Source organism: Notamacropus eugenii, chromosome 1, assembly GCF_028372415.1.
Source record: "Notamacropus eugenii isolate mMacEug1 chromosome 1, mMacEug1.pri_v2, whole genome shotgun sequence".
In the NCBI taxonomy this organism is placed as follows: domain Eukaryota; kingdom Metazoa; phylum Chordata; class Mammalia; order Diprotodontia; family Macropodidae; genus Notamacropus; species Notamacropus eugenii.
The window spans coordinates 498,184,719-498,256,807 of NC_092872.1; the positions used below are offsets into that span (position 1 = coordinate 498,184,719).

A 72,089-nucleotide genomic window follows, 5' to 3' on the forward strand; every position below is an offset into this window, starting at 1 on the left:
TGCTATTAGAAATATTGTTTGAAAAATAACTCCTTTCAAAAATCTGAATTTCTCTACTTTCAGGGCTTGTAAGAACTTAGAACTCTTCATTATACAGATGAGGATATCTTAAAAAGATTTCTGCTTTGTTGAATTTACAGTAAGAAAGTTACCATTATCCATTGCATTTTTAAATGAAGTTTTCTTTTTTCCTATTACATCATCCTGTGAACAACTTCATATATAACCCAAAAGCATTCAAATTTTTAAAAGGACTTGCCAAGTTGAGCAAAGTCATTAATCCTTATCATCTTTGTGAAAGAATTGCGAATTTACAACAGTATAGCCTTCATCATTATATACATATATATACCTTGAAATGTTGTAAGGGAATTTAAATACCTGTTTATAATATAGAACTAACTCATGCGATGATTTGTAATTATGAACATCATGGAGTTGTATCTGAAATAATATATACTGGTTACATTTTAATCCAACCTAGTCTTTTTTTTTTTTTAAAGTCAATCAGTGTTAAGTGATTTGCCAAGGATCACACATCCAGTGAATGGCTGAGGGCAGATTTGAACTCAGGTCCTCCTGACTTCAGGGTTAGTGCTCTATTCATTGAACAACGGAGATGACCTGATCCAACTTTCTTAACAGGCTCTGATCTTTGGGATTTAATTTTGTTCAAGGAATTAGTATATAACACTTTAAGGAAAGGACAAACATTAGTCTGGACATTATTGTCAGTTTTTCTGAGGGATTCTTTTTGAGTAAACTGCCATATGTTCCTTATCTTTATGACATTACAGAATATAATAACTTGTTTTGATTGATTTTATACTAGGATAAGTCTAAATTGGAGAAGTATAATGAACAATAGAGAATGATATTGAATGCTTTTTTTTAGAAAAAGCTCTGATAAATTTTTATTGCTAAACTGATTTATTACAACAACATGAAAGCAATTTGTTAATAACCATATCTAGCCTTATGCATGTTTGGTGGAACTTGGTATTTGAGGTAAAACCTTGTGAAACTGTAATCTCATATTATTCTAAATTTTGCTTTTAGGTATGATTGTCTAACTGATTTTTAAGTCAGTAATCCACCATCCAAGGGAAATTCCACAAGCTGTTCAGAGGGAATATGATCCTGAATTTGCTGTAGGTAAACGTCTCTCTCTGGGAAAGGTTGAGATGATGACCCTGGCATGGCCTAAAATAGGATCCTCTTGATTTGGTTTCCCCATTGTGTTACTTCATTTTTGAACAAGAAATTTCCCACCTGGCTAATCCTGAGTCTGGCTATGGCAAATGAGGTGAAAATTTTGCTGCGTGACTATTAACTGTGACTCTTACCTAAAATCAAATAGATCTAAGAATGCTTCATCCTGTTATTCATCATCTGTTGAATTATTCTGTGCCCTTGGATTTGGATCTGGAAGACCAATATTGATACTGCTGTAGTCATGTCCCAGCTTCTTCCTTTCATAGCAAATCTCTCTAATCAGGACAAGTTAAGGTGTAATTTTTTCAACATATTGAATCTTGTTATTATACTTCTTTAGCACCTATATGCTGCTATCGGAAGTAAGTTTATAAGATCTTACTGTTTTCAATCTGAGATTATATTCATTTCCATATCTTAAACCAGAGGTTACCAGAGTGGGCTATACTGCTGGGGCTGCTGAAACAATGCAGGGGTAGTAGCCTCAGGAACAATTGGGGGGCATTGAATAAAAATAAGGAGACAGTAGAAGCACAAGGAAAGAAGAGAAGAAAATTTTGAAAAACCATTTGTACATGTTTCATCTGTTGTGAAACAGAGTTAAAGTCACAGTGATTATATTATTTTCCAACTAAACACACAAAATGCAAGTAATAACTGATTAGTGGTCAAGTCCACTGACTGGTCTTAATAAGCAAGTGTTGGCAAGGGAGTGTCGAGTATTGTAAGGAAGTCCAGCATGCATTGGCAGGAATATGTGTATATAATGACTTTTTTACAATAAGATACTATATGGTTATATGATGTAATATTGCATCATCAAAATTTCAATGCAAGAAAAATTTACAATTTACAATAAATTACAATTTATAATATTACAATTTACAAATTATAATTGACAATAAATTAAAATAATTTAAAATTTATAATAAATTATTAAATTTAAGATGCATCATTTAAACAAATATTTTCAACTTTTTCGAAATGATGCAAATTTCAAAAATCTGTTAAAGGGTTAAAGAAAGTAGATTTCCCAGGGGGGAAGCAGTGAGTAATTCTTTTTTTTTTTTTTGAAAAGGGGGTGGTAAGTCAAATAAGTTTGCGAACCTCTGTCCTAAGCAATTGAGTAGATGAGTATGTGGGCTTGTCATGTGCTTGTTCATGTATATTACAAAGTCCTTGAAATATCTCAGAGTGATGTGGAAGTAGGTACTGATGCAGAAGTTTGTAGGGTTGAGACATAAATCTATTGAATAGTAACATTAAAATCAGAAACATTTTCTGCTTTGTGTTAAAGAAAAGAATTTCAGTGTCATCAGTTTTTTTTAGAGGACAGTAACTTATGGAGTAACTTATCTTGTGTTACCTCAAAGGGAAACCCAATTTTATTTAGGTTTTTAAAAAAATTAATTTGGGATTAGGACCTGTGTGTAGAGCTTATTCCAATTGCAGACATATTTTACTATAAGACAACTCATTTAATATGCATTATTCATTGTATACAATTTGGAATTAATTGCTTCAAATATTTACACATCCCATCCCAGGACTTATTTTTTGTTGCTACAATTAGAGTACTATTAGCAACTTCTAAGTAAATTCATTTGTATACTAGAAGATCATCTACTTGAAATGAGTGCTGTTAACCTATGTTTTAATACAAAGATTAGATCCTTATCAGTCTTTACTCCTCTGAAGGGGGGGTATTGGAATTAATTGATAAATATGGTTTTAAATAATTTGGAAATAATTAAAGTGAAAAACTAATTGAAGTGGAATGGTTACAGCATTGGAATAAACAGAGATACCAGTTCATGATACTATCAAGAAGGCTGTGCCACATCATAATGCCCTCCTAGCCCTGGACCTCATAATTGCCTTTTGGCTTTGATAAAATGATTCCTAAGAACTCATGGTGGTTCACAATGATTCAAATTTCTTATTCACAGCATATTTGCTTCTGTAATCATTACTTCAGTTTTGCTAAACATTATGGAGTGATAGACATACATGATTTTTACTCTACATTGATTTGTAACTTTAATCATGCTAAGTGATTCATGGGCAGAATGGTGCCCAAGAGTCGAAGGAGGGAATTGTGAAAATGAATATTGATTTTTAATTCAATTTTGTTAAGACTTACTCAAACTAGATTTAATATTTCCCTTCTCTATTCCTTGCAAGTTTACTCAGGTAACCTCAGGTCATTTGGGTCATGATTCTACTCTTGTGACTTGTTTCTCCACTCTTATGACTTATACCTGCACTTTTGTAACTTCACCCCTCACCCACATTCCAGAGAAACTTGCTTAATCTAAAGTTTAAGCTGATTCAATCTAAGTTGTTGCGGCAATTCCCAAATTTCCCAAACCACAGGTCTTATTTATGACTAAGGGAGATTCAGAAGGGAAGGTCTAGATGTTGTACTATCAAGCTTATGTGAGAGGTTTTTACTTTCTAGCTAATCAGAAGAAGACATACCTATGTTGCTCAAGATTTTGTAGTCATCTTGTTAATCACTATACAAAATTGTGTCAAGTCTCACTTAGGGTCTTTGGTCATTGAAAGGCCATTGATCCCATTTATTGGCAATTACCAGCTTTGCTAATAAGTGGATCATGCCCAGAACTTTGTCTCAGAATTTCTCTTGAGAAAACAATAATAAGCAAGTTCGAAAGGGGGTAATATTGAAGAAAAAAGATAATGACTTCAGTTTTGGGTATGTTGAGTTTAAAATGTCTATGAGACTTTCAGTTAGAGATGTCTCGCAGGCAGCTAGAGATTAGGAGAAACTTAGGGTTGAATAAGTAGATCTGAGAATCATCAGTATAGAGAGACAGAAGAAATGCTTAACACAAAGGTTTACAAATGTGTAGTAACAAAAGATTTAAAAAACTATCTTTTAGCTAATACAGCTTTGTTATACCATCCCAAAAAGCTGATCCTTAAAAATCTAAATAAGATATAGTTTGCAGAACTATTGAAGAGGCATTCGATATTTCACCTAGATTGTGCACTGACTGAACAGCCTCTTCCTATATATATCTTCTGGCAAGCCAGGCCAGAAGTTAAGCTCCTCCCTCTGTCAATAGTCACCTTTTATGATATGAAAACTCTCTTTGCCACCAGTTAGTTTGACCAAGGGTCCTAGGATGCTGACAAGATTGTCTGCAAGGCTAGACACTTCAATTTTGGGGTCACTGTTCAAACATCTATAATTAGGCAGGAAAAAAAACCAATCCACACACAAAGTGCAGGAGACAGCTAAGATTCTGAGATCTAATCTCAAGTTTGCCTATTGGCTCCCATGTGTAATCAGTTCACCATTTTTTTGGGTAAAGGAGGAAAAGTTGAGTCACCTCTGTTTCTTAGTTCTCATAGGAAGCCCAGTGAAGAGAGAGAACTATTTTTTCATACCCTAGACATAAAAAGAGGAGAAGTTAGAAACTATGTCTACTTTTTAAACTGATCCAACCTTTCTTGACCACATCATGGGACCAAGAGACCAATAAAGGGATAACTTTGTAATCACAACACATCCAAGACCTTAAGTGCTGAGTCAGCACATGAGGAGCTCTGTTCATCCTCCTTCAGATGGTCTCTAAAGAAGCATTACCACATATGATCCCCAAGAAGCACTCACTAAAGATGTGATAAAACACAATGCTTATCTCAAGGAAATTACAATCTGATAATAGAGCATAAGTTATATACACAAATAATTATGTTACAAAGTATGATAAGGTAAATGGTAAATAGGGGAGAAAAGGGATGCATTAAGAAATTGCTGAGATATTTGCAGATGAATAGATCACTTTCAGCTGGTGGTGGTGACAGAGCTCAGAGAAGCCTTCATGGAAAAAGTGACCCCCAAATAGGGCCTTGAAGAGAATTCAACAGATGTGTTCTGGAAAGAGTACATTCCAGGCATGGAGGATAATTTTCATGAATACACAGAGAAGGTTGAATGCAAACACAAGCAAATAAACAAAACTAGGGAACATAGAATGTGTGGAGGGTAATAACCTGAAATAGAATTGGAAAGATTGCTGAGGCATGGAGCCTACACTTTGGGTTTTACCCTCTAGGAAACAGAAGTTTTGAAAGTTAGGGAGCAGGGGAGTGACACAGTCATACCTGTATACTTGGAAGATTATTTTAGCATTGATGTGAAGAATGGAGTGAGGAGGCTATAGAGACAAGGAGATCAGTTAGAAGACTATTTCTTAAGATGAGACAAAGGGGATAAGGAACTAACCTACTCTTACACTGGTCAAGAAGTGGAGAGGAGGGAGTGAATGTAGTGATACCATGTAGAGGAAATTAAAAAGATTCAGTAGCTCTCTAGATTGGGGAAATGAAAGAGAGAGAGAGTAATTTCAAAGCTGGATGCTTGGGAGTGTAGTGACACAGTCAACAGATCATTTATGAGAAGCTGTTATGAGAAAATGAAGTTGCGTTGGACACATTGAACTTAAGGTGTCAAGGGGACATCTAGATGGAGATGTCCAGCTGTAACTGTGGGTCTGGCTCTCAGGAGAGTAATGTGGCTGGAGGTGGATTTGGGAGTTGTCTTGAATACAGTGATATTGAAGCCACAAGAATGAATGAGTTTGTCAAGGCAGGGTATATACAGAGGAAAGAGAAGAGGAGCAAGGACAGAACCCTGGGGGACTCTCATACTTAGGGTTGGGAAAGAGGTAGAAGAAAGAGGAGAACAGGGTCACAATCAAGAGAAAATATCACACCTAACTGTGCCCTCCCTGTGCATTGTGATTGTCTGTAGGTGGGGATATTTAAAAAAGTTTATAGGGCAACACACATCAGAATTCTTTAAACTCTATGTATAGCCCCAGGTTCATGCTTATAGAGTAATCATTTCCTTGCTTTTACCACTTTAGACCATGATCCTTTCCTTTATGGATACTAAATCATTGTTCTGTCCCTTGAGCTATCTACCAAACTCTAAGTCCCCATGGTGGTGGGAGTTACAATAATTATATAAGGATAGATTACTGGGAAGGAAAACTTTGTTAGGAAAGAGAGGCAAATTTGAAGCTAACCTTTCCATGACTATATTGCTTATGAGAGAGCATAAAAGTAATGATACATAATCCAAACTGGCTGGAAGTTTCCTTTTCATTGACACAGTGGGTTTCTTTTCCAATACCAGATTTCCAACTTTCAAAGTTCAATGAGATATAGGTTAGGTTAGAAACTATGAAGCTTGGAGCATGGGAACAGGTGGGGTTGACCAAAATGGAGAAAAGGGAATTTTTGAAAATATAAAGTTCTACTGTTTTGAGTCCCCATTTACCAGGTGTTCAATGAAACTCTGAATTACTATACAGCATAGTTAATATATGAAGTCTGAAACTCAGTGTATAAGGAGGTTGAGACTGCTTATATTCTATTCAAATCAAATCAACAAACATTTATTACGCATCTGCTATACATAAGGTGCTGTGGTATGGGCCCTGAGGACATCCTCCCAAAAATGTATACACATATGTAGGCATGCTAAACCTCTAGAGAGAACATAAGCTCTTCCAGGACAGAGACTATTTCATTTTCCATGGCCGTTTCCATTACGAAGCACAACACCTTACACATAGAAGGTACTTCTGTAAATTGTTTTTTAATCAGAAAAAATCCATTTCCTCTTTCTCTTATTCACTCACTAAGAATGAAAGAAAAAGAAAACCCATTACAAAGATGCATAGTTGGTTATTACTCTGATCAGATTTCCTAAGCCTTTCAAAGTTGTTTGTCTTAATAATATTATCATCATTATATATTTTTTCTCCTGTTTCTGTTCACTTCACTCTGAATCAGTTCATATAAGTCTTCCCAGGTTTTCTGAAAACATCAATTCTTGTATTACAATAGCATTTCATCAGATATACACACCACAAGTTGTTCAAATACTCCCCAAATGATGGGTCCCCCTTCCGATCTCATTCTTTGACATATCAAAAAGACATATAAATAATTTTGTACATTCTTAAGAATTTATTTTGCTATATCTGTCTTATTCCCCTTATGCCCTTCTTCCTTTTTCCTTCTATTTCCCTGACAAATTCAGATGAAAGTGAGGTTTTCCTTTTGGGCAAGTGGGTAAAACTGGATGCCTTGTTTTGAGGGGTGATCAAAAGATGTTCTGAAACCATTAACCAGAAATACTAAAACCCATATTTTCAATCAACAAGCATTTATTAAGTCAGCTACATGACAGGCAAAGAGCTTGGCTCTGGGGAGACAAAGACAAATAAAACTTCCGGCCTCTAGAAGTTTATATGCTATTGGTAGAAGGTGGAAAGAAAAACACACTTACAGAAAAAGAAATGAAAGATTTTCAAAAAATAAACATGAAGTAATCTTGAGAAGAGAGGTTGGGATGAGCTTTGTAGAGAAAATGGTGCTTGAGATAAGCCTTGAAGAGATGTGGAAATTTCAAGAAGTGGGGAAGAAGAACATTCCTGACCTGTCAGCTTGTACAAAGACATGGCTGCAGTAGAGGGAATGATGTGAGTGTGAAACAGCAAGGAGACCAGTGAGGCTGGTGCGATGACACCATTCTTCCATGGTAAGAGCTGATCAAGGATAATATTAATATTAACATTGTTAATATTGTTTCTGTACTATAAAATTAGCCTAGAAAGACTGGACTGGATTCAGATGGTGAAGGTCGTTAAGTAGTGAATAGGGGTATATATTTTACCCTGAAGTCAACAGAGAGCCAATATGACTTCTTGAGTAGGAGCATGACATAGTCAGGTCTGTGTTTTTGGTAGCTATGTGGAGAATAGATTGCAGAGGGGAGTGACTAGAAGCAGAGGGGCCAATGCAATAATCTAGGTGAGGGGTGATAAGGGCCTGAATCAGGCTAGTAGTTGTTGTGGTTTGTCCATCACTCTCCAAGAGGACCATGACATCAGGGAGGTGATGATATGACTTGCAATTTGACTTTGAGTGAGGGAGAGCTGCGCAAAGTCACCAGCCTCAGTTTCTCCTCCAGAGCCGTCAGGGTACAATGATATGGATCAGGATGACCGTAGATGACCCAGGACAAAATGGGAGACCTTGGCCCTTTTAAGCTAAGGTCTTTTCTTGTGCTCACAGACAATGCCCGTTAAGTGGATAGGCCTCCTTAAGAGCTGAATCTAGGGATGGACACTTTAATAAAAAAAAAAAATCAAACTGGGAGGGGAAGACCCTCAGGGTTGCTGGTCAAAAAGAGAAAAGGTTCCTATTTACATTCACTCTAAGTCAGGAAGGCCTAAAAAATAACCATTAAGTGGTGCTTAGGCAGACACCTATTGTTGTCCAATCCCTGAGATCTAGAGTGAATTAGGTTTAAGGCTTGTTCTTTGAGAAAGAAATCTAGCCAAGAAACCCCAAATTAACTAGGTACTTTTTGGTCATCAAAAATTTCCCATCCTTTGGGCTGGTAGGTATATGAGTAGAGAAAATGGGGAAAATGCAAGAAGTGTTATGAAAATAAAATAGGCAAGACTTAGCCATTGTTTAGATATAAGTGGTGAGGGAAAATTCAGGGAGACAGAGAAGTTATGTAGTAGGTGCTTTTATTGTCCCCATTTTATAGATGGGATAACTGAGGCAGAGATTAAGTGACTTGCCCAGGGTCACACAGGGAAGAGGGCTGGATGTGAACTCAGGTCTTTCTTACACTGGAGCTCTATATACCCCTATACCACCACCTGGCCCCCCTTAATAGTAATAGGGAAGTTGGGGAGAGTAAAGGATTTGGGGAAAAGGATAAGAGGCACGTTTTATATACATTAAGTTTGAGATGCCTATGGGAAATCCAGTTTGAGACATCTAAGTCAGTTGGTGATGGAACTCAGGAGAGTCCAGGGCAAGATATATAAATTTGGAGATCATCTGCATAGAGATGGTAACTGAACCTCTTGGAATTGATGAAGTCATGAAGTGAGATAGTATAGGTGTTTAACAACTCTCTTGGGGTCACACAGAATACATCAGAGGTAGAAATAGTTCACAAGGCTGGCTCTCTCTCTACTACACCAAACTGCTTCTTTATGTAGATGACTCACAGATCTAAGTTTCCTTCCCAATCTCTCTCTCCTAAGCTGCTTTGCTACATCTCAAAGAGAGAGAAGTTGGAAAGTTGTAAGATGAAAGTAAGTTTGTTATTTGTGGAGCAAGCATACACAGCATAGTGTAAGGAGGTGACAGCTTTTGAGTGGGACACTGAAGGGGCTGAATCGAAGGGGATGAAATAGATGGGACCTTACAGATCATTGAGTCCAACCTCATTTTGCAGTTGGAAAAATGTTGTTATTACTGTTGCTCATCCTTCATTTTTGAAGATTAATGACACTAAGGGGTGATATTTTGACTTGCACATGAATTGGATTCAAGTGAGGCAGAGTTGCACAAAGTCTTCAGCCTCATCCTCTCTTTCAGAGTCACTGAAGTCCAGTGGTTCAGCATGCGGTGGATGACCCCGATGATGTTGGTGAAATGAGAGCCTGAGAAGTCAACGGACTTGTTCAGTGTCATAAAGGTGGTAAGTAGCAGAGCTAGGATTTGAAACCTGGTCCTCTAACTCAATGCAGCATGCTTTTAATTGTAGTATGCTGTCTCCTAAAGTCTGGGGGTAGTGGATGAGGGTGGGTGGATGTAGGGAGTGGTCTCTTTCCTCTTCCCTTACCTCAATATTGAAACCTCTAAGCTGGGACACAGGTACCCAGGTTTAAAGGTGGAGAAAAGCTATGGGATTGTCCAAGCCTCCAGGGGAGGGCTAGAGTGGGTCTTGACTGTTTGGCAGCTTTGCTTATCTCAGGCCCTGTCTCAGCTCTGGGAGCAGGTCACAATGAGTTAGCACTGTAGGGTTTCTCAAAGTAGCAGGACCCTGGTGCTTTATCACCAGGAACAATCTGTGGGGTTGTATTTAAACAGACCAGTATAAGTTCCAGCCCTTTCAATCTCAGGATCCAATAGACATCTGTGTGTGTTCATCCTTCATTGCCGAAGAAGACCATGCCATTAGAGAAATAATGACATGACTTGTGCTTGACTTTGTTTTGAGTGAGGGAGGGCTGTGCAGGTCACCAGCCTCACTTCTCCTCCAGAGCCATCTGAATCCACTGACCAGATCTTCATCAGGATGACTGGAGATGACCCAGAATGAGGCAATTGGGGTTAAGTGACTTGCCCAAGGTCACACAGCTAGTGAGTGTCAAGTGTCTGAGGTGAGATTTTTTGAACTCAGATTCTCCTGACTCCTGCACTGGTGCTCTATCCACGGCACCACCTAGCTGCCCCAGGCATCTAGTGCACTAACATAAATACCTACTTTCCCAACACAGGGAGCCAGCCCTTTCCCCTGGCAGTCAGGGCCTCAGAGAGCTAGAGAGAGAGCTGGCATTCCGGGACAGCTCTGGCTGGGAGCCACCCCTCATCCCAGGGCCAGCATGTTCCTCCTCTGCCAAACCCCAGGAGCGGGAACATAGTCATCATTTTACCCTCACTTTTGTATATTTTTATTTGAACTATGTTTTCACTGAAAAAAGTGGATGTACTTCTATGGGAGAGACAGCAGCAGCACAGTGAACTGAGTCAGCACGTCTACACTTGTTGCCTGCACTTCCTCCTTCCTCTCACTTCTTGGCCCTTTGCAATAATAGGAACACCATCATTTACAGTCTCTCTTCTGACCTGCAGTTCTGCATCACCAACTGCCTATCTGACAGGAACACAGGTCTGATCCATTTGTACTAAAAAACAGGCTTGACCTTTGTTCCAGGCCCCTTATCTCCCCTTTATCTCCCATACTGGATACCCAAAGTAAGGTTTTACAATTTAGAAAATTCTGCTTTGACAGGAAAACCTGGTAAACGCAGGGAATTTTTTAAAGTTTTTCCTCCTGGGGATGGGGGAAGTGGAAAAGCAGAAGATAAGAATGGTTCATGTTTGCATTAAAAAGCTAGAATAATGAAAAATATTTTAATATTATGCTTGTGTAGTTCTTCCTGTGGAAGAATGATCTCATCAATGATCTCAGAGCTACTTCCTCTTAGCTATTTTCTGTAAAAGAGAGGGAGGTCACTGATATCTATACCCTTTGCAGACTGTCTTTGAAAGGTCAGGTTCACAAACTATTCACTCAAGGTTCTTATAAAGAAATGAAAATTTAATATGAAAAAGAAGAAAAGCTACAGGATGTATTATTTACTTTTGCTTTTAAGAAAGGCCAGGTGACACTTATTCAGTATCATCCTAATCAAACTACCAAAGGATCCATCTTGACTGGATGTTTTTTACATTTTTTATATCATGGATCATTTCTTCTGGCAGTCTGGTGAAGGAAATCAATGAACCCCTTTTTAAGTGAATGAAATAAAATATGTAGAATTACAAAGGAAGTCATTTATATTGAAGGGCAGTTACCAAAACAGTTTAAAAATAAGTTCATGTACTCCAAGTTAAGAACTTCTAATCTAAACTTGAGATTACAGAGGAATAAAAGGTCAATGATTACAAGAAAGAAAAATATGAAAATAAAAGGACCTACTAGTACCTGATCTGTTATTATACTACAAAGCAATAATCATTAAGACTATTTGGTATTGGTTAAAATATTGAGTGTATCAATGGAACAAACTAGGTACACAAAATGCCAAAGCAAACATAGTACAGTATTTGATTAATCTAAAGAACTCAGCTAGTTAATCAGTCACTAAGTATTTATTAGGCACCTATGATATACCAAGCCCTGTGCTAAGCACTGGGAACATAAAGAAAAGCAAAACAGTCTCTGCTCTCAAGCAGCTCACAGTCTAATGGGAGAGATGACATGCAAACAACTATGTACAAATTATACATACACACACACACACACACACACACACACACACATATACACAGGATAAATTGGAGTTAACCAAGAGAGGGAAGACATTAACCTTTAAAGGGTCTTGGGAAATCAATCAACTAATAAACACTTATTAAGCAACTACTGTGTGACAGGCGCTGTGCTAAGCACTAGGCATACAAAAAGACAGAAGACAGTCCCTGTCCTCAGGGAGCTTAAAATTTAATTGGGAAGACAACATGAGAACAAATACATATAAAGCAAGCTATATCCAAAAAAGGAAATAATAAACAGAGGGAAGGCATGAAGATTAAGAGGGTTGGGAAAATCACCTTATAAAGATGAGATTTTAGTTGGGACTTAAAGAGAGCCAGGGGAAGTCAGCATAGAGAATTGAGGAGGGAGAGCATTCCAGGAATGCGGGATGGTCAAAGAAAATGCCCAGAGACATAGAGTATCTTGTGTGTGGAACAGCCACCAGGTCAGTGTCACTAGACTGAAGAGAATAAGGTGTAAGAAGACTGGACATGTAGGAGGGAGCGAAGTTATTAAGGACTTTGAATGCTGAGCAGAGGATTTTATATTTGATTCTGGAGTTGACAGGGAGCCATTGAAGTTTATTGAGTGTATGTGTATGCGTGCGCGTATGTGCCTGTGAAACATGGTTGGACTTGCGCTTTAGGAAAATCACTTTGGTGGCTGAGGATGGATTAGAGTGGGGGGAGACTTAAGGCAGGTAGACTCATCAGCAGATTACTGCAATGGTCCAGATGTTAGGTGATGAGGGCCTGTATCAGAATAGTGGAAGTGTCAGAGGAGAAAAGGGGATTTATTTCAGAGATGTTGCAAAGGTGAAACCTACAAGCTTTAGCAATAGCTTGGATTTGGGGGGAGGGCACTAAGATATATAAGGAACCTAGGATGACTTCTAGGTTTTGATTTGAGGAACAGGGAAGATGGTGCTGCTCTCTACAGAAATAGGGAAGGTAGGGCTTAGGAGGAAAGATAATGAGTTCTGTTTTAGACACATTGAGTTTAAGATGTCTACTGGACATCCAGTCTGAGATGTCTGAAAGGCAGATAGAAGGAGGAGACTGGAGACCAGCAGAGAGAGGAAAGGGAGAATCAGTTGCATAGAAATGGCAATTAAATCCATGGGAACTGATGAGATCAGCAAGTGAAATAGTATAGAAGAAGAGAAGAGGGCCCAGGAGAGAACCCTGAGGGACCTCTATAGACAAGGGGTGTGAAATGGATGAGGATCCAGCAAAGGAGACTGAGGAATGGTCAGATAGGTAAGAGGAGAGCCAGGAGAGGGTACTGATTAGGCAGGAAAAAGATGCAAGAGGACATGGAAATTGAATCTGCATGGCAGGGGAAAGAAGTCCTGTTCCCCAATAACTTTTCTCTTCGTTTTCCTCAAAAGACAGGCACAGCAGGAGATGGAAGACCTGAGGTTAAAAGGCAGGTTCTCCACATCCCACTTGGGAGACTGTAAGCCAGGTGCTGAACTCCTTGAGAAATGGAAAATGACCCGAAACTTTCACAGGATCCCTAGTGTTGGCCAAGACTTTAGAGGTTATCTTGTCCAACTTGTACCTGAGCTGTCCTTGTTTTGGACAACAAACTCAACAAATAGCTACTCAGGCTCTCCTTGGAGACCTCCAGTGACAAGAAAAAAACCATCAGTTTGTATGGCAGCCCATTTTACTTGAAGAAAGTTCTGTTGGTTGGGAAATATTTCCTTCCATGTTTCTAGAATCTATCTCTTTGCAACTTCTACCTATTGTTTCTCTCTCTGCTCTAGGCAGGAGGCTAGTCTACTTTACACTACAGACCTTCACATACTTCTTTCTCTTCTCTCTATTCTAAATCTTCTCTTCCTTAGGCTAAATGCTTTAAAATAACTATAGACATTTATTAAGCAGATCACTATGCTAAGTGCTGAGATGAGTAGTAGAGAAAAGTTCAAATAATGTGGTTCCTGCTCTAATGAAACTTAAAATCTAATAGTGTGTGAATCATTTTTCTCATTTCCTTCTCACATCAGGTCTATGAGGTAGGCAAGGCAAGCATTATACTCACTTTACGGATGAAGAAAGTGAAGCTCAGGGAAGTTATTTGTCTAAGGTTGGACAGCTAGATAGAGAGAATCCAGGTCTTGTGATTGTGTTCTGCGCTTTTTTCACTTCATCAAATGCTGAGGCAGCTGAGGGTTAGCCTCTTCCTCAGTTTTCTATGGCCTCCAAAAGACTCTATACCAGTGTTCTAACTCTGTATTACTGTGGAGAAGACAGACTACTTTCTCTTTTTCTTTTTAAATTAATTAATTTATTTTCAGTTTTCAACATTCACTTCCACAAGATTTTGAGTTCCAAATTTTCTCCCCATCTCTCCCCTCCCCCACCCCAAGACAGCATGCATTCTGATTACCCCTTCCCCCAACTGGCCTTCTCTTCTATCACAATCCCCCCATCTTTTCTTATCCCTTTCCCCTCTATTTTCTCGTAGGGCAAGAAGGAGTTTTATGTCCCATTGCCTGTATGTCTTATTTCCCAGTTGCATGTAAAAGCAATTTTTAACATTTGTTTTTAAAACTTTGAGTTCCAAATTGAGTATTTTCTTAAAAGAAATGGTGATGGATAAGGTTTGGTTCACCTCTAATTCAGAGGCACCCAATTCTATGAGGAAAATTCACTCTCTAATTCTCTTTGGTACCTCAGTTTATATCAGCTTGTACTACAGGCTTTTCAATATTAGGCTCTGGAAGTGGGAAACCACAATTTTATTACAAAGCACAATCAGCAAACAGCCACCCAGGGCTGGTACAATGAATGAAGCCCATTCCTAGAATTCTCCCTAAACCCTGAAGGAGAGACAGGACTCCCTGAGAGGCCAAGCTTGATCCCTGAAATAAAAAATCCATCCTTGCCCTTAACCCTATCATGGAAATAGTGGAAATTGTAGGTGTTAGAATCTCTTAAAACCAGGCTAATTATGGACATTGTTTAACATCTGCAAAATAGGTGCAGTAATACTATCTATCTGAATTGTTGCAAGTAAAGCACTTTGTAAACCTTAAATCTATATAGATCTAGAGAAAAACTATAAAAAGTATGTGTTTGGCATTCAAAACCTTTCCCAACCTAGCCCTCCACAGCCTTCCAGTCTTTTTACACCTTCCCTTCCAACACTTAATCTTTGATCTAGCGACACTGGCCGCCTGGCCATTCCATGAACAAGATGCTCCATCTCCTGGCCGTTCTCTTAGACTGTCCCCCAAGCCTTGAATGCTTTCTGTTCTCCACTCTGACTCCTGAACTCCTTGGTTTCTTTAAAGTCCCAACTAAAATCCCATCTCTACAGGAAGCCTTCCACAACCCCTCTTAATTTTCGTTGCCTTCTCTCTTTTAACTATTTCCTATTTATTCTATATACAGCGTGCTTGGTATGTATTTGTATGTTGTCTTCTCCATTAGATACAGTGCCTGGAACATAGTAGGCACTAAGTAAATGCTTCCTACCTTTATAGCAGATCACTTAACAAAGCAACATAACGTAGTTGAATAAGATTTACAGTCTTACAGGGGTGTGGCCACCAAAGGTAGATGAACATCCCTGAAAAGGGGTCAACAAGTCCTCACACCAAAGGTGCTGGTCCCCCCACCCCACCACATACTCATTTGGCATCCACCTGTCACCTAGCTCTCACCTGCAGCTCCAGGAGATTGTGGCATGCTCAGAGCCCACATCCCTGAAAAATCCTCTAGGCAGACCAGCTAAACCAGGATTCATGAAACCAACAGGCCTCAAACCCAGGTTCATGAAGACTTCCCCCATCAGAATAGACCGATGAAAACAACTTGTTCCAACTGCCTTCATGAAGGGGCTGAAGCAAGTGTTGTGGAATGCTTGTTGTTTGTCCTTCATTCTGGAAGATGACCATGACATCAGGAAGGAGATGGCATGACTTACAAATGAATTAGATGTAAGTGAGGGGGAGCTGTGCAAAGTCACCAGCCTCCCTTTCTCCTCCAGTATAGATCAGGACGCCTAGAGATTGCTCCCTGTGGAGTGCTTAAAGCTTGGTCAGGCGCAGAAGTCAGCAGTTATCCACTGCATGCTAGGCCATCTCCAGTCATCCTGACTTTTGTCTTACCACTGGACTTTGATGTGTTCATCCTTCGTTTTCCAACAAGACCATGCCATCAGAGAAATGATGACTTTGAGTGAGGGAGGGCTGTGCAGGTCACCAGCCTCACTTCTGCTCCTGAGCCATCTGGGTCCAGGGACCAGGTATTCATCAGGATGACTGCACACGGCCCGGGATGCACGGGGAGACTTTGGCCTTCCTAGGCTGGTCTCACTGACAGGATGAGGGGCTTTGTGCAGTTAAATCCAACTTGCTATCATCCATGATGTGTCTGGTCCTCTTCAAAAAGGCAAAATAGAAAGAAAAAAGACCACCACCACAAACAACTGAAGGAGCGAATGGGAGGCTGGAAACCGGGACACCTGGGTCTTGGTCCCAGGGGTGTCAAGTCGCTTTTTCTGGGTCTCAGTCTCTCCATCTTGCAAAATGATCCCGTGGGTTCAGAAGAGCCTGCAGAACCGACTTCTCAAGAGTTCGGGAATGCTGCCAGAAACATGTGGCAAGAGTCCGGTGCATTCTGGACGGCGGACACACAGCTGACACGTGAGGCCAGCACCCCACCGCCTGCTCACCTCACTCAGCGGCAGCGGCGGCTCATACACCCCTAGGGGACTTCCTGGTTTCCCTCCTCCTCCCGAGCCAAGCGCGAGAAAAATCTACCAAGTCGTGATTTAAGTCCCGTCGGGGCGGCAGCGCGCAGGCGCGCGGCACGTAGCGGGCCGCCGGTCGGTTCTTTCCCATCCTCCTTTCCTTCCCCTCACTCCCCCCACCTCCTTCCCGGCCGGGGCCGGATGGTTTCCCGGCCTGCCCCGCGCAGGCGTTGACGTCCGCACAGCTTCGTCCCCGCCGCCGCTGCCGCCATTGGAGTCGGCGCTTCCTCGGTCCATCCCCATCTTGAGTCTCGGGTCGCTTCCTCCTCAGCCTTCCCTTTTCCTCGTCTTCCACTGCTGTTTTGCCCTAGCTCCGGGAACCTGCTGTCGCAAGGGAGAAGCTGCCCGGGCGGAGGGTGGGTGGGACAGGGTGGGGGGTCGGTGGGCAGGCGGGCGGTGAGGAGCGGGAAGTGACAGGGCCTCCCCCCCTACCCCGGCCGGAGACGGAGCCTCGGCGCCACCCCCGCAGCCCCGGCGGGCGCAGGCTCTCAGCGCCGCGCCGCCCTTAGCCGCCCCGCGCGGGACCCGGCCCGGCCCGACCCGACCCCCCGCGCCCCCGCCTCCCGGACCAGGGGCCAGCCCGTCCTCTCCCCTCTCCCCTTCCCCTCCCCTCCCCCTCCCCCTCTCACCCCCCCCCCCAGGGCCTGGTTCATGAATTATGTCGGCCACCAGCGTAGACCCTCAGGTAAGTCACTGGTGTGTGTAGGGGGAAGGCTGGGGTTCCCCTCGGGGTCCCCGCCCGCGGAGTGCGCATTAGGGGAGGGGGGAGACCTCTGGGCTGTTCCCCCTCCTTTCCGCTGTCCATTCATCACACCCTCCCCCCCACCCCCCCTTCGCGCAGTCTGGGCTGCTTGTCTGAGATCTTCCTGCCATTGCTTTCCTCCCCGCCTTCCGTAATTCCCGGTCTTCTCCAGTTGTGGAGAAGCTTTAAAGGGGGGCCGGGGGGAGGAAGAAGACTCTCTGCCTCTGACCGGGCAGGTGAGAGATATTTCCCCACCCGGCGAGTAAGCGAAACATAGGCTTGGATTGATAATTGCGATGAGGAATGAATACAGTACTGTCCATTGTTAAAAAAAAAAAAACAAACCAAAAAAACAACCAGACAAAAACAATCTTTTCAGCACGACTTTTGTAACTTCGATGTTTTTCTTTTAAACCTATTTTACTGGACTTAAATGGATTCCTCCACGAGTAACTTTCTTTCCTCCTTTCTTGGGCTTTTTCTGCGTTTGGTCTCCTCGGCTATGGCATTACAGAGAACAAAAGGACAAGATAATAAAGGTAAGGAAAGTTCTGGGAATTTGCATTTGGTTGTATAATAGTATATGACGACGGAGGATCTCTGAAAATGATTCATGTGTGCAGTAAAGACCATATGGAAACGACCTAGTGAGCTACTAAAGAAACCAAAGTGTTTTTTTCTTTAGATTTTTAAGAAACACTTTGGGTTACATGCAGGATAATATTGTTAACTTGTTGAAGAAAATACATTTTCAAACATAACAATGCCATGAAAGGCATGTGGTATACAGGAGTGCACAGGTCTGTAAGTCACAAGGAGGTGGCTTTTCATAATAGCTTTTACACTGTGTGACCTTGGGCAAGTCATTAGGCCTCATTTAACCTCATTAGTAAAAAGTAGAGTTTGGATCAATACTAAGTTTTAAATTTCTCTGATTCTATGCTTTTCCTTATGTTTTTTTTTTTAATGTTAGAAGTGTGAAGGAGTTGCCAGACTGAATCATAACATAATTGAATGATTTTAAATTAATATTCCAGATCTTTGTTACTAGTTCTAAGATACTTTCTGTAGAATTGTCATCTGAAAAGCCACTGCACTGATTTAATATGTGCTTTTCTGGGAAGAAAGTTTAATTTTCTTTTGTGGTCTCATACTTAAAAATCTTTTAGAGTAATTGAAATTTTGTTTTTTTAAAGTTATAAAACAAATAATCAGAAGCCTTCATATTTTTCCAGAAGACTGTTTTTACTTTGTTATGTTGTGCTGATGTCATTAATTGCATTGTATATTCATTTTTCCAGGTCAGAATCATAAATGGGGTTGGAACTCAATTATATGACGTCGAATTTGTCATGTAATTGTAGTCATTTGTCTCAGCTATATATGCATTACAAATTTTGTATGTTTTCCTGAAAGAAATTTTCTTTGGTGTCCCTAGTTTGGGATGGAATTTGAGTCCCATTTACCAGAAATTGAGCTTTGCTTTTATTTATTAGGAGGTAGTCAACGTGACCATGTGTGTGCATTTATTAATTAAATAGTATGTGCCATCTTGGGGTAAGGGTGGAGTAGTCTAGGAAAGGCCTTCTGCAAAAGGTGATTTTTGGGAGGAGGTTTGAAAGAAGCCAAGGATTCTAAGAACAGGTGAAGCAGAAGAGCATTCCAGAGATAGGGGACAGTTAGTGGAAAGGCTCAGAGATAGGAAATAGAGCTTAGTATGTGAGGAGCTGCAAGTAGATCAGTGTCAATGTAGCTGGACCACATTCTTCATTATTTATATACATTCTGTATATTTCTAGATTTCTTCCCAAAATTTATAAAAATATGATATCTAAGGTTACTAAAAGTTTTGTACTGTTACAGTACTATTAATGGTTATTTCCATTTTTACATGTTGGAAACCATGCAATTTTTCATAGAAATTAATGGAAAAAGGAACTTGACCTTTTTTAGTTTGCATTGTGGTATACAGGAAGGTGACTTGATAAAACTTTTAAGGTGTAATATTTTCCAATTTCTTATTCTAGTACAAAATGGTTCGTTGCATCAGAAGGATACAGTGCATGACAATGACTTTGAACCCTACCTTTCTGGACAGTCAAATCAGGTTAGTATGTTGTTAACATATTCTTTAATAATTTATTTGAATTGAAATTTTTTTGCTCTATGTTTTGGGACTTTTTAAAAAAAATTCCCAAAGAATAAATAAAACACTATATAGTTTGAAGTGAAAGAAAACCTGAAAAAACTTTAAATCAGAGGTCTGACTAGCCTTTTTATTCTTAAAATATGTTTCTGTATTAAACATGGATCACCAGTGCAGTGAAGATGAAGGTCTTTATTTTAGGCAATAGCATGGTATAGTGGATTAGAGTGCTGGATTTGGTGTCAGGAAGACCTTGGTTCAGGTCTCACCTCTGACACTTACTTGAAAGACCTTAGATAAATCACTTAACTTCTTTTGGCCCTGGTTTCCTCATCTGAAATTGAGGTGGGGAGGAGTGAACTGGTTTGGCTTCTAAGATCCCTTCCATCTCTAAAGTCCTATGATTCTTTCTGGTGGAACTGCTTCCTATGGAAGGATGGGATAGAATAGACAAAGGAGTCTGCCAGCGGCTTTGAGAATTGTCTTTTAAGATGGTGTCTTTAGCCAGTCTTTGACCATTGATTGTAGCAAGCATACCTTCATAAGCTTCCAGAGCACTGGGTTTGAGTTAGATGGCTTAGACTTAAATCTTGTCTCTGTTGCTTCATCCTGTGTAACCTTGGGCAAGTCACTTAATATCTCTGGCCCTTGTTTTCTCCATCTATAAAATGAAAGATTTAGACTAAATGATGTCTGAGGTCCTTTGCAACCCTAAAATCTGTGGTCCTGTGACTTATATTTAGAACTTTGAAAAAGTCTTGTTTTCTTAGTTTTAAACTTGGAACATAACTTATTTTAGAAGAATGCTCCTCCCCACTCCCCACATACTTTGACCTTCCATGGAGCACCCACTTCTGATGACTTTCTTTCCTGGCTGTCTTAATACTGGCTCCCTGCCAGGTGTTAAGTCAGGGACTGTGCTATTAATAGTTCCAGTAGGCTGACAAGGCCCATAGAGATGAGCACAGACTATCCAGAATTCCTGTGCTGCTTCTTGGTTAGTCTAACTCTCCTCCAGAGCTAACCAGACTCAGAATAATCTAGCCTATTGGCTCTCTAGTTAGCAATGCAGTGCCCTGGGCTTGGGAAGCAGAGATGACCTTAGCTCAAATCACGATCATAGGTCATAGATTTGGAACTGGAAAAGGAGCCTCAGAAGTAATTTAGTCCCACCCCCTCATTTTATGATGAGGAAAGCGAAGCCCAGGGAGGGTAAGTGATTTTTCCCAAGGTCACATAATAGTAAGTGATAGACCTGGGTTCTGTCTACTGTCTGTAGAGCCAATGTTCTTTCCTCTTCACCGTCTTCCCTCAGGTCAGTGACAAAAGGCTTAATTTTCTTTAGCTTCAGGTTCATTTCAGAAACTTTGCAATGAAACTGTTTCTTTCTCCATCATTATATTTTACTTTAACTTAGTTTTGGATTTTTCTACTTACCACTATGTTTGGCTCTCTCTTGGGCACTTAAACTTATCCTTAGTTATTTTGCATGTATCTAATGTTTCTTGTTCCTTCATAAGTTCATTGAGGGAAAAGACTTTTGTTTCATGTGTGCATTCTGAGCACCTAGCACAGTGGTTTGCACATAGCAAGTGCTTCACAAATGTTTGAACAGTTGAATTTTTATATGTATGCTGAATTTTAGCAAAAAAAAAAAAAGTTGTTTAAAACTAACTGAACTGGCTATTTCAAAAGTTGGAATAGCTACCTTGGCTACAATTTTGTATTGGTCTTGATAATGTAGAAAAAATATGTACCATTGACCATTAACAAGACAATTTTGGTTAATTTATATGACGTGTTAAAATTCTTAGTGAGACAGAACAAACTAATAATTGATAATAAAACATTTTCCAAATACCCATCTGATGTGGAAATCATATTTAAAAATGTTATTGGCTGCATGGAGGATGCTAGATTCTTGATGCTTGTAGAACTATAGAATATTACAGTGACAATTCATATTTCTGTAGTACTTTCAGGTTTACCAAGCCATCTCCTTACTACAACTCTTTGAGGTAGGCAGTGTTCTTTTTATTGATTTTGATTTATAGATGAAGCAATAGGGTCAAAGAAGTGAAGGGACTTGCCCATGGTTACATAACTAGTAAGTGTTACATCTGGGATTCAAATCTAGGGTTCATTCTGCTAAAAATGAGATGCTCATTTGGAATCCTTATACATAAATGTAAGCTCTTCATAGTATCATTATATATCAGTCTAAGAACTGACTGGGATCTCAGAGGTCATCTGGCTTACACATCTACTAATAAATACCCCATCCACAAATTTTTTTAGAGGATGAAGGAAATTGTGGCTGAGAGGTTAGTTTTCCTTGTCCAAAACTACACAGTTGAAACCAAAAAAGCTTTTCATCTTTAAAAAATTTTTATTTTCATATGTGTCATACGTAGTTTCAGTTCTGTTTAAAATCTCCTTAAATTCTTGCTACGTGTGAGTTACTTTGGATACTACTCTTTTGTTTTTGGATTCTAACTTTTCTGTAATAGGTCATTACTACTTTTACAGAGTTTTATTTCAAACAATCTTGAATTTTAAGCTTATTTTCAAAATGTGATATGCTAATCCATTTTTCAGTAATTATTCTGTCTGGTCATTGTAGTGCGACCCCTTTGGTTGATATATAACAAACAATAATCTTGCCAATCAAGATATTTCCAGATGCCTTGATTGTATTCTAGGTATCTAGATATTGTTGGTAACGTCCAGACTAGATGTACTAATGTTTACTACAAAACCTGAACAATTTAGGCAAAATAACAAAGAATGCCTTTGTAAATTTTATATAACATTATGCACCTTTAGACACAAGTCTCTTTTTACAAATTTCTCATTTCTTTGGAAGTTAAGTTGAATTGGAATGGAATAAAATAAGGCATTCACCATTCCAAATGGTCTTCTATGAACCTAAGATCTTTAGTTTAAAGATACTGTCCTATCTGGCCTCATACTGCCCTGTATAGTGCAATAAACTATTGTAATAGTAAGATCTTGACAATTCTGAACTGCATTAAGTTATAGATAGCCAATTTTTCTATATGCCTGAGGCCTTAGCCCTTTAAGGATCCAGACATTAAAAGAAGTTTTGAAAAGTCTATTTAATCCAATGTTTGTCAACTGCCTACTATGTGTGAGCAATATAAGAGAGACAGTTTAGTATAAGGGATAGAGAGCTGGTCTTAGAATCAAGAAGACATAGTTTCAAGTCTTGTCTCTGACTGTGTCATCTTGGGCAAGTCAATTGCCTTCTCATTATGCCAGGAAACTTTTTAAGACAATAAATTGCAAAATGGGTATAAGTCTATATTGGTGGAGAAAATTCTTCACCTTGAGTTCCCTGAACCAGTGAAAGCATAGATCCAGTTTAAAAAAAATAAATAAGATACTATGCTGGTGTAAACTATATTACACATATTCCTGCCTTCTCAGGGTATACTTAACACAAGCATTTCTTAATTCTGGGATGGAGGTGGGGTATCATTATGAATGCTTAACTATACTGTTCCATAATTTCAATCAACCAGTAAACATTTATGAAGTGCCTACTATGTGCCAGGCACTGTACTAAGCTTTGAAGATTAAAAAAGGGGGGGAAAGACAGTCCCTGCCCTCAGGGGACTCACAATCTAATGCGGGAAACAATATGTAAAAAATATAGACAAAATAAGAGGAAATAAACAGGTAAGATAATAGTATTAAGTGGCTGGGAAAGGTTTCCTTAGAAGATGGGATTTTATTTGGGACTTAAAGGAAGCCAGGGAAGTCAGGAGATGGAGTTTAGGAAGGAGAGTATTCCAGACATGAGGGACAGTTAGTGAAAATGCCTGGAGCAGGGAGGTGTAGTGTCTTGTTTGTGGAATAGCAAAGAGGCCAGTGTTATTGGATCAGAGTGGTGGGGAGTAAGGAGTAAGAAAACTGGAAAGGTAAGAAGAGGGTTGGTTATAAAGGGCTTTGAATGCCAAACAGTATTCTGTATTTGCTCCTGGAGATAAAAAGAAGCCCCTGGAGTTTATTAAATGGTGGGGATTACATGGTCAGAATTGTGCTTAAGGAAATCACTTTGGTGGCTGAATGGAGGGATAAATTAGAATAGGAAGAGATTTGAGATAGACTAACCCACCAGCAGGCTACTGCCATAGTCAAGGTAATAAGGATTTGCACTGGAGTGGTGTTGGTGTCAGAGCAGAGAAGGGGGCTTATTCAGATGTTGTGAAGGTGAAATCTTGACAGGTTTTAGCGACAGCTCAGATATGCCAGATAGTGACTCCTCATTTATAAGCCTGAAGGACTAGGAGGGTGGTGTTGCCCTCTCTAGTAATAGGGAAATTGGGGGATGGGGTGAGGGCTTAGGAGGAAAGATAATGAGTTTTGCCTTGGACATGTGAAATTTAAGATGTCTATTGGACATCAAATTAAAGATGTCTGAAAGACAGTTGGAGATAGGAGATTGGAAGTTAATAGCTAGGTTGGGATAGGTGAATACAGTGACATCTATAAGTGCTTTTGAATTGCATAGGACTGAATGACCTGAGAATCTTCACTCCCTCCCCCCCTTTCAGTTTTTCTTGTACCTTGCTTTGATATTAGTTATCACTTCCTTGCTGTCAGTAGGGAAGAGGAAATAGATTCTCCCTGAAGTGAGGGGTTGTCCTGTCTAGAATAAGTTATAGAACATGAACTTCTGTAACATTTATTTTAGCTGTTCAAAAGCCTCTTTTTATTTTAGTGGTTCTTATTTATGTTTTAAATAGATAAGGTACTAGGATTATAGGATTTAGAGCTGGAAGGAAATTTATGGATCATACAGTACAAATGTGTTTCAGTACCTCCACCTCCATATTACAGATGATGATGTTGAGGCTTAGAGAGGGGAAATGACTCATTCAAGGTCACATAGGTAATAAGTAGCCAAACTGGGAACTCTTTAAATATTTTCCACATCTAATGAATAGAAGTTCTTTACAGTACACCTCACTTTCACTCCTACTTTTCCTGCTCATTAGCTTACTCCTGTTTTTCCTGCTCATTAGCTCTATGACCTCGGGCAAATCACAACCACTCCATTTCCTCATCTGTAAAATGAAAATAATAGTTTGGTACCTATTTCACAGAGTTTATGAAAAAAAGATCTTTGTAGACTTTATAATGCTATGTAAATGTAAACTACTGTTTTTGTGCAATTTAGTTTTATTTAAACAATATATAAAGGCTTAGGTCTTGTTCAAAGTTTCACTATCTAATGTTGAAAACTTTTTAACTTTGAAAGAAGCAGCATGGTCTTAGGTATTGTGAATTGGGGATGGCAGATACAAGGCCATTAATGATAAGTGATTAACATTGAATTTGTTTTGTGATGTTCTAAAAGTCTGATTTTATCATTCTGCAAACAGTGTTGAGAGATTACTTAACTGCAGCTTACCAATAGATGTCTGGTCAAATGATTTGGTTTAGATTACTTTCTGAAATGGTACAAGAATATATTGCCAAATTTTAAAAACTCAATTGCAAGAAAAACTCTTAAACTTTGCCATATCTAATGATTTGGTCTATTCTGAATTTTCATAATTTCACAGCTTTTCTGGTTCCAGAAGTGTATTAAAATCATCTTTCAGTGGATTTGCATTGCATGCAAATCCATTTTCAGTAGGTTTTAGAATTCGAATACTCAAAAGAATTGTGATCAGGATAGGGACTAGACTTGTGTTTTTATTTGTCTGGTAAATTCTCAGATAAAGAAATGACTTCTGCCAAGGTAAAGTGGCATTTTCTCTGAATCTTTTGGTCTTGAAGAATTGCCTAGAACATTGAGAGGTACAATGACTTGTCCAGGGTGACATAGCCAGTTATGTCAGAGGCATGACTTACACTTAGATCTTGCTAGCTTTGAGGTTAGCTCTGTGACATGCTGTCTTTCATGATATAGATACAGAAAGGAATAGAACCAAATTTTATTTTCTTTCTTAAAAAAGGTCACACTAAACGTCATTACTATTTTTCAGTTGTGTCTGACTCTTTGTGACCCTATTTGGGATTTTCTTGGCCAAGATACTGGAGTAGTTTGCCATTTCCTTCTCCAGCTCATTTTACATATGAGGCAGTTAAGGTTAAGTGACTTGCCCCAGGTCATGTAACTAGTAAATGTCTGAGGACAAATTTGAACTCAGGAGAGAGATGAGTTTTCCTGACTGCAGGCCTGGGACTATCCACTTCACCACCTAACTGCCCCCATTACTATTTATCTCAAGATTTTTAGCTTAGTCATTTAGAAGAGACTCTCCCAAATTTTTCTCCCTTAGAAATTCAAATCCATTGAACTTTTGAAGAAAATCACTAGATGACACAACTATACAGGTGATGAGTGGGCCATGTGTTTTTAGCATCATAGCTCTGGAACTGGAAAGGATTTCAGAGGTTTTATCTCTTCCAAACTCTATTTCCTCTTTACCCCATTTTACATATGAAGAAACTGAGGCTTAGATTAAATGACAGGTGGTAATATGTAGAATGGATGAAAAGGTATTATATGTCTAATATTTGAGTAAGAAGAAAATTCATATTTTTATTTAGAAGTCTTAACTTTATTTTCATTTTTTACAACTTAAGATCATTTCTTCAAGAATGATTTTAAGAATTAAGTATAAAGGAATCAGTTGAACAATGAAATGAATTGAGGAGGAAAAGTAGAAGTTAAGTAGTACAGGTTTAAAAATCATAAGATTTAGTTGTGAATGGGATATTAATGATCATTTAGTATTAGACTAGATAACTAGTACAATCCCTTCATTTTACAAGGTCTTCTGAGACCCAAAGAAAGGAAGTGATTTACCTAAGGTCACAAAGGTAAGTAAGTGGCAGAAGCAGAATTTGAATCCAGGCCCTCTGACTGTAAATCAAGAGTTGTTTCCACCACATACTGCATACAGTGTGTGGTCCATGAGTTACTCAGCTGGGTTAGACTGATTAGGGACTAGTGTTGTCAAATATTGTATAGTGCTTTTACTTGTGGGTTTTTCATTTTAAGTTTCTGATACGTAATCTGTTTCAAAAGAACATCTTGTAATTAGACAGCATTTTCAGGTTCCAGAATTGATTTATCTGATTTATTTAACCTACATTAGGTAGGTTTTTATAATTGAAATAGCTAGAAGACTCTTGATTCAATTTTGAGACTTAACTGTATACCATGTTTGTAAATATTTGAATCATTATTGATATGGATAAATGAAAACTGTTATTCTGACTTTTATTTTATTCATTTTTAATATTATTAGGTATCCTTGATCTTAAGAGAAAGTTTCCCCACAGTGGTTTTTATATATTGCTGAAAATAGAGTTAACTCTTTAAGTGAAGATTGTTTTAGCAATTTTATTTAACTTCTCAGAACAGAGACAACTTGATGTGTTTCTTTATCAAAGTGAATTTTTAATTTTATGTTCTATATCCTTAGTATAATATCTTAAAATAGGATCAGTTATTGGTAGGTCTAGTGCATTCATTTGGGACATATGTCTGGGAGAACACAAATATTTTAGAGATTTACATCTGTTAATCTCAGTCATTTTTCTTGGTCTAGATTTTCTTATAGTGATTTTAAAAAATTGAAATGGCCTTAAAGTATATAATAAAAGTAAATGTTAACTTTGCCAAGTTACTTAGAATCAGATGTGCTGATGGAATGATTAGTAAGTTTTATTATTCTTGTTGGTAGACAAGTTTTCAAAGATAATAAGCATATTGTGTCATAAAACGTACTGAGAAAAAGTATATATCAGAAACTACTGTCTCCACATTCCATTATTGATCTTTCTACTAATGGAGAAAAAAGAATTCAAGGGAAAAAATCCTTATGAATAATTATTAAAAATTACCAATGAAGTAAAGGAATTTTAATGATATTCTTGCCATAATGGTACCTACCTATAAAGACTTCTTAAGCTTTCTGTGAATTTAAGATTATCTTTGACCTTGGAGTCCCTTGGCTATATGAATTATTTTATAGGGAGCAAAACCTCATCATTATGTTTGGTGATTTTGCTCTGTCTTTTAAAGAACTTATGAAACTAATCAAATTCATCAGATGCTTTCCAATATACCTTTAAAAGCTTTCTACTTAAATAATTCTCTTCCTTTTCTATGAGTCCTTCCTCCATGTCGCTGTAGTGTCTGAGTCATTTTATTGTTCATGAAACTTAAGTATTTACATAATTTTGAGTCTTGCTGCTCAGAAAAAAGGATATAGGAAATAAAGATTTCAGTTCCATGACCTTTTTATATGAATAAATTTCTAGTGATTATGAAAACACCCTTTCCTGCTTTTAGTTATAGAACCAATGTAGACCGATTTTAACTTATGAATTTTTTTTTTGGTAAGCAGTCCTTTTTAAAGTAACAAAAGTAAATCGACTAAGGATGAGAACCAGTGATTACTTAAATTTTCATTGTTTATTAGGAAGTTTATAAACTTCTACAAAGAAACTCCCTTTTTTAGTTCCTGATTCACTTATTTTGGCTTTGCTATTTGGAGGAAACTATTAGTATTTTCTATTTTAAAGAGGAAATTACTATCTTTATGCAGATTTCAAGGTTTTATGTTTTTTGTTTTTTGAGATCATGATTCATACCAGAGACTGGGATTATAATATCTTGATAACTAAGGCTATTAGTTGTTTGAGGTAATGCTTAGACCAAAAGAATTGGTAGTTTAGGTTTTAATTCTTCTTACTCTACTGTGCTCCCCAAGCATTGTTTTTGTTAATGCTTCTGAGAACAGAAATATACTTTTTGTGAAACATCACAAAAGTATGCTAAAAAGTTTTGATTTTGTTTTCATACCTTTAATAATTAACCTATGTAAATGTTTTCCTTATTCTTATTTTATAGTTTTATTTGTGCGGGTATTGTTTCTACCTGTGCTGAATGAAGCTCTTTTATATAAGGTGTTCCAAAAGTCTTAGTGCAATTTTAAGCTTGAATAACTTAAAACTTTTTTGGTACACTCTGTATATAAACTTCATGAGTAACTGTGGCCAACTAAATCACTTTGGTGGGTTATGTTCTAATGTTAGCTTCTCTGGATTTAGCAAGATTAATCCTTAATGATAGTACTTTACTGGTACCATACTTGTTATCGAGTTGTTGGTAACCTGCCATAGCTTATGCGTCAGTGCCATAGCCTTTGAGAATTCAGAGTTGCCAGTCTTGACATAATGAGGCATTCCTAAGAAACTCTGCTACTGTTAAAACTGAAATAAATTTACGGTCTGATGCATTGAGGAAGTACAGAGCTAATTTGTTTGTTATGTGAAAAGATAAAATTAAGGAGTTTTTAGTTTGGAACAGAATTATAGAATTTTTTGAGCCAGAAGAGACTTTATAGATAATCTTTTGTGTGCTCTCTGTGTGTTCATGTGCATGCTGAATGTATATAGACAAGAAGAAACAGAAATCATATAAACTAAAGGAGGGGAGAGGAAAGGAGGCTCCACGGATACTTGTGTGTGAGCGCAGAATGAGAATGAGTGAGTTTGTAAGCGTATATATGAATGAAAGGGAATGCCACAAGATTGGTTCCTGCGGTATGTTTTGTGTGTTATTTTTGTGGTAAACCTACACAGGGCTGGAAACCAATGAGTGAATTTGTGTTTATGTATATGTGAGGATAAAGTAGTATGTAGGGCTAGAGACAGCTGTGCAGGTCACCAGCCTCACTTCTCCTTCAGAGTTATCAGAATCCAGGGACCAAATATTCATCAGGATGACCAGGATGAGGCAGTGGGGGTTAAGTGACTTGCCCAAGGTCACACAGCTAGTGAGTGTCAAGTGTGTCTAAGGTGAGATTTGAACTCAGGTCCTCCTGACTCCTGCACTGATGCTTTATTCACTGCACCACCTAGCTGCCCCAATTAATTCCCTCTATTCCAAAGGAAAAGGGAGTACCCTTCTTTGCTGACAGGGATCTAAGGAAATTAGGAACAAATGGGGGAAGAGCAATGGTTTTTACCAGATGGAAGGGAGATGTTAAAGGAAATTACAGGGGAAATTCTGGGGGTCCTGCACTGAGAAAACCACTGGGGAGCCCAGGCTATGTGTGATATCTTTTTTGAGAAAGTTTGAATGCACGAGACTGTATATGGTGGCTAAACAAATTACTGAAGGGTGTGCGACTTGCCAAAAGATGAGCAAGAAAGTAATGACAAAGCAGCCCCAGGGGTGTAGAAAGCCAGGACTAAGCCCTTCCAGAGTATATAGGTGGACTTTATGGAAATGACACCAGTGGGAAAAGTAAAATATCTATTGGTATTAGTAGACCACTTGACTGGTTGGGTTGAGGCTTATCCACTAAGTTCTGCTGCCTCGTTTGGAGTCAGCAAAATAATACTGGAACAGATTATACCAAGGTATGGATTGGTGGAAAGAACAGCCTTGGGCAATAGAACTCATTTTACCTCCAAGGTATACAAAACATTATGACAGGATTATAAATAGATTGGCAATTTCACACTCCTTGGTACTTCCCTCCTCTGGTAAAGTGGAGCATATGAGCCAGACTTTTAAAAGATACTTAACTAAACTAATAATTGAAACTAGATTGCCCTGGACTAAATGCCTACCCATTGCCCTCCTGAGAATCAGAATTGTGGAATGATGGATGGATAAAGGAAGAGAGGGTCTCCATTTTTATATTGTTCCTATTTGTATTTGAGCTTCCTGCTGAAGGAGGAAGTGACACCTCCCAGACCTTGAGGACAGAGAAATAGCATCTTGGAGAGGCTGGTCCAAGGACAGATGAGAGCTTCTTGTGGAAAAGTTCTTGGATGTGAAATTAGGAGACCTGGATTCAAATCCTGTCGCTTCTGCTCAATAGCTTTTGCCTTCAGCAAGTTATTTGACTTCCCTGGGCCTCAGTTTCCTCATCTGAAAAAAATGAATGTATTTAAATAGATGATCTCTGAGGCCCACCCCTTCCATCTTTAGACCTATGATTGTTTTTTGTTAGCAGCACTTTTAAGTAAATGGAATCTCAGCTCTCTTGAATATTGTAAATACCCACACAGAAAGTAAAGAAGAAAAATATGTAAATGGAATCTTAGCTCTTCTCTCCCTCCATCAAGAAGTATTCGATATGTAGGGGTTAGAAAGAAATAGAAGACATAATTCCTGCCAACTAGGAAATTGCAATCTAGTTTGGGAGATAGTAAAGATATATCGTAAGATAACTGTCATATAAATTGAATCTTTATAAAGGAACTTAAATATGTTAGTGCAATTTGCTACTTAATCTTTCAGAGAAACCTTTGTGAAGGAGGACTTATAGTATAAATAATCACCTCCAATTGATTTGTGTATTTGATTTATTTGAAGTGGGAGCATACCTGTATTATCCCTATAGTTTACTCTTTGTATAGAAAAAATTATATGCAGAATAAACATGAGATAAATTGGGGGTGACAATTAGTTCTGGGGATCAGGGAAAGTTTTGGGTATAAAGGGCTCTGAGTAGTATTGAAAGAAATAAGGGATACTAAGAGATAAGATAAGATGAGAGAATGTGTTCCAAGTGTGGCAGACATCCAGTACAAAGGCAAATAGACTGGCGATGGAATATCTTGCGCAAGGAATTGCAAGAAGGCCAATTTGGCTGGCAATAGGAATACTGTATATAATAAGGTTGGAAAGGTAGTTTAGGGCTAGGCTGTAAAGGATTTTAAAATCTAAACAAAGAAATTTATATTTGATTCTAGTTAAAATATGAAGGCATTTAGAATTTATGGGGTTAGGCAAATGATGTGGTCAGGCTTAAACTTCAGGAAATTCACCTTGGCTGTTGTGTGAAGAATGGATTATAGTAGGTAAAGATTTAAGACAGGGAGACTAATTAGTAGAATAATGCCTTTGTTCATGCAACAGGTGATGAAGACCCATGCTAAGATGGTGGATGTGTGAGGAGAGAAGTGTAAGAGTGTGTGTGTGTGTGTGTGTGCGTGTGTGTGCGTAAATATTTCAACCATACCACTTTAGTGGTTATGGTAAAAGTCACTTTGGTGCATTGTGCTATTTTATATGTGTTTGCATATATAGCTGGATTTGATTTGCAGTTCAGTCAAGACTTAACTATTATGTCAGAAGCAGCCATTACTTCTAAGGGATTTTGGTTTTGTCACTGTCTTCCCTTTGCTTCTAATCCCCTCATTCTTTGCTGCTGCTACAGACTAGGCCCTTAACTCTTCCAGGCTTGTCACAGTTTATCACAGTCATCAAGTTTTTAAAATAGCCTCCAATTAGGAATATAGGGCTTACAGTTAAAAAGAATGTAAGAGATCATCTATTCCATGTCTTTTTTTTTTTTTTTTTTTTGCAGAAGAACCTTTAGGCATATAGCAAAATGACTTGCCAATGATCATGAATACTAAAGTAAAGTACTGGGATTCAAACCCAGATCCTGAACTTTTAAATCCAGTGCTCATTCTATTTTGCCATCTTATTTCTCCATATATGTCAGAGTGGATATGAACATTCATCATTACAGTTACATCTGAGAGTACATTGTCTTGACATTTTACATCTTAATCATGGAGTAAATTTGATATTTGGAAGGGAACTTTATCTTGAAGGAACAGGCCATAATAGGAATCTAAGAAGATGGTTTTAGTAGAAAGAGGGTGACCTTGATCATCTTGAGGTGTATGGAGGGATTGGGTGGCCTTATAATGAAAGAATAAGTCTACTCTTGAGCTCTTGATAAGTAAAATTCCAATTTGCTAGCTGGGTAATGGCTAGGAATGAGAAAGTAAAAGAGATGGGCTTGAGAAGAAGCAGAATTTTTAAAAAATTATTGCTGCCATTTTTTTTTTACATTTGCCTTCATTTAGTTATACATACTACTCCCCTCTCCACCCCTCCATTATATCAAAGATTGTTTTTAAATTCAGGAAACCCAGTCATTGACTCTAGTCTGATAACATATGTAGCATTCCACCTCCCCATAATCCCCTACTTCTTAAGTGAAGAAAAATTGGTACATATACTCATTCGTGACAAATTGAAAAAGAAAGGAAATATATTTTCCATTTATTTTATGATAAGCCAGAATTTCTAAACTCATCATGAGGGCAGAATGGAGGTTTCCACCTTATGAACACAACCTGCCACTAATATGATTGCTTAGGGCCACTACCAGTACCAGAATGGTTTTGGTAGGCAGCCAGCTGGTGCATTGGATACAGTGCTGGGTGTGCTGGGCCTGGAGTCAGGAAGATCTGAGTTCAAATGCATCCTCAAACACTTACTAGCTCAGTGATTCTGGGCAAGTCACTTTACTTCCGTTTTCCTAAGTTTCCTCATCTGTAAAATAGGGATCATAATAGCATCTACCTTCCAGGGTTGCTGTGAGCACCAAATGAGGTAATAATTGTAAAACATTTAGCACAGTGTTTGGCACATAGTGCTATATAAATATTAGCTGTTAAAAGTGGTTGGGATGGGAAGAGGGAATGTGGTTATAACATCAGATTTTACAGTGCCTGAGAAAGACTTATGTTCCAGATTACTCCTTAAAATTTCTCAGGGTCAGCAGTTCTGGAAGGCTGATTTACTTGGAGAGATGAGAGCTAATAAAATGAGTATGATCAATATTATAGGTCTCTTTTAGAACAATTGGGTTTCTGCTGTCTTCTCTTTTCTTTGGATTTAGAAAGAAAGAAAGAAAGAGGTGGTAATAGAATGAGGGATTACAGTAGTCTGCTGACCACAGAAACTTGGCCTAGTGGTCAGGCACAACAGAAATTTACCTTTTATTTTTCTACAACACAATAAAAATTGCACCTACAGAGCTATATTATGCACAATTAGTTAATGCTGTGATCATATGGCTACTAAGTTTCAAAACGAGGACTCAAACCAAAATAATCCAAAGCCAGTATTCTTCCCACTGTTGCCTGCCAATAATTCTTCCTCTGATAGTGTTATCAAGTGACACAAAAGGTATAATCGTCTCCCTTGTTGATTTTAGGTTAGATAGATGCCCTCAAAATAGCCTAATTTCCAGTAATAAATTATAAGAAATCCATCATGGATGTAGCTGACTCCTTTTTTGAGCTATTTACTCTTTAAGTGTGTCCTACCTGTGGAAGTTCTGTAAATTTCACTGTTAAAGAGTACAGAAAGATATAGTTCCAGCCCTGGCTCCATCTTTGAAAGTTAAGGGTAGAAAGAACTTTAATCCCAGATATGATGAAGTATGTTGTCAGTTACAATGTAATCAGATGAACTCAATAAAATATTTAATTTTAGAGTAAGGAATTACTTTTTAGTATAATTGTCACTTTATTTAAATTCAGATAGTCATAAATGAAATTGCTTTGTACTTTGAGACTGATCTGAAGTGTTTGAATTCTCAATCTGCCTTAAAAACCTTATGTCATTCTTAAATAAGCCTTTAGATTTTAATATGCCATTGATAGCTGTTTTGTTAATAAATTAGTAACCTTACCCAGCATGAAGCTCTAGTTGATCTGTGGTTTAAACAAAGTATAGCAGTCTAAAAAGGAAAATTAATCACATAATTTTAATAAATTCTTTATATTTTTATAAATACAGACCTAACTCTAAAAAAATTTTGATTTTCTTTAACAGAATAATAGCTATCCCTCAATGACTGATCCCTACCTTTCCAGTTATTATCCACCATCTATTGGATTTCCTTACTCACTCAGTGAAGCACCATGGTCTACTGGTGGTGATCCACCTATTCCATATCTCACCACCTATGGACAGCTTAGTAATGGCGACCATCATTTCATGCATGATGCTGTTTTTGGACAACCTGGGGGTCTGGGAAACAATATCTATCAACACAGGTTTAATTTTTTCCCAGAAAACCCTGCATTTTCAGCATGGGGAACAAGTGGATCCCAAGGACAACAGACTCAAAGTTCAGCTTATGGAAGCAGTTATAGTTACCCACCCAGTTCTTTGGGTGGTACTATTGTTGATGGACAGACAGGATTTCATAATGACACTTTAAATAAAGCACCTGGAATGAATAGCATTGAGCAGGGAATGGTTGGACTTAAGATTGGTGGAGATGTGACAACATCAGCAGTTAAGACGGTAGGATCTGTTAACAGTGCTGTAATGACTGGTGCTCTTTCTGGTAATGGTGGATCAAGTGTAAACTTACCAGTTTCAAAACCAACATCTTGGGCTGCCATTGCCAGCAAACCTGCAAAACCACAACCTAAAATGAAAACAAAAAGTGGACCTATAATTGGAGGAGCTTTACCTCCACCACCTATAAAACATAATATGGACATTGGTACTTGGGATAATAAGGGGCCTGTGAGCAAGGCTCCTGCTCCCCAGCAGATTCCATCACCTCAGTCTCTCCCACAGCCACAACAACAGATTGTTCAGCCTATTCCAACTCAGCCTCCTCCTTTGACCCAGACACAATATCAGAACCCTCAGCAACCACCCCCAAACCGCTGGGTAGCCCCTCGAAACCGAAATGCAGCTTTTGGACAAAGTGGAGGAACCAGTAGCGATAGCAGCTCTACTGGAAATGCCCAAACTAATTCTGTTCCAAGTGGAGAATCACACCCTGTCCTTGAAAAACTGAAAGCTGCCCATAGTTATAACCCTAAAGAATTTGATTGGAACCTTAAAAATGGACGTGTGTTCATAATAAAGAGCTATTCTGAGGATGATATTCATCGTTCCATTAAATACTCCATTTGGTGTAGCACAGAACATGGAAACAAACGTTTGGACAGTGCTTTCCGCTCTATGAACAGTAAGGGTCCTGTCTATTTGCTCTTCAGTGTCAATGGTAGTGGACATTTTTGTGGAGTAGCAGAGATGAAGTCACCTGTGGACTATGGCACTAGTGCTGGTGTCTGGTCTCAGGACAAATGGAAGGGGAAATTTGATGTCAAGTGGATCTTTGTCAAGGATGTGCCCAACAACCAACTTCGACACATCAGGCTGGAGAATAATGACAACAAACCAGTTACAAACTCCCGTGACACACAGGAGGTACCCTTAGAAAAAGCTAAACAAGTGCTTAAAATTATTTCCACTTACAAGCACACAACCTCCATCTTTGATGATTTTTCTCATTATGAAAAGCGCCAAGAAGAAGAAGAAGTAGTGCGCAAGGTAAATTTGTATTTGATTTTTTAGTTTTCAGAAAAGATAAGTATGCCATATAAGGAGGGGAAAGGATAGAAATGGAAATTACTATATAATTGTTGGTATGAGTAATTCATATTTGAGCACTATAATCATGAAAATCACCAGGTTGGCCAAAGGTTGAATTTTTTTTTTTTGCCACAGCAACTCATACCATCTAAGTTACAGAGCAGTTGTGATCTGCATCAGTGGAGGGCATCTCCACACCGATGAAATTACAGATCCTTGAAGTATTAAAGTAGAAGTCATGAAAATAGGAAATTGAAGGAAATGTCAGGTACTGTAATGGCAAACTTAGGGAGATGTAATGGCTTTTCTTTGGTTTAATAATCATAGACATTTAGTAGTTAACCTCAGAGGCTCTTCTAGTATAGTAGTACAAATAGAAAGAAAAAGCAGAAGGTAGCATCAATTCTGCCTTACACTTTTAAGTTTTGTGGAGAACTTCCACCTTCTAGGATTTGCTAGACATTTTCACAAGACGGTAATTTATAAAGTAAGAGTAATTTCCAGTTCGGATTTTTAGCCATCTTATTCTGAGTGTTTGAAAAAGTCATAATGTGCTTTGCTTTTTAAGGGTTTTGATTATAATTTGAGTTTTTCTTGGGTTTGGGAATAAGTGGGGGGGGGAGGGGCGGAATATGGTGCTTTTCTTTTATCCATGTCAAAGCAGGTAAAGATTTAAGAAAGAGAACTTGAATTTGACTATTTACTATCTAATGCCATAAATAGACTTGCTCATGAGTAACAAGCCACTTTCATTTCTCCATTCCTAGGCTAATCACATTTATTTCAACTTTCATTTTTTTCTTGCAAAATTTTGGAATGGAATGTAAATTTGAATGGGAATTGATTTCTTGTGGCCTTTATGTTTTCTAGTGTCCTAATTTGAACAGTAATTTCAACACTTCTCTATTCCATTCATTAATTAAGAGCTTTCATTTGTTCATCTACCTTTTACTCTAATTCATTTCCATTATTATAAGGGAAACATGGGATTAAATGACTAAAGTGATTGTGCTATGCAAAATAGCTTTACTATGTTTGAATAATTTTTAGGATAAGACTGCATGGATGATCAAAGCTGGGGTCCATGAGCAAGCAAAGTGACATGCTGGTGATGTAGTATAGTCATTCATGTGTGATTGTCTCCAATCTTCAGGCTTAATTTTTCAGGTATGGGCAGTCTACTAAGGGAAGTCCTATTAGATCAAGCTATTCCTGACACATCGAGGATAACACATTCTTAAATTTTTATTTTAATAAAGTATTTATTTATATACAAGTTAAATAAAATTGACAGTTTGCTTTTTTTGACATCTGAGTTTTTGAGTACTTGCACAGTGTGTTTATGTGTATAGTAAGGAAATGATGTAAAAGAACAATTTTAAAATAAAACTACTTGTAGTTTTATTTAATAGTAGCTTTATATCAATATTTTCATTTGAAGTAAGAGGTAGCTTGAAGGGGTTGAACTTAGATGGCTTCTATAATCTCTTTCAACTCTTAATAACTGACATTTGTAACATAAAAAGATGGTATTATTGTTCCTAGAAGATGTTCAGATCAGGAGGCTTTTGACTCTTAATATATCTATTTTATTATAATTTTTCAATTGAAGGAAAGGAGCTCTCATAACTATGAGAGAAAATTGGAGCTCGGAGAGATCTGTTGATATAAAATACTTAAATTCTATGTAAACTATTTAAACCTTGTTTTCATTGCAGTGTGTGTGACCTTGGCTAAGTCATTTAATAGCTGTATCTTAGTTTACTTCTCTGAAATTGCTCTGCTAATACACTACCTTTTCTAAACTCCTATAGATGTGAAGTCTAATGAAATTGTATGATTTTTTTGAACTCTTCTAGTTTTTCAGATCAAAGGTACTACACACACATCAGATACACACATATATACATGTATATGTATGTGTATATATGTAGTATGCTTAGTATGAAAATAGTAATCATGCTTTAACTCTTGTTTATGTGGTGTTTTAAGGTTACAAAGCCTTTTCATTGAGTTTCAGAGAAGTTCAATGACTTGCTTATAGGTTATATATCTAGTAAGTATTATTGTATATAAATAATTTTTGTTAAACCTGAAAAATTCATTAGGTCAGGTTATTATTTATTTTAATAACCTGTCTCCTTCCTTAGTGTAGAAGTTGGTAATATCTCTTTCTTCTAGTTGCTTCCCTTGAAGTGTGTCAGAAAATGCAAACCAATTTTGATATTGTTCTAATTAAGCATAATCATTACGGCAAATCTAATCATGTTCTCCAACCCTGCCTTATCTATTACACTGCCATGTTAGAACAGATAATTAAGAATTGATTAATAAGCACATTTTTCAAAAATTTGTTAATATTTTTAGAAAGCTTAAATCAAAGTTTTTCATCTCAGAAGCATTCAACAGTTTTACCACATGATATAAATATCTGTTGAATTTCTTAAAATGCATGTTGAAAGTTAAGAGACTGTATGTATATTCTAGGTAACAGGATAATATCAGTTTCAAGATTTAATTAAGAACTGAGAGTTTGACATATTTTCATGTTTGATTTAAATTTGGTTTTCTAAAATTTTATTTCTATGAATTTCCAGTAAATGGTACATTCTTAAATGTGGAGTAAATAGAAATGAAATAATTGGGACAGGAAAGATTAATTCTTATTCTGGTTGTAAAATTTTGGTATAATTTTAATTTAGTTTTACTCAGTAAATTTAAATGGTATTTGAAGCTACCATATTTACTTGGGTTTTTGTTTTATTTTAAAGTTAAATTTCTGTGCTTTCTAACATATATATATAAGAAATTTCAAAAATTTCTATTTTAAGCTATCAACTTTTATAGACTTGTACCAATGTTTTATGGACACAATTCATAAAATATAGTGAAAATAATTTTAATGGTACTCTAAAATTTCATAAAGCATTTAGCCCTAATGATATAAATTGAAGAAATTCAACTTTGGAATTACCTCTAATTCCTTAGTAAAGTCAGGTTCTAGACTTGACAAAAGGTTACTTAACTGTGAACAAACAATAAATGACTTTTGGATTATCTTTAGTCATACTAGATTATTGAAAACTTGAGTCTTCAACTTAAGAATAAAATTGAACCCCAAATTTCCTCATCCATATTTCAAACTCTAGTATCAGTTGTAGGTACTACTGACATGTACCAGTTCAGAGTTATATTGGGTCATGTCCCATATAAATAAGAAGGCTTCAATCTTAGGATAACAGCTTTTTGACTGAAAACTGGATAAAGGCAAGAGAAATTAAAAATTAAATTGAGTAAGCAGTTGCTGAGCTTTTTTGAGCATTCAGCTACTAAGGTTGAATCTGTCTTCTTTTGTTACTATTTTACTTATGTAGAGGAGATGATACTTAACTGCTTACTGGATAATGGTTTTTTGATGATTATTTGTTCCAAATGAGCGAGAGATTTTAACAGTCAGAAATGAGGCATTATATAGCAAAAAGGAAAAGCTACACATTATAAACATGAAGGTTATTAATAATGGTTGGGGAGAAAGAGGAACTGTTTGCTTTGAGAGAAGTCATTGATCTCATAGGAGGAAATAGCTTCATTTCTCAGAGGAATACAGTACGTGTTGTAGAGTTAAGTAAAACATTATTTTGCTCTTCTGTTCTAGACTTGGTTAATTTTTCTTATTTTTTTAAGTGGTGAAGTTAGAGGGCATTAAAACCTTCCTAAATATGTGAATTGTTGCTTATTCTAGTATAAAACTCCAGATTAAGGCAGAATAAAAAACCATTTCAGTAAAAAAGCTATTTATATGATAACCGTATTTCACATATATAATGTAAGTAACTGAAATTAATGGAAGACTTTAGTGTGTTTAAATTATGCTTTATCAAGCCCAGGGTTTTTTTTGGCATATTTAGGGGTAAGAAATAAAGGTTTAGGGTTTTATACTTTAATGCTTTTCTATACGTCATGATTAGCAGTTTCATTTTTGGAAATGGAAGTGTACAAGTACTATTTTTTTCTGACTAGTAATAAATTAAATAATTTATTTTTAGTATCAGATTTTTCTTCAATGCTTAAATTCTGTGCAGAATATGCCAGGAAAAAATTAAGATTGTTTCTAGACAGTTCCAGAATTAGTTGGTTATACTTGGGCAGTAAAATAAAGTAGTTTGAAAGGAAATGTAAATTGGCATTTTCTTTATTATGAAAGTAAACTGAATAAAGTGAGTAAATATAATATATGAAGGAACAGTTGAATGGAAGCAGTGGCATTTTCTCTACAGTGTTAGCAACTCTTATGGGTACAAATAATCTTAGTATTTTTCCCATGCAAAATGTTACTCATTTAATCAGATAATTCAGGTTAAGAAAAGCTTGATCACTTAAGCACATAACCCCGTTAACCAGAAATACTAAATATTTCTGCTCACAGAAAAAGCTTTTGATGGGTCCAAACTGACTTTTTAAAGAGGAGACAGTTTAGTTTGTTTAACTGAAAAAACAAAGCTAATTTGACCAGTATCATTAATTTTGTCTTGGGACTTTAAATGCAACTTATAGCTTGACACATTGGGAATCTGTAGTTTTAGGCATGCAATGGGTAAAAACTCCGATAATATGGTAGGTAAATTTTGTCATGGTGGATATTTTACCTTTTTAATAGATGTATGAAGTATATAATGTTGTTTTAAGGTATTTAACCTTCACTTATTTTCTTCTTTTATAGGAACGGCAGAATCGAAACAAACAATAAGAATAAAGATAAACTAGAATTGTTCAACTTTTGAGAAACAAACTAAAAAAATGCTGGTGCTGTATCTAGGCATCAGGACTGACTAAAGCTTTCAGCTCCAATGCATCTTCTTCTCATGCAGGGGAAATTAAGTTGTTGCATCTTTAATTACTTTGTAGCTTTTTTCCCTCAGGTGGATCTACATTAATTTGTATTTTTTCTATGTACAATGCCCTAGAACCCATTAATAAAGTTGTATTTTTTTAAGTTAGCTATTAATCAGACTGACAAACTATAAGATAAGCCACCTTCAAAAACAAAAAAGACAGGCCTGTTGCCTCCCAAAGAGTTTTTTTTTTAAGTTTTGGCACAAATTATGTTCCTTTTCTTATATTCACAGTAATTTTATATATCTATAAATATCAACCTTCACATATTTCCCCCTTTTACGGTTTTATGGAAAACATAAGAAACCATGCATTGTTTTGTCATGTAAAACATTCTATTAAAATACTTTCTCTTAAAAATACTGAAATCAAAAGGCAAATTGGATCACTTTGTGCAAATGTTATGCCATTTATTTTGTCTGTGATGATACTTCTAAAAAGCCAGGATTGTCAGTTTGATTTTCTACTAAATGGGGAAAAATTAAATTTTAAGTTTTCACATGCTGTGGAAAATTGTTTAGATTTCTTTAACACAAACAAAAGAATCCCTTTCAAGTTCTAACCAGAGCTTTTTGAGTTCATTTGTTATACCATATCCTGCAGAGAATATTACTTTCTCACAGCCATAATTGCTTAATTGTTTATATAGCTTAATAATAATAATGATGTGATGCTATCAACATGCAGGGTTTTTGAAAATGTGTTTTAAACCTGGTTCAGCTTTCAGGTGTTATTAGTTTATTGCAGACACTTTTAATTTTTCCCCTTATTCCTTACTTAAGAATCCTAATGTCATTTTAAGTTTTTATACCAATAATGCTGAGCTTTAATATAGGAACTAATAGGATGGAAAGTATGATGGATTATGCCTCAAATGTTTAAATTTGACAGTGTATATGTCTAATTTTTTTCTGTTGGATGAGTAAAAGAAAAACTTTTAAAAACTCAGTTTGCTGTCATGTTTTTGTGGAATGAGGGAACCACTGAAGAACTCAACACCGAATGGAATTGGAATTAAGCATGAAAATGGTGCTCATGCCTGTTGCTCTAGCCCACTGAATCTGCACGTGTTTATTGTAGAGGATCTTTACTATATTAGAAAGCAAATATCTTCTGAAAACTATTTACTCCAAAAGGTCCTCTGATTTAAAATTTAAAACTGTATCATTTAGACTTGTATTTAGTACGTATAACTCTTGTCTCTAAACTATTACTGCCTGTATGGAGTAATGGACATCAGATTAACTTTTTTCCTCTAGGAGAATACAAGCCTTAATAAACAATACCTATTTAGCAAGTGTGATGTCATTTCATTTTTTTCCTCTTGAAAGGGGCAATATTTTAAAATTCAAATCTCAGAGCTAATTAGTGGTGTGCTTATTTCAAAAAATATTCCTTTGTGTTTCAGTGGTTTTTAACTCTTCTTCGATAGGTTTTTCCTGGGTAATCATCTTAAGTGCATATCTTAACTCTTTGGTAGAGTCATAAAGCATGAGAACTTCAGAGAAATTAACGCATTTTCTCATAATAAAATGGTCCACAGAATTCATAATTTTTACTATGAATCCAGCTGCGTTTATTCAGTACTTATCCTTGAGGGGAGGGACTGCTTTTGTCCATGTATTCCCAGTGCTTAGCTTCTAATTTTTGGCATCTAGTAAATCTACTTAATCTTATGAAGAAAGGGTGTTTTAGTTTGAGTAGAAGTTGACATAGCCATATTTGCATTTTAGAAATATCACTTTAGTACGTGTATAGAGTAGAGGTTCCCAAACTCATTGCCCCCCTTTAGAAAAAATATTAGTGCCCCCCTGAAAATCTACTTCCTTTAGTCTTTTTTTCATTATTCATTAAATACACATTGAATATTTCTGTATAATGCATTATGTCATAATTATTATGTCTAGAATTCTTCAGGACTGTGACATATCTTGAACTCTTATTTTTCCTTCTGCACTGAAATAGTCCATGCATATGTAACATATATTGTAATAGATAGGATCATTCCTTCTAAATGGAAGTTGACATATATTGGTGTTGATTGATTAATCTTTGCTGTTAGTTTGATCACATACATCTAGCAGTGTATAGATAAGGGTAGTGGCATCTTTTTACGTAGTTACCAGAGAAGCACCAATATCTGGGTTTTCAAAGCAGGGGTGAGGGAGGGAGGAGGCTCCTTAGCAGCTTCCCTAACAAAACACTTGCAGTCAGTAAACCCCTCTTTAGTCTTTTAACGTTTTTTTTTTTTAATTTGCATCATTTAAAAAAAATATAAATTTTTTTAAAAAAAAGATGGATCTTAAATTTAGTAAGTTGTTAATTTGTGGGTTTTTTCCTGCATTGAAATTCTGATCCCACAATATTGCATCGTGTAACCATATAGTATAATGTTGTAAACAAATCATTTCATGCGCATACTCCTGCCAATACATGTTGAACTTTCTGACAATGTGTGACACACTTTCCTGCCAACACTTCCTCATTAAACTTATCAATGGACTTGACCACTGATCAGTTATAAGTTGCATTTTGTGAGTTTATTTGGAAAATAATAAAATCACTACTACTTGAACTCTGTCACACAACAGATGAAACATGTATGAATGTTTTTTCAAAATTTTCTTATTCTTCCACTGCCCCTTTATTTTTATTCAGTGCTCCACTTTAGGAGTCTATGATAGAGGATGGATTGGTGTGGAACAAGAGGGAGATGAGAAGTCTCTTGCAGTTGTTCAAGTGAGAAGTGACAAGGGCCTGAATGTGGTAGTGATTGTGTGAGAGGAAAGGTGACATTTGAGAAATGTGAACAAGAGTTCACAATTGATTTTATACCTTGGTGTAAGAATGAAGAGTTAAGGAAGACACTAGTTTCATAAGCCTGGATAACTAAAAGAATGATAGGCCTTTTACCGGAAATCCAGGGGCGGAGCCAAGATGGCGGAGTAGAAAGACACACATATGCTAGCTCCGAACCCACAGCCCATAAAATATCTGTGAAAAAGAACTCCCAACAAATTCTGGAGCAGCAGAAGCCACAGGATAACAGAGCAGACGAGATTGCTGTTCCAGAGAGCCCTGCAAACCTCTTGCAAAAGGTCTGTTGCGCTGTTGACCTGGAGCCGAGCCCAGCCCTGCCTTGGCTGTGCAGCACCGAGAGGAGCAGATCCCAGCAGGCTTCAGGGATGGAATCTCCAGCAGCCACGTGGGTCCCTCCACCCACGGGCCCCAAAGGTTGGTGAGAGGGTCTTCTCGACTTGCCGAGAAGGGAGTGGGGTGCCTCCATAAATCAGGCCCCCTTGGGAGGCAGCAGTGGAGGCGGGAGTAGACCAGGGCTCCCCAAGCAGGCAGGAGCCTGGATCCATTGTTGAAGGTCTCTGCATAAACCCCCTGAGGGAACTGAGCCCCATGAGGTGGCCCTGCCTCCACCTGAGCACCTGAACTTAATCTCACATTGAATAGCAGCCCTGCCCACGCCAAAAGCCCTGAGGTTGGGAAGCAGCATTTGAATCTCAGACCCCAAGTGCTGGCTGGGCGGATCTGGAGGCAAAGTGGGTGTGAAGAGAATACTCAGAAGTCAAGTCACTGGCTGGGAAAATGCCCAGAAAAGGGAAAAAAAATAAGACTACAGAAGGTTACTTTCTTGGTCAACACGCATTTCCTCCCTTCCTTTCTGATGAGGAAGAACAATGCCTACCATCAGGCAAAGACACAGAAGTCAAGGCTTCTGTATCCCAGCCCACTCAATGGGCTCAGGCCATGGAAGAGCTCAAAAAGAATTTTGAAAATCAAGTTAGAGAGGTGGAGGAAAAGCTGGGAAGAGAAATGAGAGATATGTAAGTAAAGCATGAAAAACAAGTAAACACCCTGCTAAAGGAGACCCAAAAAAATGCTGAAGAAAATAACACCTTGAAAAATAGGCTAACTCAATTGGCAAAAGAGGTTCAAAAAGCCAATGAGGAGAAGAATGCTTTCAAAAGCAGAGTTAGGCAAATAGAAAAGGAGGTTCAAAAGCTCACTGAAGAAAATAGTTCTTTCAAAATTAGAATGGAACTGATGGAGGCTAATGACTTTATGAGAAACCAAGAAATCACAAAACAAAACCAAAAGAATGAAAAAATGGAAGATAATGTGAAATATCTCATTGGAAAAACAACTGATCTGGAAAATAGATCCAGGAGAGACAATTTAAAAATTATGGGATTACCTGAAAGCCATGATCCAAAGAAGAGCCTAGACATCATCTTTCATGAAATTATCAAGGAAAACTTCCCTGAGATTCTAGAACCAGAGGGCAAAATAAATATTCAAGGAATCCACAGAACACCGCATGAAAGAGATCCAAAAAGAGAAACTCCTAGGAACATTGTGGCCAAATTCCAGAGTTCTCTGGTCAAGGAGAAAATATTGCAAGCAGCTAGAAAGAAACAATTCAAGTATTGTGGAAATACAATCAGAATAACACAAGATCCAGCAGCTTCTACATTAAGGGATTGAAGGGCATGGAATAGGATATTCCAGAAGTCTAAGGAACTAGGACTAAAACCAAGAATCACCTACCCAGCAAAACTGAGTATAATACTTCAGGGGAAAAATGGCCTTTCAATGAAATAGAGGACTTTCAAGCATTCTTGATGAAAAGACCAGAGCTGAAAAGAAAATTTGACTTTCAAACACAAGAATGAAGAGAAGCATGAAAAGGTGAACAGCAAAGAGAAGTCATAAGGGACTTACTAAAGTTGAACTGTTTACATTCCTACATGGAAAGACAATATTTGTAACTCTTGAAACTTTTCACTATCTGGGTACTGGGTGGAATTACACACACACGCATGCACACACGCACACACACATAGAGACAGTGCACAGAGTGAATTGAAGAGGATGGGATCATATCTTAACAAAATGAAATCAAGCAGTGAGAGAGAAATATATTGGGAGGAGAAAGGGAGAAATGGAATGGGGCAAATTATCTCTCATAAAAGAGGCAAGCAAAAGACTTATTAGTGGAGGGATAAAGAGGGGAGGTGAGAGAAAAACATGAAGTTTACTCTCATCACATTCCACTAAAGGAAGGAATAAAATGCACACTCATTTTGGTATGAAAACCTATCTTACATTACAGGAAAGTGGGGGATAAGGGGATAAGCAGGGTGGGGGGGATGATGGAAGGGAGGGCATGGGGAGGAGGGAGCAATTTGAGGTCGACACTCATGGGGAGGGACAGGATCAAAAGAGAGAACAGAAGTAATGGGGAACAGGATAGGATGGAGGGAAATATAGTTAGTCTTATACAACACAACTATTATGGAAGTCATTTGCAAAACTACACAGATTTGGCCCATATTGAATTGCTTGCCTTCCAAAGGGAAGGGGTGGGGAGGGAGGGAGGTAAAGAAGTTGGAACTCAAAGTGTTAGGAACAGCTGTCGTAATGTTCTTGCCACTAGGAAATAAGAAATACAGGTAAAGGGGTATAGAAAGTTATCTGGCCCTACAGGACAGAAGAGAAGATGGAGACAAGGGCAGAGAGGGATGATAGAAGAGAGAGCAGATTGGTCATAGGGGCAATTAGAATGCTTGGTGTTTGGGGGGGGGGAGGGGACAAAAGGGGAGAAAATTTGGAACCCAAAATTTTGTTAAAATGAATGTCAAGCAAATAAATAAATAAGGATTTTGAAAATCAAGTTAGAGAGGTGGAGGAAAAGCTGGGAAGAGAAATGAGAGATATGTAAGTAAAGCATGAAAAACAAGTAAACACCCTGCTAAAGGAGACCCAAAAAAATGCTGAAGAAAATAACTCCTTGAAAAATAGGCTAACTCAATTGGCAAAAGACGTTCAAAAAGCCAATGAGGAGAAAAATGCTTTCAAAAACAGAAATCCAGATGTTTTGATGAGAGATGAAACAAAACCAGAACATGAGAATAAAAGAATCTTCCAAATTAGTGCTTTAGTATATTGGTCAACATAGTATTTTTTTCCTGGAATATCCTCTAAGGGAATTTTTGCCTACTACCAGTGGATTTTGAATGAAGCATTATGTGTTTCCTGTGTGCAAAGCACTACAACACTGAGGATACACATAGAAAAGGAAGATAGTCCCTTCTCTAAGCAGTCTCATATTCTAATGGGAAAGAACATACATGGAAGACTAGCTGTAAGTCAGATGGAAAAGCCACATGATCTTGAAGGTGCAGAAGCAAAGCAAGTAGTAATACCTCTATTTTAGTGCATCCACCGATAAATCATATCTGTTTTAGGTGTTGAACCATTAATAGCTGTGGCTGTAGCTCCTGTGGTGGCCAGGTTTCATATGCACAGGGGTTGCTTCCTGGGAAGACAGCTCAGGACAACAGGCTACAAGTATTCCTATTCTCAAGGTTCTGGGGTTCAAGGTTCTGGACTGTCTGTATTTGAGTCTAAGAGGTGATGGTGGTGGTGGTACTTTGATTTGTCTGAAATTTGCTGCCTCTTATCTCTCCCCCAAGGTGCTTTAACTGCACTGGCTTTCCTGCTTGCAGGTGACAATTGATTGTCAGTTGGTGAGTGACTGGTCCCTTCATAGGAATTGCTTCCTCAAATGATTACAGAAGGCTGGGCTGGAATCAAGACCAGTGGCCTGGGGAGGCATATAATAATACTGATATTACTCATTAATAAACGTCTTCTACAAACTAGTACTTAAGGTGAAATTTTTCTTCACATCTACCAAAATCACACCTGGAAAAGTCCTTAAAAAAAAAAATCTCCCACTTCCTTAAATTGTGAACATTTATTAAATGTTATATTAAAAACATGGTATCACCAAAAAAACCAAGACATTCAAGATATTGGTCTATTCTTGACTCTGCCAAGTAAAGTTTAGGGAAGGTTCTCCATATAGGTCTAATACAGAATAACAGAAGTTTGTATATGTTATGATCAATGTATGTAGTTTGCCCTAATGGTCTTTTATGAGCAAAAATCAAAGGAGCCATGCTGCAAACATGGTGTTGAAACTGCGTGTGTGTGTGTTGGAAGGGGCAGCTTATAGAATATCCATTTGGTACTGAAATCGTTAGTTCCTGAGACTTTTCAAGTACAAATGAATGTCTGAAAATGTCTCATTCTGTACCTCAATTCAGAAGCTCTTTTTAATAAATATGTCAGTGAAGCAATTATGCCATTAAAAAAACAAAACTAATATGAAAAGCCAATTTCTCTGCAGAGCTTCTAGCTTCATTATGATATTTAACCATATAAGGAAAATTCTATTTTGGTTTGGCTAGATACAGGAAGCCTCACCCAGTCAAGTTGAGAAAAAAGTTGGCCATTGATAGTGAGTTTGCATTAAGACTAGAATTCTACTTAGAATTTTAGCTCAGGGCTACCACTTAACTATGTGAGATCAAGTAAGACCTGGCAAATAATAAGTGCTAAATAAATGCTTGTTGGTTGAGTAATACCTTGTTTTTGTATCAGTAAATAGAAATATTAGCACTTAAACCCTTGTCTATCTCAAATGGTTTATGTGGGGCTATAGTAAAGAGGAACTTTTCTGAGGAATTCTAATTACTAGATGGGATTTAAAAAAAATTCACATACATCAAATTTTCATTATATACTTAGCAAATTCTCAGTTCATATTTTATATTCCTTTGCCTTTTTGATATTCATTTATTGCCATGGATTCATTCTTGGCCTTTTTTCCCAACCTAAAATGTGTCATGAAGTTTGCATGAATGATTTGTTCTAAACTACAGCAAAGCTATATGACTTGCTCTCATAATCTTAAAAAAAGTCCAAACAACTTAAGTACAATGTTAAAGGTATTTTTAAGATAAGATGAAGTGGGTTTTTTTGCTACATTTATTTTAAAGATTTTTGTTGATTTGTTTTGAAACAAGACACTTGAGGAGCCAAGATGGCGGAGTAGAAAGACACACATATGCTAGCTCCGAACACACAGCCCATAAAATATCTGTAAAGAAGAACTCCCAACAAATTCTGGAGCAGCAGAAGCCACAGAACAACAGAGCAGACGAGATTTCTGTTCCAGAGAGAGCTGAAAACCTCTCGCAAAACGTCCGTCGCGCTGTTGACCTGGAGCCGAGCCCAGCCCTGCCTTGGCCATGCGGCATCAAGAGGAGCAGATTCAGCAGGCTTCAGGGATGGAATCTCCAGTGGCCGCGCATGTCCTCCCACCCACAGGTGACAAGGGTCGGTGAGAGGATCTCTTTGGCTGGTCGAGAGGGGAGTGGGGTGTCCCCATAACTCAGGCCCCCTCGGGAAGCAGCAGCAGGGGTGGCAGCGGACCAGGGACTCCCCAAGCAGACAGGAGCCTGGATCCATTGTTGAAGGTCTCTGCATAAACCCCCTGAGGGAACTGAGTCCCTTGTGGTGGTGCTGCCCCCACCTGAGCACCTGAACTTAATCTCACACTGAATAGCAGCCCCGCCCTGCCCAAAGCCCTGAGGCTGGGAAGCAGCATTTGAATCTCAGACCCCAAGTGCTGGCTGGGCAGATCTGGAGGCGAGATGGGGGTGGAAAGAAAACTCAGAAGTCAAGTCACTGGCTGGGAAAATGCCAAGAAAAGGGAAAAAAAATAAGACTATAGAAGGTTACTTTCTTGGTGAACAGATATTTCCTCCCTTCCTTTCTGATGAGGTAGAACAATGCCTATCATCAGGGAAAGACACAGAAGTCAAGGCTTCTGTATCCCACACATCCAAAATAAATATACCATGGGCTCAGGCCATGGAACAGCTCAAAAAGGATTTTGAAAATCAAGTTAGATAGGTGGAGGAAAAACTGGGAAGAGAAATGAGAGAGATGAAAGAAAAGCATGAAACACGACACTTGTGACCAAAATCCCTACAATGTGCACTCCCCAAAAGCAATTATGCAAAACAACCTAATTGTTGTTTTGTCCTTCAGTTTTTGAAGAGGACCATGACTAGGAAGGAGATGTCATGACTTGCAAGTGAATTGGGTTTAAATAAGGAAGAGCTGTGCTAAGTCACCAGCCTCACTCATCCTCCTGAGCCATCTGGGTCCAGGGACCAGCTATAGATGAGAATGACTGGAGATGGCATAGATGTAATGGGAGGACTTGGCCTTTTTAGGCTAAGATCTTTCCCAGAACTCAGTTTGTCTGAGGCAACACTCATTCAGTGATTAAGGCTAGGTAAAAATGAGGCAAAAAATGACCCTTTTTTTACCTAATCAAAGAAAAAAAGTCATTCTGGCAAACGATTGCTATTTACACTCTGAACCGTAGGAAACCAAACAATGACCAAGTGAGGCTTGGGCTGGGACCTATTGTTGACTGATCAATGAGAGCCAGAGTGATTTGGGTTTAAGGCACGGTCCATAAAAATAGAAATCTGTAAACCCCTAGATATCTTGCTAGGTTTTAGCAATCAAAATTTATATTCCTTTGGGCAGAGCACCTGCAGGTAAAGGTAGGGTTGTGGATGGAGGGAGAGGAAGGAAAGGAAAGAAGGGAGGAGCAGCATTGCATAAGTGTAACTGGCCAGTTGGGTTCCTAATGGGTCAGCTACCCCTCACAGGTTGTTAGTTGTCCTTCCTTCTTGAAGAAGGCCATAATATCAGGAAGGAGATGTCATGACTTCCAAGTGAATTGGATTTAAGTGAGGGAGGGCTGTGCAAAGTCATCATTTGTAATTGATAGTATATGTCACTTTCCACATTGGAAGTTTACTACCTACTAATTGAATGGACAGATGGATTGGATCTGCAAGGGACCTAAGCAGTCTTCTAGTTCTCTCCCTTATTTTACAAATTAGGAAATGTTTGGAGAGGCCAGGTGTCACAGAAGCCCTCAAGTCACACAGTAAATAGGAATCAGACTTTGAACTCAGGTTTTTGGATTCCAAGTTTGGTGATCTCACCACTATACCATTCTGCCTCTAAAAGGATGCATATTTTATTTTATTTTTAATTTGTTTACTTATTTTAAGTTTTCAACATTCATTTCCACAAAATTTTGAGTTCCAAGTTTTCTCCCCATCTCCACCCTCCCCACCCCAAAATGCCGAGCATTCTAATTACCCCTACCACCAATCTGCCCTCCCTTATAACATCCCTCCCTTCCCTTATCCCCATCTTCTCTTTTGTTCTATAGGGCAAGATAAATTTCTATACCCCATTAACTGTATTTTTTATTTCCCAGTTGTATACAAGAACAATACTCAACAGTTGTTCCTAAAACTTTGAGTTCCAACTTCTCTTCCTCCCTCCCTCCCCACCCATCCCCATTGGGAAGGCAAACAATTCAATATAGGTTATATGTGTGTAGTTTTGCAAATGGCTTCCATAATAGTCATGTTGTATAAGACTAACTATATTTCCCTCCATCCTATCCTGCCCCCCCTTTCTTCTGTTCTCTCTTTTGATCTTGTCCCTTCCCAAGAGTGTTGACTTCTAATTGCTCCCTCCTCCTGTTGCCCTCCCATCATCCCCCCCACCCTGCGTATCCCCTTATCCCCCACTTTCCTGTATTGTAAGATATGTTTTCATACCAAAATGAGTTTGCATTTTATTCCTTCCTTCAGTCAAATGTGATGAAAGTAAGCTTCACATTTTCTCTCTCACTTTCCCCCTTTTCCCCTCCATTGAAGTCTTTTTCTTGCCTCTTTTATGAGAAATAATTTGCCCCATTCCATTTCTCCCTTTCTTCTCCCAATACGTTGCTCTCACCCCTTAATTTCATTTTTTTAGATATGATCCCTTCCTATTCAACTCACCCTGTGCTCTGTGTGTGTGTGTGTATGTGTGTGTGTGTGTGTGTGTGTGTGTGTATAATCCCACCAATTACCCAGATACTGAAAAAAGTTTCAAGAGTTACAAATATTGTCTTTCCATGTAGGAATGTAAACAGTTCAACCTTGGTAAGTCCCTTATAATTTCTCTTTTCTGTTTACCTTTTCGTGCTTCTCTTGATTCTTGTGTTTGGAAGTCAAATTTTCTTTTCAGCTCTGGTCTTTTCATCAAGAATGTTTGAAAGTCCTCTATTTCATTGAAAGGCCATTTTTCCCCCTGAAATATTATACTCAGTTTAGCTGGGTAGATGATTCTTGGTTTTAGTCCTAGTTTCTTTGACTTCTGGAATATCATATTCTAAGCCCTTCAATCCCTTAATGTAGAAGCTGCTGGATCTTGTGTTATCCTGATTGTATTTCCACAATACTTGAATTGTTTCTTTCTAGCTGCTTGCAATATTTTCTCCTTGACCTAATAACTCTGGGATTTGGCCACAATGTTCCTAGGAGTTTCTCTTTTTGGATCTCTTTCATGCGGTGTTCTGTGGATTCCTTGAATATTTATTTTGTCCCCTGGTTCTAGAATATCAGGGCAGTTTTCCTTGATAATTTCTTGAAAGATGATGTCTAGGCTGTTTTTCTGGTCATGGCTTTCAGGTAGTCCCATAATTTGTAAATTGTCACTCCTGGATCTATTTTCCAGGTCATTTGTTTTTCCAGTGAGACATTTCACGTTATCTTCCATTTTTTCATTCTTTTGATTTTGTTTTGTGATTTCTTGGTTTCTCATAAAGTCATTAGCCTCCATCAGTTCCATTCTAATTTTGAAAGAACTATTTTCTTCAGTGAGCTTTTGAACCTCCTTTTCTATTTGCCTAACTCTGCTTTTGAAAGCATTCTTCTCCTCATTGGCTTTTTGAACCTCTTTTGCCAATTGAGTTAGCCTATTTTTCAAGGTGTTATTTTCTTCAGCATTTTTTTGGGTCTCCTTTAGCAAGCTGTTGACTCACTTTTCATGATTTTCTTGCATCTCTTTCATTTCTCTTCCCAATTTTTCCTTCACCTCTCTTACTTGATTTTCAAAATCCTTTTTGACCTCTTCCATGGCCTGAGCCCATTGACTATTTATTTTGGATGTTTGGGATACAGAAGCCTTTATTTCTATGTCTTTCCCTGATGGTAAACATTGTTCTTCCTCATCTGAAAGGATGGGAGAAGACATCTATTCACAAAGAAAGTAACCTTCTATAGTCTTATTTTTTTCCCCTTTTTTGGGCATTTTCCCAACCAGTTACTGACGGTTGTATCCTTTGTCAGGAGTAGGGTATACTCTGGGGATCTGCAAGATCTCATTTGCTCCAAGGTGGCACAGTCAAGTGTGTACACTGGTATGGGAGCATCCAGAAACTTTTGTGCCAAGAATCTGTGAATAGTAGAGTTTCCTCTCCACAGCCACCTGGTCTCCAGTTCCACTAAGCCAGTACTGGGGGCTGAAATTCAGATAAGCTGCTCAATTCCCCCAGGGGCTTTAGGCAGAGGCAGGGCTACCATTCAGTGTGAGATAAAGATCAGCTGCTCAAATCCCCCAGGAGCATTCGGTGGGGGAAGGGCCGCTATACAGGGCTGAAGTAAGAATCAGCTGCTCAGTTCCCCCAGGGGTTTTATAATCCAACAATGGATGCAGGCTGATGTGGGAGGTGCTGCTGCCCAATGTGGCCTCTGCTGCCACCTGAGGCCAGAGCTATGGGATGACCCTGCTCTTTTCTTGGCCAGCTGAAAAAACCTTCTCACTGACCTTTGGCATCTGTGGGTTGAGGGATCAGCAAACCTCTGCCACTGCCGCTGGGGATTCTGCCCCTGAGGCCTGTTGGGGTCCTCCTCCTGGTGCCATGCTGAGTGGCCAAGGCTGGGCTGGGCTCTGCTCAGTGTCTAGTGTGACAGACCTTTCCCGTCAGCCTTTCAGGTCACCCTGGGCTGGAAATCTCCACTCTGTTGTTCTGTGTCTTCTGCTGCTCTATAATTTGTTGAGAGTCTTTCTTCACAAGTATTTTATGAGCTGTGGGGGAAGAGCTAGTGTATGTGCGTCTTTCTACTGTGTCATCTTGGCTCTACCCCAAGGATGCATGTTTTAACTTATTTTTGTATTTTCCAAGTCTTTTCTTTGTACATTTTTTGACCACCCACTTTCCAATAAGCACACTCTCTCCTCCCAGTATAGGTAGTAAATAAGCACTTTTCTCCTCACAGCTGTCATGATGAGAAACTTATCTAATTCTCTGTCATGTTTTACTTATTCAGAAAGGCAACTGTAGTTGGCTCCACCTGGAAAGGGGTATCCAGGTCCAATTGTCCAACCTGCTCTAGAACTTCACAGCCACCTGATTATCTGCTCACCAGCCAGAACCAATCAATTGCCTAACAAACTACTGGTTGTCTGGAATGAACCACCTATGACTGCAACTTCCATTTCCCAAATTTGAAAAGAAAATGGGGATCCAGTGATTTCAGTGAGGTGGAAAGTGCACCTGTCGAACTATTTTTTTCTATGAATAAATTTCATTAATAGCTTTCACCCAATAATTCTTGCCATCAATTTGAAGTGTGGAGCTTCATCTCTAGTCAAGGAATCCCCCAAAGCTGACTAGTGTACCCTCCAAATTTCTCTGCAGTTTACTTTTTGCTTGTTATGCATGAACTTGAAGCAACTTTTAGCATCTTTTTCCTTTGCCAAACATGCTCATTATCAGTGGTTTGAGTATAATAGAATCAGAAAGATTGGGTGGCCTGGGGAAACTCCTCTCTGCCTCAGTTTCCTTATCTATAACACAAGGGAACTGGACTCATTTTCTCTAAAGGTCCCTTCTAGCTCTAAATGTATGAACTTGTGATCTAGACAAGCTTTAGAGATTTCCTGCAAGATTGGTATGAACTTTTATCAAAGTTCTATTATCATTCACCCCTCCCAGCCCTGACTGGAAGATTTTTGTTTCACTTGGGTCTAGGCTTGAATTAGTGTAGTAATTCTCCTTGTCTTTAACTTGGAAACTTTATTGCTTCCTACTTGCATCACCTCTGGGTAACCCCTGTACCACCCTCCTTTAGAACTCAACCATGTATTACTACTGATTCCAGCTTGGTACTAATATTGTTTTATGATGAATTATCAATCTAGATCTCTTCTTCAGTAGTTTAGACATTGTCATAAGATTCCTGTGGGCACACTGAAGTTAGTGGACTGCTCTTATACTCTTTTATTTTAATAGATTCTGAAAAAGCCAACAAAAAACTAACATTTACATATTTTAGTTCCATTCCTATGGTCCATTTTAGGAAAAAAATAATCTGCAAACTATAGGCTGATGAGCTTCACTTCATTTTCTAGCAAAATTCTAGAATGCAATACTAAAGAAATGATTAATGAACATCTAGAAAAGGAAATAGCTATCACAAAGAGCTGGCAAGTCTGGATTAAAAAAAGACTGTGCCAGACTAACCTGATTTTCTTTTTTTAACAAGGTTACTAAACTCAAAGAAATGCTGCATACTTTACTTAGATTTTAGCAAGGCTTTGATAAAGTATCTTATGCTGTTCTTTTTTTGAAAAGATGACTTGTAGCCTAGACTATAGTATAATTCAAAACTAGGTGAATAGCCAGACTCAGAGTAGTCATTGGTGTTTCTATGTTATCCTGGCAGGAAGTCTATAGTGAGAAAGCTCCTGCGATCTGTGCTTGGTCTGTTCAATAGCACAGGACCAAATAGCATATTTTTGTCAATAACTTGGGTGAGAGTAGAGATGGAATCCTTATCAAATTTGCAGATGACCCAAATCTAGGAAGAATGGCTAATATAACAATTTACAGGATTAAAAATAATCTTCACAGCCTAAAACATTGGGCCAAAGCTAATAAGATGAAGTTTAATGGGGGTAAATGTAAAGTCTAATGCTTCAGTCCAAAAAAATGACTTCACAAGAATAAAATGGGTGAGGTATGGTTAGACAGCACTTGAAAACATGAGGAACTGTTTAGTGTACCATAATTTCAATATAAGTCAATACTGTAATATGGCAGCCAAGAAGCTAATTTTAGAATATATTGAGAGAGAGCACACCAGGAGTAAGGAATTGATGGCCCTGGAAAAAATAACTTAGAAAGGGAATTGATAAACTAAGGATCTCTAAGGAAGCCACTAGAGTGGGGAAAAGCTTTTGAGTTTATACCAATGAGAATGAATTGTAGGAACTAGGATGTTTATCTGGGAGGATTTTAGGGAGGGGATAAAGGAGACATGATAGCTCTCTTTAAGTATTGAAAAACTGTCATGTGGAGGAATAATTGCTCATTACTTGGTTTGGTTCTAATGTTTTTCATTTTTGTCATTGTTTCCCACTCCCTAGCACATGCTAAACATTTAATAAATATTTGTTGCATTGGAGCTAGGAGACAAAGGTAGAGATGCAAAGAGGTAATTTAGGCTGGATATAAAAAAGATCTTCCTAACAACTAGCCCTAACAAAAAGTGGAATGGGATACCCTAGAGGGTAATGACATTTCCTTCATTGGAGGTTTTCAATCAAAGACACAATGACCTGATAGGTGTTTGATAGTGGGGATTGTTTTTTAAGTATGGGTTGAACTAGAGAGCTAATGAGATTCCTTTTCACTCTGAAATTCTTTGATTCTTTGAAAATATTCTTCTGTGTATCTCATGGGACTTTAGTTCCATTTTAGGAGGCCCATAAGTTTAGCTAAAAGGAATCTTAAATTGTGTGCAGTAATATGCAGTCTAACAGCTTGGAAAGGACCTTGTGGAACTCAATTCTCCCTTGAATAATTTCCATTACTATAATTTAGATTATGGGAGCTCTTTATTATAAATATAGTCAGCTGTCTATTTTTCATGTATGCTTAATTTTAGGCTGACTTTCCTCTTCTAGCATATTTATTTTTTTTCTACCCTGTTCCCTCCTCAAAAGTCTGTTTTGCTTCTGACCAATGTCTTCCTTAATCTATCTTCCCTCTTATCACCACCTTTTTCTCCTAGCCCTTTCCCCTCCTTCCCTACTGGGTAAGAAGATTTTCTTTCTTTCTTTTTTTCTTAAACTTATTTATTTATTTTTAGTTTTCAACAGACACTTTGACAAGATTTTGTGTTCCAGATTTTCTCCCCATCTCTCCTGCCACCCACCCCAAGACAGAATGCATTCTGATTACTACTTCCCCCAATCTGCCCTCCCTTCTATTATACCCCCTCCTTCTCTTATCCTTATCCCCATTCCCTTTATTTTTTGTAGGGCAAGATAGACTTCTACAACCCATTGCATATATATCTCATTACCCAGTTGCATGTAAAAACAATTTTTAACATTCATTTTTAAAGTTTTGAGTTCCAACTACTCTCCCTTCTTCCCTCCCCACCCAACCCCACTGATAAGGCAAGTAATTCAAAATAGGTTATATACGTGCAGTTATGCAAAGCACTTCCATAACAGTTATATTGTGAAAGACTAACTATATTTCCCACCATCCTATCCTGCCTCCCATTTATTCTCTTCTCTTTTGACCTTTACCCTCCTCAAAAGTGTTTACTTCTAATTACTCCTTCCTCCCATTTGCCCTCCCTTCTATAATTCCTCCCACCATGCTGCTTATCCACTTCCCTACTTTCCTGTAGTGTAAGATAGATTTTTATACCAAATTGAGTGTCCATGTTACTCCCTGCTTAAGCCAAATCTGATGAGAGTAAGCTTCACTCTTTGCCTATCACCTCCCCACTCTTCCTCTCCATTGTAAAAACTCTTGCTTGTATACCTCTTATGTGAGATAATTTTCCCTATTCATCTTCTCCATTCTCCCAGTTTACCCCTTTCTCACCCATTCCTTTTGAGATCATCCCAATATTATAGATTAACATCCAATGCCCTTTATCTAATAGACACCTTCTAACTGCCCTAATGATGGTAATGTTCTTGAGAGTTGCATGTATCATTTTTTCATATGGGAATGTAAACAGTTTAACCTTGTGAAATCCTTTATGATTTCTCACTCATATTTACTTCTTTATGTTTTTCTTGAGTCTTGTGTTTGAATGTAAAATTTTCTATTCAGTTCTGGTCTTTTCATTGGAAATTATTGCAAGCCTTTTATTTCATTAAATATCCATCCCTCCCCCTTCCTCTCCTCCTCAGAATTATACTTAGATTTTCTTGATTGTGATCCTAGCTCCATTATCTCTCAGAAAATCATATTCTAAGCCCTCTACTTCTTTACAATGAGAGCTGCTAAATCTTGTGAATCCTGACTGTGGCTCTGTGGTATTTGAACTATTTCTAGTTCCTTACAATATTTTTTCCTTGACATGGGAATTCAGGATTTTGGATATAATATTTCTAGTTTCCATTTTCGTATTTCTTTCAATAAGTGACCAGTGGATTATTTCAGTTTCTACTTTGCTCTCTGGTTCTAAGCCCTCTGGGCAGTTTTCTTTTATAATTTCTTAAAACATGATGTGTAGGCTTTTTTTTTTAATCTTGGTTCAGGTAGTCAAATCATTCTTAATTTTTTCTCTTTGATCCTTTTTCCAGATTAATCACTTTTCTTATGAGATATTTCATATCTCTCTCTGCTTTTTTTTTCAGTCTTTTGACTATGTTTTATTGTTCCTTGTGTCAAATGCAGTCATTAGTTTCCATTCGACCAATTCTAATTTTAAAGGAATTATTTTCTTCAGTGAAATTTTATACCATTTGACAATTCTGATTTGTAAGGAAATGTTTTCTTCATTACCTCTTTTTGCCATTTGGACAATGCTGATTTTTAACGAATTTCTTCCCTCCCCCCCCACTTTTACCAATGTATTAATTTTCTTTTTATAATTTTCTCATTAATTTTCTCAATTTTTCTCCTGCTGCTCTTATTTGATTTTTAAAATTAGTTCTTCTCTTTAAAAAAATCCCTTTCACTAACCTTTATAGGAATTCCTGTTGGGTTTGTATCCAATCTGCATTTTTATTTAATTCTTTGCTTGTAAGGTGTCTTCAAGTTCATTGTCTTATCCCTCCCCCCATTATTTTATTTTTAATTTTTGGAATAAAAGAAGCATTTTCATAACATAGTATAATAAAAAAAGATTATTGCACATGAAACTGCAGACCTATTATGTACAACTTGCTATTCCTTTTGACTATATAATAAAGTTGTTGTGTAAATTTCTTTTTTTTTTCTTTTTTGTCTTCCCTCTCCTCCTCCCCTGCCCTAGAGATGGCTACCATTAAACACATATAAGTATATAGAGATAAAATTGTCCTATACATACTTATATTTTTTAGTTCTTTCACTTCTGAGTTAATGTCTTGAACTTCTCTATCACCACAAAAACTTTTTAAGGTTTGGTTCTTTTTGTTGTTGTTTGCTTATTTTCCAATGTGCTTTTTTCTTGACTTTGGACTTTATGTTAGAGCTTCTATAGCTCAATCTGGGGAACTGTAGGTAGTTGGTGCTTCCAAGGCATTGTGATCTGAGAGGTCTGCTCTTTGCCCTTCTGGTCTGAACTATGGTCCTTGCCCAGGTACTGCCTCTGTGCCTTTACAACCACAACTGTTCCTCTCTACCCTGGAACTGGGTAATAGACTACAGAACTACCAAATGGTATCTAACGTTGAAACTAGTGTGCTAGCACAGTGGTCAGATAGCGTGTTAGATAAAATAGTTCTACCTAAAAGAAGCTTGCATTCTTTTGGGGAAGAAAACTTAAGTAGAGCTAGAAAAAATAATATCAAAATTCATCTGAAAGAAAAAAAGATCCAGAATATCAAGGGAACTAATGAAAAAAATGCTAGGGAAGGTGTCCTAGCCCTACCAGATCTCAAATTGTATTATAAAGCAGTAATCATCAAAACCACTTGGTACTGGCTAAGAAACAGAGTAGTAGACCAGTGGAATAAGTTAGGTACTCAAGACAGAGTAGTCAATGAATATAGCAATCTACTGTTGAATAAACCCAAGGACCCCAGCTTTTGGGATAAGAATTCACTGTTTGACAAAAATTGCTGGGAAAACTGGATAACTGTGTGGCAGAAACTGGGCATAGACGAATGCCTGACACCATACACAATAATAAAGTCCAAATGGATACATGATATAGGTATAAAGATTGATACTATAAACAAATTAGGGGAGCAAGGAATAGTGTATTTGTCAGATTTATGGAGAATGGAGAAATTTATGACCAAACAAGAGATGGAGAACATTATGAAGTGCAAAATGGATAATTTTGATTACATTAAATTGAAAAGTTTTTACACAAACAAATCCAATGCAACCAAGATTAGGAGGGAAGCAGAAAATTGGGAAAGAATTTTTGCAACTAGTGTCTGTGCTAAAGGCCTCATTTCTAAAATATGTGGAGAACTGAGTCAAATGTACAAGAATACAAGTAATTACCCAATTGATAAATGGTCAAAGGATATGAATGAGGAGTTTTCAGAGGAAGAAATTAAACCTATCTATAATCATATGAAAAAATATTCTAAATCACTATTGATTAGAGAGATGAAAATCAAAACAACTCTGAGGTACCACATCACACCTATCAGATTGGCTAACATGACAAAACAGGAAGATGATAAATGTTGGAGAAGATGTGGGAGAGTTGGAACACTAATTCATTGTTGGGGGAGCTGTGAGCTGATCCAACCATTCTGGAGAGCAATTTGGAGCTATGCCCAAAGGGCTACAAAAATGTGCATACCCTTTGACTCAGCAATATTTTTTCTGGCACTCTATTCCAGAGATCACAGAAATGGGAAAGGGTGTCATATGTACAAAAATATTTATAGCAGCTCTCTTTGTGGTGGCCAAAAACTGGAAATCAAGGGGATGCCCATCAACTGGGGAATGGCTGAACAACTTGTGGCATATGAATGTAATGGAATACTATTGTGCTATGAAAAACGATGAACAGGGAGACTTCAGAGAAGCCTCGAAAGACTTATATGAACTGATGCTGAGAGAAAGAAGCAGAACCAGGAGAACTTTGTACACAGCAACAACCACAGTGTGGGAGGAATTTTTCTGGTAGACTTAGTACTTTATTGAAATTCATGGACTTAAAAAATTTCCAATGGACACTTGAGGCAATAGGCCTTCCACATCCAGAGAAAGAACTGTGGAATTGGACCGCAGATAAAAACAGACCATTTTCTTTTGTATTTTGTTTTGTTTTATGGTATCTCCCATTCATTTTAATTCTTCTATGTAGTGTGTATTTAATAGGAAAGTACATGTAGACCCTATATAAGATTGTACGCCATCTCAAGGAGGGACTGGGGAGGGAGGGGGGAATGAGAAGGAGGGAGGGGAAAAATATCTAAGATATATGGAAGTGATTGTCAAACACTGAAAACAAATAAAATAATTTAATTAAAAAAACTTAAACAAATGTAAATACACATGCAATATGTACAAAATAAACATGAAAATGGGAGGGAGGTTAAGGAAAGGCATTAATATCTGGAAGAATCAAGAAAAGCTTCATGTAGAGATGATCCTATTTCAGTTTAGCCTTGAAGGAAACTGGAGGCAGAGGTGGATGGAACAGCTTGGGCAGAGGCCCAGAGAGGAAATGAAATGTCATGTGTAAGGAATAAGAAGGCAAATTTGGCTGCATTGTAGAGCCCATGAAGGGAAGTGTACAATCAAGCTGGAAAGGTACCTGGAAGGTTGGAGGCAAGTCACATAGGTCTTTGAATACCCCTAGAGGAGTCTGTATTTGAATATCGAGGTAAATATAGAGCTGCTGGAATTTATTGAGAAGGGGAAGTGATAGGTCAGATCAATACTTGGGGAAATCACTGGAGCAGCTGTGTGGAGTATGGTTTGGCAAAGAAACAGACTTGAAGAAGGGGAAACAATTAGGAAGCTATTAAAACAGTCCACCGGAATTGGTGGAAACCAGGGATTCCAGGAGGTGAAAAGGAGCATGACAGGTGTGGGGATTAGCCAGGGCAAAGGATGGAAGTGGGAGAGGGAGCATCATGGGTGAAACATAACAAGTAGACTTGTGTGACTAGATTGTAAGGTTAATGGAGAGAAGAAATATGTAAGAAGCTTAAAAAGGTAGGAAGGGACCAGTTATGAAGAATTTTAAATTTTAAACTAGTCTTTTCGATTTGACCCTAGAGAGATCGAAGAGCCACTGAAGTTTATGGAACAAGGAGTATTATAATTAGACTTGCAGTTTAGGGAAATGACTATATGTTATGTGGAGAATGACTTGGAAAAGGAAGGCAAGGAAATTAGTAGTCTATTGTAATAATAACCATAGCTAACATTTACATGGTGCTTACTATGAGCCCAGCACTGTGCTTAGTGCTTTATGATTATTACCTCACTTGATCCTCACATTTATTATTTCCCTTTACAGATGAGGAAACTGAGGCAAAGATAAGTTAAGTGACTTACCCAGGGTCATGCAGCTAGTAAGTGTCTGAGGCCTGATTTGAACTCAGGCAGATGAGTCGTCCTGACTCCTGGCCTGGCACTCTATCCACTGTGCCACCTAACTGCCCCCTATTTTTTTCCACATTGTTTCCTCATTTTATTTAGAAGTCTTATATAATCTCCTCTTTTCTCTACTAACATGGCTCTCACTTTACTTCAGGACTTCATCATCTCTCACCTGAACTATTATGAACAATTGGGCAACAAGTTGGCACAGAAGATAGAGCACTGGTCCTGACTCCAGGGCTGGTGGTCTAATCATTGTGTCACCTAGCTTCCTCCCCACTTTTTGGTGAGGCAATCAAGATTAAGTGACAGTTAGTAAGTATCAAGTGTCTGAGGCCTGATTTGAACTCAGGTCCTCCTTACTCTAGGGCCAATGCTCTAATCACTGCACTATCTAGCTGCCTCTTTTTTTGCAAGGCAATTGGGGTTAAGTAACCGTAAGTTAAGTAATCATAAAAAAAATAAGATATAGAAGAGATTATATATTATATAAGAAATTTTGTGTAGATGACACCCAGGTTATAAACCTGGGTGACTGGGAGTATGGTGGTGCCCTCAGAAATAATAGAGAAGTTCTTAGTCAGGAGGGTTTTGAGGGAAAGATAATAAGTTCAGTTCTAGACATGTGTATTGCCAAGGCAATAGTCACAGCATTGAGGGCAACTATGAATATGCCAGCATAGTTCTGAATTGCAAAGTATAACAGATTCTCCATATAGAAGGCAGAAGAAAAACATTTATTCAGACACTGGAAAGCCACATCCTAACACCAGAAAGCCAAATATGTCATAGCAACAAAGAAATCCATCATAGTAACCAAGAGGTATATACACATTATCAGGCCTTCCCACAAATACACATCCTCAAGCAAAGTGCCTTTCTCTCATCCACAACCAGCTGCCTGCTTTCTCTCTCCCAGATCTGACTAGTTTGATTCACTTCCTGTTCCACGCATTCAGCAAACTCCTCCCACCACAGGCTCCATATGACTCAAACTTCCATGTGAGAGATAATTTGCCCCATTCCATTTCTCTCTTTCTCCTCTCAATATATTCCTCTCTCACCCCTTAATTTTATTTTTTAGATATTATCTTTTCCTCTTCAATTCACCCTATGCCTTCTGTCTATATGTATATAATCCCTCCAAATACCCAAATACTGAGAAAAGTCTCAAGAGTTACAAATATTATCTTTCCATGTAGGAATGTAAATAGTTCAACTTTAGTAAACCCCTTATGATTTTTCTTTCCTGTTTACCTTTTCGTACTTCTCTTGATTCTTGTGTTTGAAAGTCAAATTTTCTATTTAGCTCTGATCTTTGCATCAAAAATACTTGAAAGTCCTCTATTTCATTGAATGACCATTTTTCCCCCTGAAGTATTATACTCAGTTTTGCTGGGTAGGTGATTCTTGGTTTTAATTGTAGTTTTTCTGGAGTGGCCACAGTGAAGGGGAGCACCTGGGAAGCTGGCATAGGTTTTGCAATCAAAACTAATCTAGTCAGCAAGCTGGTATGCCTGCCAAAAGGAGTGAATGAAAGGCTCATGAAAATGTGATTGCTACTTGCAGGAAAATGCCATGCCACCATCATCAGTGCCTATGCTCTCACCATGAGGAACTCTGATGAGGTCAAAGAAAAATTTTATGAAGACCTAGAGACCCTTATCATCAATGTGCCAAAAGAGGACAAGCTTATAATTCTAGGTGACTTTAATGCTAGAGTAGGCTCAGACTGCCAGACTTGGCAGGGAGTCCTAGAGAGGAATGGAGTTGGAAACAGCAACAGCAATTGTCATTTACTGCTAAAGACTTGTACATCTCATGACCTTCTTATCATCAACACTGTTTTCCATTTACCTAAATGCAATAAAACTTCATGGATGTACCCTCACAGCAAACATTGGCATCTAATAGACTATGTGATTGTAAGGAGAACAGACAGACAAGATGTGAGAGTGACAAAGGCAATGTGTGATACAGAGTGCTGGACTGATCATAGACTTGTCCTTTCCATGCTAAATACTTACATTCATCAAAAGTGCTGCCCCCAAGGCAAAATGACTACCAGAAGAATTAATGTCAACAAATTAGAGCTCTTCTCTGATCATTAACAGTTTGTTGCTAACTTGGAGGGAAAGTTGAGCCAACACACAGTTGGCAACAGTGGAGTAGAAAAGGAGTGGGCAACTTTCAGAGATTTGGTGTACAGCACTGCATTTGCTCATCTGAGTCAGAACACTCACGAACATTAAGACTGATCTGATGAAAATTATGGGGAAATCCAGAAGCTGCTAAATGAAAAATGAGAACTCCACAGGATTTACCAGCAGGATAGTTCATCCATCTCTAAGAAGACAGCATTTAATTTCATCAAAAATAAAATACAAGCAAAGCTTGTAGAGAAGCAGGATTCCTAGCTCAGTAAGAAGGCTGATAAAATTCAGTGTTTTGCTGATAGTAACATTCCAAAGCTCTTTTATGATTCCCTGGAAGCTATTTATGAACTAAAAATCTATGGTGCATCACAACTACTCAGTGCTGATGGAGCCACATTGATTAGTGATAAGCATATGATCCTAGTGTTCTCAACAGACCATCATCAATCAATACTGAGGCCAATGACCATTTACCTTAGGTTGAAGTCAATCTCTCCTTAGATGAACTTCCAACCAAAGAAGAGGTTTTGAGTGCCATTAGGCTCCTTTCATGTGTCAAAGCAGCTGGTGCTGCTTCTATTCCAGCTGAGATTTACAAGATAGGGGGACCATTGCTCATACAAAAGCTGATTGAAATATTCCAGGTTATATGACAAGAGGAGGTTATCCCGCAAGAGTTCAAGGATACTTCCACTCTCCATTTCTATAAAGGTTTAAGGAATAGATTGTCCTGCAACAATCACCAGGGGTCTTTCTCTTAGTCATTGTTGGTAAGATTTTTTCTGGAGTCCTCCTTAATAGGCTGATTTTTCCCTGAAAGATAGTCATCTACCTGAGAGTCAGTGTGGCTTCAGAAAGGGCTGAGGAACATTCGATATGGTGTTTGCTGCCTGACAACTCCAGAAGAAATGCCAGGAGCAGAACAGAGGTCTATACACAACGTTTGTAGATCTGACCAAGGCCTTTGACACTGTTAGTCATGAGAGCTTGTGGAAAATTATGTCAAAATTTGTTTGCTCAGAGAAGTTCATCAGTATTGTACATCAATTTCATGATGACATGTTTGCCTGGGTTCTGGATAGTGGACCATGCTCCCATGTCTTCCCAGTTACCAATGGAGTGAAATAGGGCTGTGTGCATGCTCCCATGCTTTTAGTATGATGTTTTCAGCCATGTTGTCAAATGCTTTCAGTGAGGATGAACGTGGCATCAAGATCAACTACCATACTGATGGTAAGTTCTTCAGTTTGAAAAGGCTATAAGCCAAGACTAAAGTGGAGTGAGTGTTGAGTGCATCTGTTTGAAGATGATTGTGCACTCAATGCAGCCTCTGAATCTGAGATGCAACAAAATGCGGATCCATTCTCAACTGCCTCTACTGCCTGCACTAATTTTGGCCTAATAATTAACACCAAGAAAACACAGGTTCTCCATCAGCCACCACCGCACCATCATTACATGGAACCATTGGTTACAACAAATGGAGAAGTTTTGAATGCCGTGGATAAGTTCACTTACCTTGGTAGTGAACATATTGACAGGAATGTACATATTGACAGTGAGGTTGATACAAACATTGCCAGAGCTAGCTCAGTGTTTGGAGGCTCCAAAAAAAAGTTTAGACTGATTACCAAACTGAAAGTCTGCAGAGCTGTTGTGCTGACATCATTGTTGTATGCCTGTGAAACATGGACAATCTACCAGCACCATGCCAGGAAACTGAATCGCTTCCATTTGAGCTGTCTTAGGAAGATTCTGAAGATCACCTGGCAGGATAAGGTACCACATACTGAAGTCCTTGCTGAAACTAAACTGCCAAGCATTCAAACTATGCTTCAGACAGTGCAACTCCACATTGTTAGAATGCTAAACATATGCTTGCAAGAAAGACATAGAATTTGCATGGAGCAGGTGATCACATGGTGATCAGAAGAAGTGATACAAGGACACTCTCAAAGTCTCTCTCAAGAACTTTGTATTTGATTGTGAGACATGGGAGACACTGGCACAGGACTACCCAGCACGGTGTGCCCACATCAGAAAAGTTACTGTGCTCCATGAGCAAAGTAGAATTGAAACAGCACAAAGGAAATGTAGGATGTGCAAATTTGGAGTAACCACCTCAAATGTTCACATGGACTATCTGTGCCCAATCTGTGGTAGAGCATTCCAAGCTCATATTGGTCTAATAAGTCACAGTTATATACATTGAAACTTCACTTTATCATAGTGATGTCATTTTGGTCCTTTGAGAACAAAGGACAGCAACCATCCAACCAAACTTGAGTGGCTCCTTATTGCCACTGGAATTTACAAACTAACCTTTCCTATTTACCTTTTAAAACCCTTCGGCAACCAGGCCTCAACCTTTCTTTCCAGGCTTATTGCGCATTTCTGCATTTCCTACTTTCTATGATCCTACCAAACTGTCCTTCTGTCTGTTACCCTTCCCCTTCCAAACATATGCCACCTCATATTCTATCTATGTCTTTGAAATGGCCCCACACTATCCCTCCTCACCTTCACCATTTGGAATCTCTCTTTCTTCTAGACACAGTTCAGGCATCAGCTCCTACAAGAAACTTTCCCCAGTCCTCACAAATACAAATACCCTCCTTAACTCCCTCCCTTGTACTTTGTATTGATTCTCTTTATATTAATTCTGTATACACTTATTTATGTGCTTATTTTCTCCCTGATTAGAATGGAAGTTCTTTAAGAGTAAGGACTATTTAATTCTTAGTTTTTATTTATTTATTTACTTAGCACAGAGCTTATTCATTGATGGGCTGTGACAAACAAAACTGACAATTCAGGAAGCAAGGAGCTGTCCAAATAGCTGTTCTAGGATTGGTTTAAAGTAGTCCCCTCAGGGTGTGTCAGAAAGTAAAGAGCTACTCCCATAGAGACCTATTTCCAATGTTCTTAGAGAATGAATTTTCCTCGTGAATTTATTCTTTTCCCCCAGTGATATGAAAGTCACTAAGAGGAGTTTTTTCTCAGTGACTTATAAGGGAGCTAAGCAAAATTTTATGACATTTCCCCCTGTTTGTTAGGTGCATTATTTGTGTGGTTCACTTCAATTCAATTTGAACCAACAAACATTTATTAAGTGCCTACTATGTGCCAGGTACTGTGGTAGTCATCGAGGATATAAAAACAAAATAAACTAACCTCTTACCCTAAGGAGCTTACATTCTTTTGCAGGGAAAAGGGGACAATAGAATGTAAAAACTATTCCAAACAAGCAAAATGCTTTATTAATTGATTTCTGGTTACTTGTCTGCTCTGTGAGCAGACTATGCCCTGAAATGAGACTCTAGCAAAAATGTGTTACTGAACCCAAGGACGGTATGAGCACCCCCAGGTGGAAGCCTCCATTGCATGTATATGTTTTGTTTATTTTTTAATCTAAGTTGGTTTATAGATTTCTTGAACTTATCCACTGGCCTTTTTGGACCCCCTTTTCGGACTCCCTTTTTCTTATCAATGAAAATGTTTTTTCTGTCTTCAAATTTCATTCTTGAGAGTTTTCCATCTCTCCCAGGCTACTATTCCTTATGAAATTTTAGTCCCATAGGATCTTATATGTATTTTCTTTCAATCCTTTGAAATCTACAATTTCCAAATCTAAGATACATATCAAGCTATTCCAAGACTTTTCCTTTATCACAAATGCTAAAGTGGAGCTATTCCTCCAAGTTCCATGTCATTCTTACCCTTGCAACAGTTTGCTTTTTGTTGATGAGAATCAAAGTACAACTTATCTCATTGTTCCATGCACTCTTTGAAGGATGAAATCCTTATTAAGGAAAGGTGAGAAATCCTTAGCTGTTCTATTATTGACAGAAAGGGGGAGGGAGATAAAGGCATGAGAAAGAGGAAGGGGAGAGAGGAAGGAAGAAAGGGAGGAAGATGAGAGTGAGAGAAAAGAGAGAGGGCAAAGGAGAGAGAGAGGAGAGAGAGAGAGAGAGAGAGAGAGAGAGAGAGAGAGAGAGAGAGAGAGAGAGAGAGAGAGAGAGAGAGAGATGGGGGAAGGGAGAAAAAAGGAAGGGGAAAAGAGAGAGAAATTCAGTGTAAAGATGATTGGAATACTTTACCACTGCTCCATTGTGTATCCATACCATATTTGTGATCTATTTTCTGAACTATTCAGCTATTTGCTCTTTCTTTGCAAGTATTCTATATCATGCTCTGGTTTTTGTTTATGGCTTCACTGATATTTACTCAAATGCTCTTGGCCATGTTTCCTTGCTCTTTTTCCTGAATTTCATTGCATAAGTCTATCTTTTAAATATGGGATGATATTCTACTTTCACAAACCCCTTTACTTACCCCATTCCTTCTCAATAAACTATGCTTTTCCAGATCCACATTCTAGTCATAGATCTCACTTCCTAAAAGTCTCTGTGTCACTTCTGAGGTCAAATTTTTAGAATCTTTTGTTCACTTTGCTTATTTCTCACAATAAAACTGGAAAAAGAACAATGAATAGATCAAATATGAAAAAGCTTTATAAAGGATGTTATTACAAACTCTTTTCACCATCAAAGACAATACAGCCACCGTATTTTAGACTCTAACATCAAATCCCTCAAAATTGTCTTATTCTTAACAATGACCTCCTCTCTGTATACCTGATCTAGTCTCACTGCTTTTCTCATATTTTCTCCTTTAGTATCAATGCAAGGGTATGGATAAGTGAAATGTAGCTTAAAATCTTTGGACTCTGTTATTCCTTACTCTTGAACCATATTTTCCAATATACTTTTTCACCTGAAGTAGAGGAAGACACAAAAGAAAAATTTTCCAACCTTAGTACTACCCGCAAAGACTGACTAAAAGAACATCATCAGCAACCTACGCATAAGACTATTTTCTCATCCATTTTTTTTTAATTTTCCCATCTTTAGGTAATTTATTTCCCCTTTCATTTTTGGACAATTTTATTTGTAGAAAAAGGCAGAAACATGAACAGTTTTGAGAGAACCACTGAGAAGGAAGCCCCTCAGAGGACCTGAGATAGAACAAATAGCCTTCAGAGAGAAGTACTTACAGAAGACAAAGATAAAGGAAATGTCATATTTCTTAACATCTAATTTGCATGGGACTATTATGAAGACTTTGAGGTTGATAGCTAGGAATCATGAAAATTTACTTTTTGGTGGCTATGTGATGATGGTGCATTTCTTATTTTTATGAGACTTCTGAATATGGTTTCTTACATTAAAAGAAAGACAAGTCACTTCACATAAGGAGACCTTACTTTGCTGTTCATGAGACTGAGACAGAAGTTGAGGAAGACCTAAGGAGAGTAGAAACAAAAGCAGAGAAACAGGAAAGAATCTGAATGGAGTGAAATGGAGAATGGCTTGCCTCCTGCTATTTGAAGAGAGCTGAGCTCAACTGAGTGGAGAGCTCAGTACTGAGGCATAGATGCAAACTTTAAATAAAATATTAGCAGAGGCTATAGCAACATATCACAAAGATTATAAACTATGGCCAGGTTGGATTTATACCTGGAATGCAGGGTTGATTTAATATAAGGAAAACTATAAACATAATTGACTAGATTCATAGTGAAAACAACAAAAATCACATGAATTTTTTTTTAACAAATCTGTTAAAAAATATACTAGACAAATACAAGAATAAATGGACCTTAACTTATATGGCGAATAGAATATATCTAAAATAAAGAGTAAGACTTCTACATAAAGTGGATAAGCTAGAGTCCTTTACAGTAAGATGCAGAGTGAAGCAAGGGTGTCCACTGTCTCCACTTCTATTTGACATTAGTCCTTGAAATACCTGCTATAGCAATAAAAAAAGAAAAAGGAATTGAGGAAAAAATCATAGGTAAAGAAGAAACAAAATGATAACTTTATGTAGATATCAATGGTGTACTTAGAAAACCCTAGAGAGTCACCTAAAATTAAATGAACAGTAACTATCATTTTCTCATGTAAGAATATAAACAGTTTAACTTCATTGAATTCCTTATGATTTTTCTTTCCTTTTTAATTTTTTATATTTCTTTTAGCATCGTGTATTTGAAAGTCAAAATTTTTATTTGGCTCTGGTCTTTTCATCAGGAATGCTTGAAAGTACTCTATTTCATTGTATATCCATTTTTTCCTCTGAAGGATTATATTCAGTTTTGCTGGGTAGGTGACTCTTGGTTGTAATCCTAGTTCTTTTGCTCCCTGGAATATTATATTCAAAGCCCTTCAATACCTCAATGTAAAAGCTTCTAAATTTTGTGTTATCCTTACTGTGGCTCCATGATATTTGATTTGTTTCTTTTTGGCTGCTTGCAGTATTTTCTTCTTGTTCTGGGAGGTCTGGAACTTGGCTATAACATTCCTTGGAGTTATTGGGATCTCTTTCAAGAAGTGATCAGTTGATTCTTTCAATTTCTATTTTACCCTCTGTTTTAGAATATCAAGGCAGTTTTTCTTGATAATTTCTTGAAAGATGATGTCTAGGCTCTTTTTTAATCATGATTTTCAGGTAGTTCAAAAGTTCTTAAATTATCTCTCCTGGATCTATTTCCAGGTCAGTTGTTTTTCTAATGAGATAATTCACATTTTCTTCTGGTTCTTTTTTTTCATTCTTCTGATTTTGTTTCTTTCTTGATGTCTCATAAAGTCACTAGCTTCCACTTGCCCAGTTCTAACTTTTGAGGAATTCTTTTCTTTTCTTTTTCTTTTTTTAGTGAGATAAGTTTTATTTATTATTTAACTTTTAACATTCATTTTCACAAAATTTTGGGTTCCAAATTTTCTCCCCTTTTGTCCCCTCCCCCCACCCCAAAACACCGAGCATTCTAATTGCCCCTATGACCAATCTGCTCTCTCTTCTATCATCCCTCTCTGCCCTTGTCTCCATCTTCTCTTTTGTCCTGTAGGTCCAAATAACTTTCTATACCCCTTACCTGTATTTCTTATTTCCTAGTAGCAAGAACAGTATTTGACAGTTGTTCCTAAAACTTTGAGTTCCAACTTCTCTTCCTCCCTCCCTCCCCACCCCTTCCCTTTGGAAGGCAAGCAATTCAATATAGGCCAAATCTGTGTTGCAAATGACTTCCATAATAGTTGTGTTGTATAAGACTAACTATATTTCTTTCCATCCTATCCTGTCCCCCATTACTTCTGTTCTCTCTTTTGATCCTATCCCTCCCCATGAGTGTCAACCTCAAATTGCTCCCTCCTCCCCATGCCCTCCCTTCCATCATCCCCCTCACCTTGCTTATCCCCTTATCCCCGACTTTCCTGTATTGTAAGATAGATTTTCATACCAAAATGAGTGTACATTTTATTCCTTCCTTTAGTGGAATGTGATGAGAGTAATCTTCATGTTTTTCTCTCACCTCCCCTCTTTATCCCTCCACTAATAAGTCTTTTGCTTGCCTCTTTTATGAGAGATAATTTGCCCCATTCCATTTCTCCCTTTCTCCTCCCAATATATTTCTCTCTCACTGCTTGATTTCATTTTGTTAAGATATGATCCCATCCTCTTCAATTCACTCTGTGCACTGTCTCTATGTGTGTGTGCGTGTGTGCATGCATGTGTGTGTAATTCCACCCAGTACCCAGATGCTGAATAGTTTCAAGAGTTACAAATATTGTCTTTCCATGTAGGAATGTAAACAGTTCAACTTTAGTAAGTCCCTTATAATTTCTCTTTTCTGTTTACCTTTTCGTGCTTCTCTTCATTCTTGTGTTTGAAAGTCAAATTTTCTTTTCAGCTCTGGTCTTTTCATCAAGAATGCTTGAAAGTC

The 72,089-nt window shown here is 37.9% G+C and overlaps 1 protein-coding gene across 10 annotated transcripts; it reads left to right on the top strand.

Annotated features, from left to right (window-relative positions):
- Positions 1 to 17,001: 17,001 nt before the first annotated feature.
- YTHDF1 (YTH N6-methyladenosine RNA binding protein F1) lies at positions 17,002 to 42,176 on the top strand. 10 transcript variants are annotated; one of them, XR_011972304.1, is made up of 7 exons: positions 17,259 to 17,564; positions 18,136 to 18,160; positions 19,649 to 19,728; positions 21,741 to 21,785; positions 34,421 to 35,944; positions 37,037 to 37,153; positions 40,707 to 42,176. XR_011972304.1 is itself a non-coding variant. In XM_072633316.1 (6 exons), the coding sequence occupies exons 1-6, from the start codon at positions 17,538 to 17,540 to the stop codon at positions 36,204 to 36,206; spliced, it is 1,794 nt and encodes a 597-aa protein (XP_072489417.1). In that variant the 5' UTR covers positions 17,258 to 17,537; the 3' UTR covers positions 36,207 to 36,578. The 10 variants fall into 10 exon arrangements, 5 of the variants coding, with proteins under 5 accessions (XP_072489417.1, XP_072489415.1, XP_072489416.1 ...); XR_011972306.1 differs by lacking the exons at positions 17,259 to 17,564; positions 21,741 to 21,785 and adding an exon at positions 17,002 to 17,235; XM_072633316.1 differs by lacking the exons at positions 37,037 to 37,153; positions 40,707 to 42,176 and adding an exon at positions 36,122 to 36,578 and having other exon boundaries at positions 17,258 to 17,564; positions 34,421 to 35,952.
- Positions 42,177 to 72,089: the final 29,913 nt, after the last annotated feature.

Coding starts and splice junctions, on each gene's coding strand:
- YTHDF1 (XM_072633316.1), top strand. CDS start 17,538: ATGTCGGCCACCAGCGTAGACCCTCAG. Junction 18,161..19,648: donor AAAAGGACAAGATAATAAAG/GTAAGGAAAGTT, acceptor TTCTTATTCTAG/TACAAAATGGTTCGTTGCAT. Junction 35,953..36,121: donor GTAGTGCGCAAGGTAAATTT/GTATTTGATTTT, acceptor TTTTTGCCACAG/CAACTCATACCATCTAAGTT.